Raw genomic sequence first — 60,948 nt, forward strand, 5'->3', positions numbered from 1 at the left:
TTAGAAAAATCCTACCAGGCCTATAAACAAGTTGCAAGTCTCCCTTCCTCTTAATTGGTCACCAGCTCCACTAAACTATTGGAGTACTTCTTTTGATGCAGCAGCCATAGACTAATTCTCCATATTCTCGGTAATTTGTCACAATTCCGAAGGTATGATCTCAACAATATGGACCTCAAAAATCATTTCCACAACTCTAGTCTTAGTTGAAGCAATAAAAAAATCTCTCATTTTGGTGGATGGTGCGCATTAGGTCATTACAACAATAAAAAAATGTGGATCCTCCATCCCTATGGCAAATCACTTCAATCATAGATGATATCTATCAAAATCTACACCTTTGTGGTGATTGGAGTATTTGAAAAATTCATCGATCACAAAATCACTCAGTGGTACAATGAGCAGCAATCAATCTATCATTTGGTTGTATACCCTTAGATATTCTACTCAGGTATATTTTGTATATTGATAGTGGAATTAAAGGATCCACCTTGAAACACTATGTATTTATTTTTTCTTTTTATTAATACTAAGGGCTTGTTTGGGATTGCGTTAGGAAGCTTGAAAAGCAATTTAATAATAAAATTATATTGTTTGGTTGGCACATATTAATGTAATTTTTAATATAAAAAAAGCCATAAAGTACGTTTCTGGATATTGCAGAACATAGTTACACTTTAAAAAAAATATTCAATTGGTGAAAATACCCATATAACTATTACAGAATTACAACTTTGCTCTTATTTTATGCATGTATTGCTATTTCACTTATACATTATTAAAATGATTTTTTTTTATTATACTAATTGAAAATTCTATTAGATTATTTCAATTTTTTTATTATTAAGTACGGTCATGGACTTTAAAATATAAAATAATCTTTTATATAATTTCTATCTAAAAAAATACTTTTTTAATTTGTTTTCAAATAAATATAACATGTTTGAAAATACTTTAAATTACATAGTTACCAAACAGTAAATAATTTCTTAATAGTATAACTTATTACTTAAACTATAAGTTATTTTTCTCACTGCAATCTCAAACATACTAAGTGCATGATCGTGCAGTAATTGGGCCTCTCGTATCATAAGCTTTTACATGATGAGTAGATGCATAATCAATTCTTTCATGCGTAACATTATATATATGGAAAAAATAGAAATAAAAATCTTCTAAAGAGTACCTGGAGTACATCTTTGCTCGTATAGAAATTAAAGGGTGGAAGAAACTTTGTTATCTAGGCTTGATTTTTGTTTTTTCTAGCTAATTAATTTGTGATCTTTGGGCTTTAGTTCTAACAAAAATTATAGAAAACATTGGGCTTGGGCTTCGGATAGTTAGAGGGCGTCCCTTAGCCCAATGTTTAACTCAGTCAAGTAGGCTAAGGAAAAATGGGCCCATGCAGGAATTCCCAGTAACTAGTACGAATGCCTAATGCCTCGGATTATTTAGAAACATCACAAATAAAGTTGATATACCATTGAAAGTAGCAGAGAGTTGAGTAGAGAACACGTTCGTTCTTATGTCTTCTTCTAATTGTGTAAGTCCTGATCTTTTTAAATTCCTTGCATTTTTATAGCTTATATTTCTCAGATCTGTTCGTACTCCCTAGCTAGTAGCTAAGCTTCCTGAAGCCACGGCCATGCGCAACACCCACCCATCGTTTGATGCAACCGTCCGGCCCCAGGCCAGTTTTGGCAGCAAAACCAACCCTACTGAGGTCAAGTACTGGCACCTCCTATATATATATATATATATATGTACTCATGTACTTGCATTGCAAGGATGTGGGTATGGACATGAAGAAAGAATAATTGATGAGTAGTCGTGGGCCTGTGGCAGATGGGTCGAACATGCACTTTGCTTCGATGATTTGCTCTCTATGTGTACTTTCTCATGGCTTAACCACATTGGATTGTGACAACGTAACCTTCCTTCCTCCGATCATCGACGATCCTCCCAATCAATAATGCCCAACAAAAGGGCCAAATTTTACTTTAAAAAACATTAAAAGGATAGCAACTTTCTACCATCGATGGCGTGTAATTTTGAGCAATCTGTTTCAATGCTTATCTTGTTCATCCTCTTTTTTCTTTTTTTATTTAATTTTTATTTAATTTTATTTTTTTGAGGGGTTTGAGGAAATCTATTAATTGTATCTCCAAACAGATGAAGAAATATTTCCGAGTCTGCAATTATGAAGACGAGAAAAAGAAAAGAAAAAAATGTAACACAAAAGATCAGTGGGTGACCAAGCAAGCTGTATATCTTTCACTGTCCCCACATTAAACGGCCCTTGTATTCCTATTAATCTATTATCGTGAGATAATTCTCCTTTATTTTAGTAAAAAAAAATTACATAAAAATAAATCTATAAATTAACGTGACTTGATGTAGTATATCAGAATATAAAATTATTTTTAATATAAAATAGATCTTACGCATCAAATAAAATCATGTCAATTTATAAATTTATTTTTATATAGTTCTTTTATATCTGTAATATTTCTCTTATTATATTCATAATTTTGTTTAAAAGTATAATTGAAAAAATTGATGTGTATTTTATTATTATTATTATTACATATTCACGAGACACGTGTCATTTTTTTAATGAATTACACGAGTACTTTTATGGAAGCAAATTGATTCGGTTCATTGAGGAATGAGTATGAATCGAATCATTTTTTTTTTTAATGACGAAGTAATTATAATAAATTGTTTAAATGATTTAATAATAATAATAATAATGAAATTGTGAAAAATTAGAATAGACTTGAACAGTTGAACGGATAAAACGGGCTGTCTATTGACAACAAATAAAATAATACACGGAGAAAGAAGTATTGTCAGATTCTTTATTTGGCGTGAAAGCTAAGTCAGCACGACGTACGTAAATTAATGTACCTCGAACTGGTCTCCCCCTCTTCTTCTTCTTCTTCTATTTCTGTTGTCAGTCCCTTGAAACTACCGAAAAAGGATTCTTCCTTCTCTGCAGCTCGTTCCCGTGCAGTTCCCTCAATTCCTTCAATTTTTGCTTCTGGGATATGATGGTCCAGAGGAGGGTGATAAGCTGGAGGATGGTGGCCGAGTCTCTTCAAGCTCTTGTGGCACATGGCTTGCTCTTCTCCTTCACTCTCTTGCTTGCGCTCAAGCTTCAACATGCCGTGCTTCGCTCGTGGTGGTTCGTTATTTCCTTTCCTTTTTAATTGTTTTTTTCCCTTTTTATGTATGTTCATTTTGGATGAATTGAGAAAGTGGAAGAAAAGGCAGGAAATCTGGTTTCTTGGGACAGCTATTACAAGTTTAGAACCCGTTTGAATTCTCAATATAATACATTTATCCCCTTTTTTTTTGTTCCATTTTTTTGTGGGAGACCAAAAGGTACCCACTTTGTGATTTGTGATTAATTCTTTGGTTTCATGGGTGGGCTCAATCTTTGTGTATGTTTCGAAGTTTGAATTGGCCGGAAATAGTCTAAGAATTTAGGTGAAGACTGTGTAAAAATGTAAGATTTTGTTGTAGTTTGCATGCTATGATTTAGGTGATTTCTTTAATTCCAATGTCTTCATTTTTTGAAGATTGAAGTTTTAAATGTCAGATTTTCTTATCCTTGTAATTTCAAGTTCTCTAGGCACTACTTCAGTTGAACTGAGTTTTGCTAAAATGTTATGGGAATCGGGAAATGTACTCGCAGGTAAGTCTATTATATGAAACCTAGAAAACGGGACAAGGGTGTAAAGAAAGACAATGAAAGAAAAGAAGAGTATAATGAGAATGTTTTCTTTCTATTGCTATAAACTTCTCCCTCCAATTCACAGGTCACATCCGAGGACTATGCTATTGACCCAGAAAGAGATCTGTTTCTTCAACTCCAAAGACCTTACCAGTTGTCATATGTGTCCGTTCAAATTTATCTCTAAACGCTGCCTTGACCAATTTTTTAGGGGTGGTGCAAAACTATAATAGCTGCATATACAATCAATATAAATGAATTTAAACCTGAAATCACGAGTCTGGGACATGGGCAAGTCCATCAAATTGAGCTTATTCGTATCCGTAGCGAGGGATTTTTCTGATGTTGATTTCCTGACTATTCTTTGACTAGAAAAGTCTACCAAATTATTCACTTGGGAGTTATAAACTACAAAATGTTCCATTAAATATATATTTATGTCGATGGCATGTAGTCCATTTCATACAATATTCAAATAAGTGCGCTATTTGACCATTCCTGCTTTGTATTCAAGCAATGAAGAAGGGGAGAAACTGTAATGTCATTCCATGCTAGAAAGACGCAAACTTCTAAATACATACTTACTTATGGACGTGCAGAGAATGTTCAAGCATGAACGGATTTTTTTTTTCTTTTTCTTTTTGGTTGGATGGAGGCTCTTCCAATATCATGTATGTGGGATGATGAAGCCATTATTAATTTTTCCTTTACATTTCATTAAGGGCAGTTTGCTTTTGTTCTTTTTCTGCAGGGTCATATTTGCCCCTTTGTGGCTCTTTCATGTAGTTGTTGCACGAGGCAGATTTTCCTTGCCTGCTCCTTCGCTGCCGCATGATCGCCATGTATGAGATACTGTCTCCAATGATTTCTCTGGATATCATTTTTATCGAGATGCAATTTACAGAAAAGTAAACACTTCTTTTTATGGACAGTGGGCACCTTGTCATTCCATCATGGCAACACCGTTGCTTGTTGCTTTTGAACTGCTTCTTTGTATACATCTCGAGAGTATTTATGGTATGGAAGTTCTATCATGAAATAGTATACAGATACTATGTGGACCAAAAACTTTATTTGTTCTGATATTAAGTAGCATAGGCAATTTTCCCACGATGAATAAAAAATACATGATCACAGATACTATGGGGGGCAACCAATTTTTTTGGTCCAATGTTTAATTAACACATGCAAATTTCCTGTTATGAATGAAAATCACCTGAATTGACCATGACATATCTGTTTGTCGGGCTCAATGTTGATTAAGAAACATGTTCATTTACTTTTTAAATGTCTAGATGAACAGAAATAGGTTATAATTCTTGTTTATAATCATTTTCAATAAATGACTTACCTGTCAACGTTCTTGCAAACTGAATTGCTGCAGTTGTAAACTTGAAGATTGTCTTTCTACCCTTGTTGACATTTGAAATATCAATTTTGATTGATAATATCAGGTAATTATCCTTCTCCTCTATTGTGCTCTATTCACTAATAAGTATTTATTTAAAGCATAATTAATATTCTTCAATAGTATGCTATCCACTCTACTAGAAATTCTGGAACAGAATCCTGGTTAACTCCACAGACACAGACACACCCACCAATTAGGGATTCATGCATTTTTTCAACTCTTGTCCTGGCCCATAGGCTAACTACTCATCAAAGTGCATTTTCCATATCTGCCCTTTCCATTTTCAATCCTCAACGTCTAGTCTCGAAATTTTATTGCTTATATTTGAATAAAAAGGTTATTTTAGTTTTACCTATTAAGAAAAAGATTATGTTAGTTTTTGGTCATTCAAATTTTGGTTCATTTTAACAAAAGTAACTAATGTTTGTATTTTATATAGGATGTGTAGAGCTTTAATGCCTGGAGATGAAGAAAGTATGACTGACGAAGCCATATGGGAGACCCTTCCTGTATGTTCTGTAACTATGTTTTGAATTAAAGAATTGCTTATATATTTTACAGTAATTTACTTAGTTGTTTCTTATCTAGGTATCAGTGCTTATTTCTATGTGAGTGGTGGCAATGAATTAGGTACCTGTTGTTTTCTGCTGGCACCCTACCTTGTCATTTATATAATTAAAGGATCACCAATTTTCATTACGATTTGTGAGAAACTGCTGCTTTTATGGGGATATCGGACGAAGCTTACAGAGAATCCATGATGGTTGTCTAAAATAATACACTACCCACCCGTGGGTAGCCCAAGTGGTAAGGGTGAATTTGTGTGCATGAGCCCCATGTCACAGTTTCGATTCTCCCTGGGATCAAATTGTGAATTAAGTGGGAGGCCATGGTGGTGGGTTGTTGTGCTTGTCTCCCTGGGGTTTAGGTTCCAAGAGTGAGTCCTAAGGGCTCTACTGTAGGGTGGTTCCTCCGTCATAAAAGTTAATAAATAAATAATAGGCTTGCAGTTTTTGGAATTGTGGTTGCAATGCATTAATGTAAATAGAAACAATAGGTTAAAAATATTCCATATATGTAAGCTGAAAATGATCTCACATACTTTATTTAATGATCCTTCCTTTTAGGCGTTATGAACTTGTGATTCACTTTTGCAAGTTGCAATAAAACTGCTAGGGATGGAATGATAAGATCATTTAGATCTACCTAGAGTTGTGGAAACCTTTTGATTTTATGTGCTGAGTTTTTATGATCTCCTTGAATCTTTTTCTATTTTTAATTAGGTGTTCCTCTTGTATTTTCCCTGTGTACTTGGACTATGCCTTTTAGGTTGTCCCACTATAAAGGGGGAGGGGGGGGGGGGGGGGGGGGGGGGGTTATACTCCACTCAGACTTGCTGTACTGCCCAATGCATTGTACCAGAAACCTGATTGGGATACTGTTTCCTGTCCACAGTTTTATCCTTTGTGCCTGGCCTTTGTAAAACACATGTATTTGCTCTTTGGACCTTCTATACTTTCTCATTTCATTAGATTTTAGTTTTTATAGTCTCGTTATTATAACCCCTGGGGGTCGGCTCAAGTGATAAAAGCCTTGGTTTTGGTGGTATGCTCCCTCTAGGTCTAAGGTTCGAATTCTCTTGGGTGCAAACAATTCCTAGGGGCCATCAGAAAGGGGGATTTTCCCCTTGAATTACCCGAGGTAAACTTGTGGAAAACTCCTTGCTGAGAGCCTGTGCACCCCCAGGATTAGTCGGGACGCTGTTCTTGGACACCCGGTGCTAAAAAAAAAAGGTTATTATGATAATAGCATTCATTACTGCATGATATTTGGACAAGACACTAATGTTCAGCAATTTCTTTATTGTTATTGAATTTTTCTTGCACTACTTTGATGTTTCTTATTTCTAATAGTTTTGATACGAAATTGAAAATATTTTGCTTCTAGCACTTCTGGGTTGCAATTTCTATGGTCTTCTTTATTGCTGCAACAACATTCACTCTTCTGAAGATATGTGGTAAGTTTTTCTGTTTCTTAACTGCAATGATTATGTTGTATTCGCTAAACTTGATATGCTAATGGCCTCTCTACTTGAATCTTTGTGCACTTTCTTTCCATAGTATAAATGGGTAGGCTTCAGTGTAGTGTTATGACAAATTGACTGTGTTTAGAAGTTCTAAAAGCAAACAATCTTCGCAAATCTTACTCGACTGTGTATTCCGATTTTATACGAGTTCTACTTATATAACTATCTATTTACTTTTTTTATTAAACCCAAATAGTTATTACCCAAAATTCATTTGTTTCTTGTTTGCCATGGTTAATTTTTATGTCCAACTGAGTTCAGTAAACATGTTAAAGAAAATTACTATTGAGAATTTTCCCAATTCTCATTTGATTATCCCAAAGACTCACTGCAATGGAACTCTTGTTCAGAATATCATTTCACTTTGTTATATGCCAAAACAAAAGTCTGGTATGAGCATACTTGCATAATCAAGACAGAGATTGTCTGAGGACTAGAACACTATAGCCATCATGAAAGCATTTAAGTAATTACACCATAGGTGCCAATCTGGGGCACCAGTATGGGGTGTTTGACCCTGCTAACCATTGAAAATTAGAAAATTATAGATTGTTTTTATTCAACATCTGCATACAACATGAACAACAGAAAAACAGGTTAAAATTCCCTTGCTATGTATATATTGAACCATTCTGAAAATGGTATTATCAGCCGTAAATGTAGCTACATAATATTTTTGGCTTCTATTATACATAACTGCAGCATTTTGATGCATCTCCATGAAAGCTTAGTATATCCTTGTGAATTCGCGAAAAGTTGAAAGTGGAAGGTGGTATAGGCCGCAAGTCTAAGTAACCCTTAGATGACTTTTTTTTTTTTTTTCAAAACGACTTTGTTAATGAGGATTAAAGTTATTTGCTGTTTCATACCTATTCTTATGCTGTTACTGTTCTGGTTCCAAACTATATCTGCATGAAGGTTGTGTCCCAGCCCTCATGGTCTATGTTTGTAGTTTCTATTGCGGAGATATAACCATTACCAAAACCATCATTGATGAGTCTCTGAAACACATGGCTCTAAACATGCAATTAGCATCTGGTATGCGCCGTTTCTGTATTACGCTTGTATGCAAAATTGTGGATGCATCAGCTGAAATCTTTGGAGAACTTCATAACAATATATTATTGCATAACAATTACTTGACATACATATTGTTAGGCTGAATGGACCAAATATTGTGCTAAGATTCGTGATGCATTCTTTTTCCTGGCTTCCTCTACAACCACATGCAGGTGACATTGCTGCTCTAGGCTGGTGGGACTTGTTTATAAACTATGGGTATGATTTATTTGTGTTTAAAGTTTGATGATGGTATATTTTGTCTCTGCCTCAAAATAATTATTGTTTGTCCATTTACAGCATTGCAGAGTGCTTTGCCTTTCTTGTTTGCACAAGGTGGTATAATCCAGCAATTCATAGGCAGTCTCTCGTTAGAGAATCCCATTCATCTTCAATGAGTATTACATATCTTGAATGGAATAGAGGCTTAGTGCTTTCTTCAGACGAAGACCGGCGCCAGACTGGAATGTGCAACCTGCAGGACGTTGGTGGACATATTATGAAAGTTCCATTTATTGGTTTCCAGATCCTTCTTTTTATGCGCTTAGAGGTATAATAGGTGTTGAGGAGTTCCTCTTTGCGGATATTTTTGAAGTTATTTAAGTTCTCATTTACAGTATCGTTTCATTTTCAGGGAACTCCACCTGGTGCTAGACATATCTCATTCCCAGTTCTGTTTGCTCCTCTGTTTTTGTTGCAAGGAGCTGGGGTCTTATTCGCTGCATATAGATTGGTGGAGAAAATTGTTCTTTTAGTGCACACTGGAGTGGTCTCTGGATCATACGCTGCTTTAGCATCAAAAGCTTGCAACTTTTTTGGGTTTTTGCAACATGGATCAAGGTAATTGTCTAACATTCTATAAACTGTCAATTTTGAATGGCCTGTATCAAACAGCAGCCACCCTCTAGGAATTTTTGTAACTTGTGGTTCATTTCTAATAACAGGTTGCTTGGTTGGTGGTCAATTGATGAAGTCAGTCAAGAGGAACAGGCTAGACTCTATAATGCTGGGATTTCTGGGTTAGTGAAGTGTATAGACTATATTTCACTACCTTTTATAGGACATTTTCATTTAGCCAATCTTTCTTCTGTACTAAGCTGCTTGCTAATCATGGCAACTTAGAGAGCTACACTTTCCATGTGAGGTTCTGATGACCTAAATTGGTTTGTGGATGCCTCATCTTTGTGCATGCATGCGTTTTGTATTGGAGCTTAAATTCATGCCATGTATAATAAAACTTTTAGACTAGGCATTTTCCAACATGGAATTTTTCATCATATAGTTTATATGATCCACCATGCTGGTATGGTATTCAAATTCTCACCTTTGCCTTTTGGGAAGAAAATCCTTATCTCTGTGTCAGTGGAAAAATTTATAACAAATGTTCTAAAATAGCAAAATATTGTGGCTCTGTATCAAAGAATTTGCAAATACATTCATTTCTAGTTGTTTTCATCACTTAAGGCACACAACAGCAATGTAACTCCCCCTTCCTCTAGGGTTAGGGATGCTACTCACATTATCATTCCATGAGCCAGTTATAAGAGAATTCTATAAACATAGGAAACATTCTGAAATTTCATTAATAAAACTACGTACAAAAAAAAATTCATTAATAAAACTCAACTGCAAATTTCCTAATCTGTCTAGGGGCTATTTAGGCAAGTCTAGTTATGAAGGTGAAAACTTTCCTTTTATAGCAGATCAAGTCAAAAGTCAGATCTGTCAGCCCGTAAAATTAACCTACTTAAATATCTAAAATTAATTCATTAGTTAAGACAAAAATAAATGAGCAGAAAAGTAATTGGCCCGTCGGCCTAAAATCCAAAGCCCACTCCAGATTTGGAAGCTTTAGGGCTTGCACGTGACACGCAAGGATAGGTGTCACTTTATTTCCATTGGAAAGTTGTGAAAGAAGATACATTTTATTAACATACGTTATTGAACTTTTTGGTTTGGTAGTTTCTCATCTCTGTTTGACCCACATCATTCAGGTACAATACTTTTGCTCCTGATATTGTGAAGAAAATGCCTAAATCAGATCTTGTTGAGGAGGTACTTGCAATATTTCTAGTTTACCCTTTATGCAGGCTAAAATTCCACGTCTTTTTTTTCCATCATCTATTCCACTTTGTAGCATCTGTTATTTGGTCTAATTACATCTGGCTAAGTGTTAAATCTATTTTACACCAATTGCTCTTTTTTAATATCATATTTTTAATTCTTTTAATTTCAGATATGGAGATTACAAGCTGCACTTAGTGAGCAAACGGAGATCACAAAGTTCAGCCAGCAGGAGTACGAAAGGCTTCAAAATGTAATATTGAGAACCTTGACTGATATTTTCAACAGTTTGAATGTGTTAAACTGAATTTGTTACGTATTTGTTTCAAAATACTTACATAAAAATGTGTTGGTTTCAAAATTATCAACTAAAACTGCAACAGTGACTTCCTAGACCTTTGCCAAGATATTGAATTGGCAACTGAAGTTACCGTTGAGAATTGGCAACTGCAACAGTAATTTCTTGGCAAATGCATTATAAGGTTCAGTTAAGACTTAAAGTGATTCCAAAATTATAACTATTTCCAGAACTGAGAGAGAGAGAGAGAGAGAGAGATTATAAGGAGAGTAGAAATCTTATAAGCCACTGAAAAATAACAATGACCATTGGATGAATAGGTAAGACCAAGCTCTAAAATGAGCATCTCCAGAATCTACATGCTTACAATGCCATTGTGTTAATGCCCCCTTGTTAGTGAATATCCTTTGAGATCCTAGAAATGAATTGACCACTCCCAAGAATTTAACCAGGCACTTGTGCTTGACAATCTAAGAGTTTTGAAAAAATGTTGATGATCCGTACCGCATTAAGATAAATAAACCATCGGATCTGAGTAAGTAATCAGAACAAGGTCTTTTTGACGTTCCTTTGTATGGAAATTATAAGTTTAGTTATCTTCTCTTTTAATTTTTCTCTATGTAACATTAATAGTGATATACTGCATTCTCTCAAATGTGGAAGTTGAAATGTGCCTTATAATGCAATGATTTGGATGAATTTACTATTACATGGAAACCTTTAGACCTGTAGTTCCTTGCAAATAGAGCTTGCAGATCTGGTTCCATTACCCTTTTCTGTTACGTTTTTAATAAATTTTTCTCTTTGTTTTGTGGATAATAATTATCAATTACGCTGATTACATGTACAGTGACCCCAGAATATAAATGAAAATGATTGGGTTACGCTAAAATAAGTTTACTCATGCTATGGATGTAACAGGTTAATATGTGTAATTAAATATTCTGTTGGAAGCTTTTGGTCTTTCATGTTCTTGTCAACTCTTGTGCTATTAATCTTCATTCCACCATGCTAGGATCTACTATGGCATCACAGACTAATTTTATGAATCTATCAGGAAAAGATCCTATGTAGAGTATGCTTTGAAGAACAGATTAATGTAGTTCTTCTTCCATGCAGGCATCACATCCTTTGCAGGTATTTCTGTCCACCCTTATGTACACTACTAACATCCATTTTTTTGTATTCATATTACTCCGTTAGCCGAGTATAGCAGCTTTCTTTATACCACAAATGTAAATATGAACATATCATTTCCCACCCTTCTGGGGCCACTCTTTCTTTCAATAGAAAGCAGGGAAAATTAACAAAAGTGAATAGGCAAACTCGAGTACAGGTACTTTGTCCTTGACTTGACAAATTATTTAGATGTGCAACTTTCAGATCTAATTATGAATCGATATAAAGAGAAATTTTGTTCTTCATCTTAGATTTTATCATTCTAGTAATGCTACAAACCACACTGCTATCCCACTTCAATCCCACTTTGTACATGTGGCACTTTCCATCACCTTTGGATCATCTCTTTTTTTTTTTCTAAAAAGAAATTGAAAGGTTGATGGGCATGGTACCTCATCATAGTGGGTTAAGAGTGATGATGTAGTATGTAGAATTTCCGTTGTCATTCTCAATCACACATGCTTATGTGGCACATTTCAAGTGACTGTCACATCAGCAGGTGCATTATTCCCATATAAAATGACAACAGATCTCTGCCCTCTGCTATCATATTGGTTAGGATCTATTATATCAATGTTTCTCTCCATTTTGCTATCTTTCCTGAGTTAGATAAGCAATGATTTTTTTCCCTGTTGCATTTTCAGCACTTGTTGTGAAAAGTGTAAAAAGTGTCCCATCTGCCGCGTTTCTATAGAAGACCGTTTGCCCGTCTATGATGTGTAGTTTCAGCTCAGACATGGAGGCCACCAGGGTAAGGCTTCCTCCAAAACCATACATTGTTGCTTGTGTTTTTGACTAAGCAAGCACTTAGAAGCTGGCAAATATGGTTATTTTGATAATTTTTGTCAGTGTAATACATCACGTCAGGAACTGTATATATACTAGTGTCTAGTGCGCAATTAATTGAAACAGTTGCTGTTTTGCATGTCTTGTTAACATCTTAGTGTTACAATGGTTGTTAGCTTTAATGGTCAATGATTATATTGAAATTCAAACTATTTTCTTCTTTGGACTAATGGATACCATAATTGTCCATCGTTTACTCTCTTTACAGTAAAAATGCATACCATAAATGGCCGATCAAAAACAAATAACTACCATAAATATATCCAAGTCTTGATAAATGGAAACCATAAAATGGATGAAAAGCAAGCTCATCTACTTAGGTTAATATGATATGGGCATGACGGGATATGTAGGTAAGTGGAGTAGGATAATTAATTAATTATAGTCTGTACTGTGAAGTAGGGCTATGCAAACCTCCGAAAATTCTGACTCCGTCTGACCTCCGCTCCAATTCTGAACTTGATGGAGTCGGAGTGTTCAGAAATCGGAGTCGGAATCGGAGGAGCTCCGAGTCGGAATTCGAAGGCGTGTGTTCTTATGAAATTATGGTCGTAAACTATTTCACTATATTAGTATTAAATAGCAATTACTTACCTTTTAGTTTTCCTAATTTGTGTTTTTTTTCCCCCCAACTTATATCCTTTGACCTCTTTCTTCACTAGAATAAAGTATACAAGGTTTTTCATCATCGATTAGAAAAGAGAGTAAGGGAATAGAGCATTAAGTTCTCTATTAAACTTTGGAATAACAAAATGCTCAACAGTCATATTCTTTAAGAGATTTTATTTTATTATATAATCTCTCAAGATATGCTAACTTAGTAACATAAAGTATCTTTATTTAATAAAATCAGTCATTCCTGTGCATTGCACAAGTTGAAGACTAATGAGTACATCTTATGGTTGAGACCCCATGCCTCTAAATTCAATCCACTGCCCTCCCCCATTCACATCAGTAGCAGTTTTCTCAGCCAAAACAAGTACAAGTAATGATGTTCCTTCAAATAATCACTCGGAATTCAGGTTAAATCATAGTAAGCAAATTGAATTCCATATTTATGTACTATTATTTTCCACACACAAAAAAAAATCAATCTTGTAATAGTAACACTCAAGCACATGTTGCAGTGATTTCCATAGATTCAGCCATGGGACTTGTGGTGGTAATTTCACTGGTACTGATAGACTTTCTGTCCACTTTGACAAGAAAATCATTGAAGCACTCGTCCAAGGTTAGGAAAGTTTCATCAGGGTAGAGAGTGCTCACTTCAACATCTTGAGGGCCATCGATTTGGAAATTGATTTGACAGCCCTTTATGAATATATCATGGGTGAATGATGCAACAATACTTTGAGGTATGCGATTCTCTGCAAATAATATACAAAGAAAGAAAATGTCAAAAAGTTATGATAAAATATAAAGCAAAAACCAGTATCTGCAGTATATTTTGAAAATATTCCAACATGTTATAACATAAAAAATAAATATAGAAAAGAAAAGAACCTGCAGCTGCAGCTAGTAGGTCATTTTCAGTGACGGTAACTCGAGGGAGTGTCTTTCCAATCTTTTTCTCCCACAAAGATGCAAGCTCATTGATGTTGTAGAGATTGCAGGTGGGTCGAAAATGCACACACTTGTCGAGGGTTCGAATGTCATCAACAGTTTTCATTGTAAATTTCCCAATATCAGTGCCAGCAACAAAGTAAGCTGCAATAGTAAACTCAAAACAAGTACAAGTTACAACAACTACAGATCAGCGATATTCATATAAGATATTCTATAAATCTTTCATTTTTCTAAGAGATAGGGGTTGGAAAATGAGAAAGACAAGGAGAAACTGAGTTAGCAGCCCTAGTTCTAGATCATCTTCTTCTTTTAGACCTTCTCAAACACCCCCAATATGATTATGCACAAAATACGCATGCAGTGTCTTTTAAGGAACGAAAAATTTTTCTCATCAATTACTATTTATTATTTCATACCTCACAATTTATGAAAAACACTTTCATATCTTATAATAAAAAAAAAAATTATAGACATAAGTGCGAGAATGAATAGTACTGACGCATACCAACATTGTTAGGTTTGTAAGTTCCGTAGAGATAGTTATGGAGTGGTCGTTTTGTGGGGGTATTCAGTTGTACCTAGCTAGGTACAGAGTCTTCCGATCACAAGTTGAACAGTAAACTCTCAAAGCCTCCTTTTTACTTTATTTACAGTGTGTTTGACAATTTAGAGAGTCATTGTACGGTCTGACAATATAATAGTTCTCACCACCTCGATTAAGTCGTTTTTCATTGAAAAATTATGATAACTGACAAAGAAAGAAGACCTGAACAGCACTTGAGGAAAGATACAGTTACAGAATTACTAGGTACATTTGTCTCCAAAATCCTTAAAAGAAAGATACACTTTCTTAAATTCCCAACTCTAGGAAATGATAAGGCTTCTATATATATATATATATATACACACACACAAAAGGGTTAGATGACAGAAAGTTGCAGATGTTCCCTGAAGATGTATTTGAACCAAAATTCGATGATCTTATTCCTACAAATAGTAAAGCGGATATATTCTTTGTAAGGCCAGGGGATATATTCTTTGAGAAATAGTTCGGAAAAGGGCTTGGATGACAGACAGTTGCAGATGATGCAATTGAACTATATATGAGCTGATTTAAATCCCATAAAAGAGTGGTACCAACTCTGTAGCTATAGACATATATATATTGATGAATCGTATCGTATTAGCATCATGTCATTCATCAAATAGCGTATAAAAAAACCTCTTACTCAACACGTTTGAAAAGTCAGTCGTGTTCACCAACTTATTCGATTCACATATTAATTCATAGATGGATACGTGAGACCGACTTACGTACAAGAAATTAATATATATTTTATCTAAATGCGAATATGACAGACTATATACATCATGATGGTGCCCCCAAGATCATTAAACACAACAGATCTAGAATAAACTAACCATGCATAATGTGCTACAATTTTCATAATAAATATTAATAAAATAGAGATTTCTACATATGATTAAGGTTAAGTTTAGATAATGAATTGAGATAAAAATTTAAAATTAAATAAAATATTATTTTTTAATATTATTATTATTTTAAAATTTAAAAAAATTAAATTATTTATTTTATTTTATATAAAAATTATAATAATGAGATAGATGGAGAATAACTCTGAATTCAAACCGAACCAAAGAATCAAAATACATGTTTGAAACTTGATAAAAGGACAATTAATTAGGCGTGCGTGATAGGTACTCATTGGACGGAACATCTCCATCCCATCTGATTACTAGCTATTTCTTTGAAAATTCAAACCAATGTTGCCGACTTTAATTGAGGCTTGCAAAAGAAATTATGGTACCCTCTCCTACTTACCAGCAAAGTACCCCCAAACCCCCCACCGTGATATTTTATAAATAATAATTTATATAAGTCTTAAATAAATCAGTCTTATATAATCTTTTAGTAAAATTTATTTTTTTAGTGAAATTATTTTTTATAAAAAAAAATCTGCAAAAATGTTGCATATTTTAAATTTGTTACTCGTAATTAATTATATATCATGACGTGTACACAAGTATTGGAGTCAAAATCACAGGACAGTGACTTTGAGCAACAACAAAGTCAATTAATTAATCGTTTCCTACCACATGTATACAAACAAATCTGTCCATCCCCTGTAATTGCTAGCAGCTAGCTACGTACTTTTTCTTTGAAAACAGAAACAAAGATGAAATTCACTGCTCCTGATTAGGTTTTTTACTCTTATCGGCACGTCTCGTGGCACACCTCAGTGGGGGTAGCACTGCTCAACAAAGATTGGTCCAAAATATTGCTCACTTTTACATGCTTTTGGCGCTTTGTATTAAAAAAAATTACTGTACTTTATCCTTCCAGCTATTTGCTAACTTTTTATTTTGTATCTCCAATTATTACTTTTTTACTGTACTTAACTTTATCATTATGTTAAATTAATAAGAAATGATATCTACAGTTTTAGAGTGCGTAAATCTTGCATTTTTTTTAAAAAAAAATAATATTATAAAACTTACATGAAAAAATTAATTTTTTAATAGTGAATCTCACTCTTTTTTAAAGAGAGTGGGCGGGAGTATTTACACAACTTAAAACTGTATCTAGTATTACTCTAAATTAATACATGAACATATATATTATCATCATCTACCTTGATCATGACCTCATTAATTTACTATATAAGAGTATATGATATGTTTCTTTCAAGTTTTTAATTTCCTTGTTTTTCAAGAGTATTGGGAATCAACCATCGAATTATATATATAATTCCATTATTTCTACGATAGAATATTTTGGTTAATATTATAATAATCTTCTTATAAAATATAAAGTAAGTTTCGAGTTGGAATGACAGGTGTCAAAATGAAGAGTTCTAAAACAAGGATTAGCTGTAACTTTCTTCCTAACTAGCTAATAACTATATAATTAATATTTTTCATTGTAGTATATAATTATATATTAACTAACATATATATATATATATATATATAGATCACTACTAAATTAATTAGCTTAATATAAATAATTAGTGAAAGGAAGCAAACATGCATATTGCAATGTATGCATAATATCGTCGGTCGGTCTCACCTTTGACAGTACCATCACCGTAGATTTGGAACTGATCCAAGGGAGGAACAACCTCGGAAGGGTGAGTGTTGTCGTAGTAAGGCCAAGAAGCAATGGAATTGCAACATATATACGTGTAGGGTATGCCGGACGCCTCGATCGAACGCCTGACCCTTCTCTTGTCTATGTACATGGTCAGCCCTGGCTCCACCGGATCAGCTCTGTCTACGTCGTGCCCGAACTCCGACGGCAGAAATCTCTGCAACACATTGATCACCATATATCTTTAATTTCCTAGGTTGTACATGTCTTTTATTTCTTGTCACGGGTTATTACATATATACAGCGGTTTTTACCTTAATAGTACCAGAAGTTTTCATGGCCTCGATTAAAGTCAGCTGGTCCAGTACTTTTTCACCTCCCACAGCTGATATTACTACATCAATCTCGTGCTCTCTCAGTATTTTCTCCATGACTTCCTTATCATTAATCAGTCCCTGCCAAACGTAACATATCAAACGAAAAAGAAGAAAAAGAAGGAGAATTAAGAAGAAGAAGAAGAAGAAATCAACATATACACGTAGGTATTTTGTGTTATTTATGTATGTTGGAGAAAAAAGGGAGAGATTCTAGTAGTAGTATTGACTACGTACATGCAAAATTATGGCGCCTTTGTCTTGGAGATTTTTTATGGATTTTGCCTTAGAAGGGGAAACGGAGCCCGGACGGACGAGAAGATAGGTGGGTCGGCCGGTGAGTAGGCTGGCTTCTGCGACGAACTGGCCCATGAAACCTGTTGCTCCGACAATCAGAACTCTGCAGGTACTCTTGGCTGCGGGAACAAAAGGTGTCGCAGTCATATTGCTGGTTGCAGTTCAAAGTATAGTATAATACACCTTTTTATCAAAGTATGTCTTTGTTTTCTATTAAAGGGACAGAGATCGAGCAAGCAAGAAAGGAAGGGGATAGGTGGTAACGGGTGACGAGGCAGCCGCTACTCTTATATATTGGTAGCTCAGTACGTACGTACATATGTGGTGATCACTAGCTAGCAATATATATGCGTGTTTGAACGTACAAAACTATATATACACAAAAATAGGAAGGTATGGAATATAAATAATATTAAATAAATAACTGAATATCAGAGTGATTGGGAATTATAATGATCCATCAAAATATCATATTTTCATCTACCTTTCTACAAAAGCTGCTAAATATTACATCGTAACCTACGTTGATTGACAAGGAAGACATCGTTTTGTTGACGTTTAGCTCAAATGGCCATCGCTTTCTTAGACTGGTAGCCAAGAAACACGTGCAGGCCAGTAATTCCCATTGAGGATGGCTACTCTACGCGCTCAAGTGTACCGCACGGCACTTTTGAGTTTTTTTTTTTCTTTATTTTTTTTCATATTTTTTTAATATATTTAAATATTTTTAAAAAATAAAAAAATTTAATATACTTAAAATCACTTCATTTATCATTAAATTAAAAAAAAAAAAATTCACCAAACAGTCAAACTGAATGGTACACATGAGGCGGCAGAGTATTTCATTCCCGTAAGATGTTGCTCTCAAGTTGTACAAGTCATGTCACATCTAAAATACATTAATTGTTGATGGCGATAATTTGTCGATTGCAAGCATGATCAAGTCTCTTAAGTATCTTTTTTTTTTTTTTTTTTTTTAAAGATAAAAAATTGGTAAGGTTTGTAATATGTATGTGAATACATTTATCTATTGTTGTATTCCTTACTAATGTCTTTTATTCTCTTGTAAATAAATGGATCTGATGTGGCACAATCTGGACCCTTGAAGCAATTAAGGCTGAGCTGCTTAAATCACATGGGAGATCCGTGACTACATTTGAAGAGTAAAATTGTTGAGCCACTGGATTGCTCCACGTGTCTGCATCTGTTGTACCATATATATTCTTTGCTATTCCTTGTAACCCTAATTAGATTCTCATTCTGTATTGACGGCAACTTAGAGAGAGAGCAGAGAAGGGGCGATTCTTAGGGTTTCTAGGGTATTGCTCTTAGAGAAGAAATCAGTGCGATTTCTGGTAGAGAGTGAGAGAGATTTGTAACTCTAAAGTACTGAGACTTCTCTGTGATATATTGTTCATCAATAAAGATCTCTGAGGCCATTTCTGCCGTGGATTTAGACCATTAGGGTCGAACCATGTATATCAGTGTGTTCTTTCCTTTTATTTCCGTTATTTCGTTTATTTCCTTTTACAGGTTATATTTCCTTTTATTTCTTTGATATTTGTTTATGTTCTTGATAAGATTTTGCACTTTATATTGTTCTATACTGTTCGATATCTGTAATCTGGTCATATCTTGTAATACTGTTATTTCTTGTTGTGGTTGGTATCAAACGGTGGTCCTTGTGATTATTTAGTTTCTATTTGGGTGAGAATCTGAAGGTTTTTATAAGAAAGAAACAGAAAGGTTTTATCACAAAATATTGTATGTTTTCTTAACAAGAAACAGAATCATTAATTTTATAACAATTGGTATCTAGAGCCCAGATTCATGGGGACCATGAGGTTTAATATAAAGAAGTTTACTGGGGATAATGACTTTGGCTTATGGAGAATCAAGAAGAGGACACTGCTACTCCAACATGAACTGCAGGATGCCCTCCTTGGTGAGAAACAGAAGGGCTCTTCCTCGAAAGAGGAAGAAAAAGGGGTTGTCCATAAGGACATCCTCCAGAAGGCTCATAGTGCTCTAATCCTCTCTTTTGGGGATAAAGTCCTGAGAGAGGTGACTAGTGAGGACACTGCTGCGAGTATATGGCTAAAATTAGAGAACTTGTACATGACTAAATCCCTAGCAAATAGACTAAACGAGAAAATCAAGCTGTATACTTTCAAGATGATCTCTGGAACTCCTATAGGGCAGCACCTTGATGAGTTCAACAAAATTATACTAGACCTAGCTAATATAGACATTAAGGTGGAGGATGAGGATCAGGCCATCCTCTTGATGAGTTCTTTGGACTCATCATACCTAAGCCTAAAAGAAACCATGATGTATGGTAGAGATTCCTTAACACTTGATGAAGTACAATCTCTACTTCATACTAGGGAACTACAAAACAGAGGAGATACCAAACAGAATCATGGGGAAGGCTTGACTGTTAGGGGTAGAACAGAAAAGAGAGAAAAGAGGGGCAAGAATGAAAACAAGAAATTCAGGTCTAAATCAAAAGTAAAATAGTTTAAATGTTTTTACTGTTACAAGGAATGACACTTTAAGAAAGATTGCCCCGATAGGAAAACAAACCTATGGAATAAGACTAAAGAAGCATGGATGCTTCTGTAGTTTTAGAGGGGTATGAGAGTGCTGAAGTACTTACAGTGAGTGAGGTTAATTAAAAAACAGAGTGGATAATGGACTTTGGTTGCTCTTTTCATATGTATCCAATTAGAAATTATTTTGAGACATTCTCTGAGTTAGATGGGGGACATGTAATTCTAGAAAACAATAAGTCCTACAAAGTCATGGGAATAGGGTCAGTTAAACTTAAAATGCATGATGAGATTGAAAAAGTTTTGAGGGAGGTCAGGTTCATACCTGAATTAAAGAGAAATTTAATTTCTCTTGGTATGCTTGATTTGGCAGGCTACACCTTCAAATCTGAGGCAGGGGTTCTTAGAGTTACTAAAGGCTCTTTAGTTATTATGAAAGAGGTAATTAAAAATAGATTGTATATACTACTTGGAAAAAAAGTAGTTGGGGAAACATCCCAACTCAGAACATAGTAGAGAATAAAGCTGTGTTATGGCATAGGAGGCTTGGGCATTAAGTAAAGGGGTATTTTAGAACTACAAAAACAAGGGCTGCTGAGTGACCAAAACCTAGGGAACTTACCTTTCTGTGAAGATTGTATCTATGGACAGGCAAAAAGGGTTAGTTTTAAGTTAGCAACTCATAACACTAAACAAACCCTAGATTATGTCCATTCTGACCTATGGGGACCTGCAAGAGTGAATTCACATAGTGAAGGGAGTTACTTCCTCTCCTTAGTAGATGATTACTCTAAGAAGGTTTGGATTTACGTCCTTAAAAACAAGAGTGACACCTTTGAAAAATTCAATGAGTGGAAGACTCTAGTGGAAAACCAAGAAGGTAGAAAACTCAAAACCCTAAGGACTGACAATGGTCTAGAGTTTCTGTCCAATGAGTTTAACATGTACTGTCAAAAAGAAGGAATTCTTAGGCATAAGACAGTGAGAGAAACCCCTCAACAAAATGGATTAGCTGAAAGGATGAACATGACCATTTTAGAAAGGGTAAGGTGTATGTTGTCAAACTCAGGGCTACCAAAAACCTTTTGGGCAGAAGCAGCTACTACTGTTGTTCACCTTATAAAGAAATGCCTTTCATCTGCTATAGGGTTTGAAACTCCTCATGAGTTATGGTCTGGGAAACCTCCCAGCTATGACTACCTAAGAGTTTTTGGGTGTGTTGCCTATGCACACTCAAAAATTGACAAGCTGGAACCTAGGGCACTCAAGTGTATTTTTATAGGATATCCTGAAGGAGTAAAGGGCTACAAACTTTGGGTAGATGGACCTGTAAGGTATAAGTGCATAGTCAGCAGGGATGTAACCTTTAATGAGTCACAAATGACTCGAGTACAGGAAGATAAGGTAGACCAAGAAATTAATAAGCCCCCAAGGGGATCTCAAATTGAGGTGGAGCAAGTTAATGCCCAATCTGAACTTGAAATTGGGGAAAGTAGTAACCCTAATGAAGAAGACTTAGGGGACACTGATCAAGGTGGAGCTTACTCTTATAAACTAGTTAGAGATAGGCAAAAGAGAGTTATCAAACCACCTATAAGGTATGGACAAGCGGATCTTACAATGTTTGTTCTAATAGTTCCTGATGAGGTGGTTAACCAGGAACCAAGGATTCCTCTAAATGGATCCTTGTCATGTATGAGGAAATGAAATCTCTTAATAAGAATAAGACCTGGGTTTTAGTGCCTAAACCTAAAGGGATTAAACTTGTTGGATCCAAGTGGATCTATAAGAAAAAGGAAAGCATACCAGGGGGAGAAAGGACCAGGTATAAGGCTAGACTTGTAGTAAAATGGTTTACACAGAGAGAATGAATTGATTTTAATGAGAGCTTCTCCCCTGTGGTTAAACATAACTCAATTAGGCTACTGCTAGCTTATACAGCCTTTGAGAACTTGCATCTAGAAAAATTAGATGTTAAAACTACTTTTCTGCATGGAGAACTTGAAGAAGAAATTTATATGCAGTCTCCTGAAAGTTTTACTAATAAAATTAATAATAATCAAGTGTGTCTTCTTAAAAAAAAATTGTATGGCCTTAAACAATCACCTAGGTAGTGGTATAAAAGATTTGACACATATGATTACTAACAATTTTAAAAGAAGCTGCTATGATAGTTGTATTTATTACAAGGAAGAAAAAGGAACATTTGTTTATCTTCTATTGTATGTTGATGACATGTTGGTAGCTTGTAAAGACATTGAATTAATTGAGCAAGTTAAATGCATGCTGAAATTAGAATTTGAAATGAAGGAACTGGGCCTGCTAAGAAAATTTTAGGAATGGAAATTGAAAGGAATAGAAGTGCTAGAATGCTATACTTGTCTCAAAGAAATTACATTTCTAAAATTCTCAATAGACTTGGTATGGAACATGTAAAACCTATAAATACACCCTTAGGACAGCATCACAAATTGTATATAGATCAGGCTCCTAATACAAACTCAGATATTAGTTTTATGCAGCAAATCCCTTATGCTAGCATGGTGGGAAGTATGATGTATGCAATGGTTTGTTCTAGACCTGATCTGACTTATGCAGTGAGTGCAGTTAGCAGATTCATGAGGAACCCAGGAAAACCCATTGGCAGGGTATTAAATGGGTATTAAGGTACCTTGCTGGTACTATCAACTTAAGTCTCAATTTTGGGAACAAGGTGGAAAAAGGTTGTGAAATAATTGGTTTTGTAGATTCCGACTTTTCAGGGAGTGTAGACACTAGGAAGTCATTAACTAGCTATGTGTTTACTGCTTTTGGGGAGCTATTAGCTAGAAATCACACTTACAATCGTGGTGGCTTTATCCACCACAGAAGCTGAATATATAGCATTGACAGAAGCCATTAAAGAGGCCATATGGTTAAAAGGTATTGCAAGTGAGTTAAATATTTTCAATGGTAACATCACAGTACACTGTGACAATCAAAGCACACTGCCTTTAGCTAAAAATCAAGTTTTTCATGAAAGGTCTAAACATATTAATGTGAGGCTTCACTTTGTTAGGGATGTTATAGAGTCTCAAGTAGTAGGTGTGGAAAATGTCTCAACTGAGGATAATGCCTCAGATATGATGACCAAGTCTGTTCCTTGGTCTAAGTTCAGACACTATCTGAACTTAATTGGGATGGAGTCTAGAGTCAGTTCTCATTAGGGGAACAATGCAGGAATGTGCCAATGGTGAGTATTAAATGAACTTTTGGCAAATAAATGTTTTGCCAAGGTGGAGATTTGTAATATGTATGTCAATACATTTATCTGATGTTGTTTTACTTACTAATGTGTTTTATTCTCTTGTAAATAAATGATCTGATGTGGTACAATCTGGACCCTTGAAGCAATTAAGGCTGAGTTGCTTAAATCATGTGGGAGATCCGTGACTGCATCTGAGGAGTAAAATTGCTGAGCCGCAGGATTGCTTCACGTGTCTATATCTGTTGTACCATATATATTCTTTGCTATTCCTTGTAACCCTAATTGGATTCTCATTTTGTATTGACGCCAGCTTAGAGAGAGAGCAGAGAAGGGGCGATTCTTAGGGTTTCTAGGGTATTGCTCTTAGAGAAGAAATCAGTGTGATTTCTGGTAGAGAGTGAGAGAGATTTGCAACTCTAAAGTACTGAGACTTCTCTGTGATATATTGTTCATCAATAAAGATCTCTGAGGCCATTCCTGCCGTGGATGTAGACCATTAGGGTCGAACCATATATATCGGTATGTTCTTTCCTTTTATTTCCGTTATTTCATTTATTTCCTTTTACAAGTTATATTTCCTTTTATTTCTTTGATATTTGTTTATGTTCTTGATAAGGTTTTGTGCTTCATGCTGTTCTATATTGTTCGATATCTGTAATTTGGTCATTTCTTGTAATACTATTATTTCTTGTTGTGGTTGGTATCAAACTGTGATCCTTGTGATTATTTAGTTTCTATTTGGGTGAAAATCTGAATGTTTTTATAAGAAAGAAACAAAAAGGTTTTATCACAAAATATTGTGTTTTCTTAACAAGAAACAGAACCATTAATTTTATAACAAGGTTCATATCATTATCTGCATGCATATATGCATGATCAATAATTCAATTCATATCCCCTCCCTTGACCCTTCAGCTCAAAGCATGCATTTGGTTTGAAATCTTAACTCCTTTTCGGGATTTCGTCAAAGACTTTGGAGCAACTAGCTAAATTACATTCCATTAATTGAGGAATATTACATCTTTTAGGCCACAAGAAGGGACTCATGCATGTACGTTCTGAAGAAATTAATTAAGGAGAAATTCGATGCTGGCCATTTTTTTTATAGGATATTCATGCATCAAAGATCTTAGGTACTGGTGTTATGTGGACTTAATTATTCCACTTTTTGATTTCTTAGGAAATTAAGTACTACTTTTAACCATATTCGAAAAGTCTAGTGATGATTTGGCACAAGTTTATTATCTCGTATATAGCAAAGGGTTTCATATTGAAGTTACAAGAGGAATACTGTCAAACACATACAAGACCACCAAATTGATGAGTCATGAAGAAATTATATTCATTTGATGAGCTGTAATTACACATTGTTTATTTAATATTTCATTTACCAATTCTATGTAACTATAAATAGCCATTGTATATGATAGATCAAGACACGGAATCATTCCTTCAATCACTCTATGCATCTCTATTGTGCGCCTATGCTTTCTGTTATTTACATTCCGTCTACATGTGTACGAGTCAGTTGCAACGTCTTCTTCCTTGCTTCTGCATCTTCCTCTTGCTTCTGCATCATTCTTAATATTTCATGATCTTGATCTTGTTTATGGCACAGCATCCATGAGCTCAAATGCGTGCATGCATCTGCGCTATTCTTCACGTGCACCATATGTTAGCTACCTCCTTATGAGGGGCATTGGGTTTGTCTTGCGCTCTGATCGAAGATGGATCAATGTTCATGTGTACGATGTTAAGATACTTAGGATCTTGAAGAATTTCTATCTTCATGTTTAATATGTATACTTTCTCCTATCGTAAAGAGAGTTCGATCAGATGCTAGCTCCTTGCAGCAACTTTCAATTTAATAACTATATTATTAATCATAAATGCAAGCAAACATATGTACGTAACTAACTATATATATATATATATAATTAACATGATAAGGTACTGTAGACTATTGACCAGTACTACGCGTTAGTAATATGGGAACAATATTGCTAGCTAGTTACTAATATTATATATCTATATGTATGCTAATAAATGCAAGCAATCATAAAATATGATATATCTTTTGACTGCATGTTAATTAATGTATATATGTATGCACACATACACATCATAAATTGATCATGTAGCATATGTATATATATATATATATATATATATAGAGAGAGAGAGAGAGAGAGAGAGAGAGAGAGAGAGAGGCACATTACTAATTACTAATACATTTCTACATGTATTTTAATAAATGCAAGCAATTGCCATAAAATATACCGCATGTTAAGTAATACACAAACACGTAGAGCATTATAAATTCAAGTAGCCTTATATAAATGCGTTGCTAATTACTATTATATAGTATTTCTATGTACTTTAATAAATGGAAACAATCATATAATAATAAAAGATAAATCTATTGATCATGACATGTTTGAAGGTGGTTTGAAAAATGGGTAATTAGCATTTCGTATACATTCCAACTTGTAGTTAAGTATATCATGTACTTAGAACACAACACGTACATTTCTTATCCATATTAAGTAGCAATTTTTGTTGCAATGATACACTTCCTATTTTAAATCTGTTAATATAGATTGTAGATAGGTATGAACAAAATACAAATGATTTATCCATTGAACTATATAATTTGGCATGCGACCTGTCAAGGCATGATCGTGTTTGATATTCCGCGTGCATTGTGCGAAGATATAGATATCCCACAATAGATTGAGAGTTTTATAGAAAATTGTATAATAGTGGTGTAGTTGTCAAGAATATATATAAGTCACGAGAAGGAAAATATTGACTAAGTTCAATGGGTTATTGCATGTTGATATATTTGGATTGAAGGATTTTGAAAGAAAATGCAATATATCCTTTTAAGCTCTATTGGTAGAATGTAAGCAATTTTAAATTAGGAGCATGCACATTAATGATGGATATTTTATCCTTATTAATATACAAAATCTCAAGTTTCTTCTTGATCAAAGAGTGGGGACTATAATGCGACAGAAGTAGATAACCAAATTGATGGGTTCTAACTTCCTAATAGCGTATAAAAAGGGTTGGAAAAACACTGTGGCCAATGCCTTGTCAAGGCAAAAAGGGGACACTATAGTGCCATTGTCTATGATTTCTATACCTAGCTAGGATTGGGTAACAGAAATCAAAGCTCTTTATGTCTCAGATGATAAGATGTAAGAATTATGGAGGAAATACCAAGATGGAGACCAGCCCCCTCACTACTCAATAAGAAATGACTTGTTATTCTACAATAACAAAATCTATATTCCTGCCAATCAAAATTTTATACACAATTTGTGGGATCTAGTGCACAGTAGTCCAATGGGGGGACATCTGGGTTTTAAAAACTATGTACAAGTTGAAGAGAGAATTTATTGGCCAAAACAGAAATCAGATGTTAAATAATTTTTGTAGGGGTGTGACATATGCCAGGTGGTTAAAGTGGACAACACACTTCCCAGTGGCCTATTACAGTCCTTACCAGTTTCTTCTAGGCCATGGCCAGATATTACTATGGATTTTATAGAGGGCTAGCCTCCATCAGGGGGATTTAACACTTTGTGGGTCATAGTGGATTGGCTTACTAAATATGTCCATTTTGTGCCTATTTCGCACCCTACACAGCTAAGGTTCTTGCCCAATTATTCTTGAAGCATGCGTTCAAGTTGCATGGGATACCAAGCTCTATTATCTCTGATTAGGATCTCATGTTTACTAGCAAATTTTGAAAAGAATTACTCACACTCCAGGGGATGCAGTTATCATTTAGCACTGCCTACTACCCTCAAACAGATAGTTAGACAGAGGTAGTCAATAAATGAGTCGAGAACTTCCTAAGGAGCTACATGGGGGATAGAAGTAAAGAATGGTCACACTAGCTTGCCCTAGCCGAATGGTGCTACAATTCTAACCAACAGTCATCCACTAAAGTCACTCCATTTGAGGTCCACTATGGCTACAAACCACCAAGCTTATTAAACTATGTAATTGGATCTGCTAAAGTGGAGGAGGTTGAAGTTACCTTGCAGAGCCACAACCAGATTTGGAACCTGTTGAAACACAACATCAGTAAGACTCAAGAATGGATGAAAAAATATGCAGATCAAAAGTCAAAAGAGCAGCACTTTGAGGTGGGTGATTGGGTCTACTTATGGCTCCAACCGACCAGCAATCCTCTCTCCATAAGAGAAAAAGTTTCAAGCTTTCACCTCACTTTTATGGCCCATACCAGGTGGAATAGAGAATCGGGGAGGTGGCGTACCGTTTGAAGCTACCGGAAGATGCTTAAATCCACAATGTCTTTCACGTTCCGCAGTTGAAACGCAAACTAGGCCCGCACATCATGGCCATTTCCACACTGCCACTAGTGGACCCCCACAGCGTCATGAAGCCTGAACCAAATGAGGTGCTGTCCTGACAACTGAGGAAGTTCAAGAACCAACTTTTGGTTGAACTATTGGTATGCTGGTAAGGGCAACAGGCTGAGGATGCCTCATGGGAGTCATACCATCAGTTGTGCTCACACTTACCGCACCTTGTGGGCAATGTGTTCTAATGGGGGAGGGGTTGTGGCATGCTGACATGGGAAGGTTGAAAAGAAGAAGTGAAGTGGAGATCTGTCAGCTAAGTAAAAGAAATCTAGTAGAATAAGATGAAAGATGGACTAACAAGCCATGTGATGTTAGGGTTGGGCGTAGAAGGCCTAGAGCCATGTAAAGGGCATGCTGCAGCAAAGGAGTTGTACGTGGGCCGTGGGCCTCTTTAGGCTAGAGGCCTTTATCCAGTTACCTTTATCATAATTAGTTTTACTTCTTATTTCTTGTGTGGCCTATGGGCCTATTTGTAAAGGGATCTTTTAATACATAGAAAATGACTATATACATACTAATGGGGGAAAAGAGAGAAATTATCAAGAATATTCCCAAATTTAATTCTAAATTCATGTGAAGGAGCTCCCCTCGAAGAGAGTAGTTATCTCTTTCACTTTTAATAAAGTTTACAATTTCCATTCATTTCCTTACTATTTTGTCATTTTTATTTCCATTTCCTTACAAGAAGTGAGAGGGGTTTTGACATCCTCGTTGTATGCAAAGCTGAGGAGCTTCTTGGTCTAAGGTTTTGAAGCGGTCCTATGGCGGTGGTGGGGCCATTAACTTTGTCGTTTTGGTTGTCATTGTCTTCTTGATCATTCAGTGGAAGTTCCTGGCTTTGCTGCTAGGTTTGTTACTAGTCTGGTTCAGTCCGGTTTTAGATATTTTTAAGAACTGAATCAGTATATACCAATTTTGAAAATTTAAGAACTGATATCGGACCGATTCACCATCAAAACCATAACTTTTGATTTTCGATCTTACCCGATTTTTCTAGTTTTACGGATAAACAAAACGTACCCCAACAAAACTTTAGCAAGTGATTGACGCATATCCCTCATTTTATGCTATATTAATTTTATATTATAAAATTGGATTTTACATGTTATATTAAAAATTTTAGGATTAATTTATGTTATATAATAATCAAATGTTTTATTAATTTTATGTTATAATATTAGAAAGGACAATGCTACAGCTCCCGCTAGAGCTCTAGCATGTATTTTCAAGTGTTTTTTTAAAGTTGTTTTTTATATGGATTTTTTTAATACTTTTAAATATTTTTAAAAAATAAAATAAATTTAGAACATCATTAAAAACACTTCCTTAATTAGAAAGTAAAAAAAAAAAAATCATTAAAAAATACTTCCTAATCACGAAGCAAAATAAAAAATCATAAAAAAAATATATTTTTTATTTTACTTCATGATTAAGAAAGTATTTTTTAATAATATTATATATTTTTTTATTTTTTAAAATATTTAAAATTATTAAAAAAATCTATATAAAAAAAGAACTAAAAGAAAACACATGCTAGAGCTCCGGCGGTAGTTCCTAGCGGGAGCCCGCAGCGGGAGTTCTAGCATTATTCTATTAGAAAACGTGAATAATAAGATTTTTAAAATTTTATGTTATATTAATTAGTAATTTAGCATATAATATATATATGATATAATATAAATTATTTTATATATAATAGAAAAAATTAAAAATAATATATATATACCAATCTGATTATGTTAATACTGGTGTTCTAAAAATCAAACTCATAATCACATTGATTTTCAATCAATTTTACTAAATAGGAGAATTAGATCAGTTCAAAATCAGACCTAATCTATCGGTTCGATCTTGTTCACTGATTTTTTGATATTTTTACAACCCTATCTACTGCTGCTCATGGTGGTGGTGGCGGCAGCGGCGGCAACTGTATTCCAAACTCCAAAGAAAAGGGTATTTTTACATTTGGTTGGAAGTTAGAATATTTTTTTAATATTATTATTGTTTTGAGATTTGAAAAAATTGAATTATTTATTATATTTTATGTAAAAATTTATAAAAATTATAATGATGAGATGAAATAGATTGAGATAATCAAACGTAACCTTACCATACCCAAATCAATTGGGAAATGATCCTCGAAAGATCACACTAACTACATCAACGGTTGATGGTTGATCAAAGAAGTCAATTCCCAAGTCTTCCCCATACGACAGACGTACAGAGTTATAACCCACCACCACTCCGACCGAGTCATACCCCACTACCACTCCGACCGGAAGTCGTAGTGGCGCCTCTCTCTCTCTCTCTCTCTCTCTCTCTATTTTTCGTTTATAATAACTATTATTTCCACCATTCTCCCCCTTCTTCACTGTTATTTTTTTTTATTTATTTAATAAAAATGGTTTAAATTCAAATTTCAAAATCCAGATTTTTTTGTAGAAAACTTGGGAAAATATATATACGTATGTAACGAAAATGGAAGGCGAGTCTCTCTATTTATATTTACAGAAGAAGTTGGAGTTTTCGTCGTCAGGAGGCGGAGAAGAGCGAAATCTATCGTCTTTGAATCTCTTTTACTTGCTCGATTCACCACCACCACTCCCCTCCCCCCTCCCATGGCTGGGTATCTCTCTCTCTCTCTCTCTCTCTCTCTCTCTCTAACTTACTCTCTCTCTCGCACTCTGAACTTCATAAATAAATATTAACAAGAGTGACATTGAGTCTCCAAAGGTTGAATCTCATACTTTTATTTCTTTCCTTGTCGGAGTTACCTAGTTTTACTTGTTATTCCTACAGGGATGTTATGTTTGGCACTATTCAGTAGTATTCAGGACATTTAAACTTTTTCTCTCGACGGTGGTTTTTGTTTCTAATATCAATTTGCTTGTAGTAGCTACAGATAGGAATGATGTTATCTTTGGCTCCAGGGACAAGTGCGATTTTTTAGATGTGGGTATTTGATTTCAATCTATGCTATTTTCTCCTTTTTTACCTTCTCATATGAATATATCTGGCTGACTATCAGATATCCTTTTTGGGGGTAAGTTTAGGGACTACCGACTAGAGAAAAAAGAAGAAAGAAAAAAACATCGGAGGTTGGGAAAAAAAAAAATTATAATCATTTGTGCCTAGATATTTCCATGTAACATACGTTATTGTTGTTGCCTATCTTTCTTCATGATCATTCTCATTACCTGAGCACTTTTGTTTATTTTCGTATTTTTATTTACTTCTTACTGTCATGTCGCCTGTGTTCTGAGTTCACATTTTGATCACAAAGTTTGTGCTTTCAGTATTTTGTGTTATGCCCCTTATTTTTAGAAGGATAGTTTGTTAGTTACAGTGATGATAACACGTGGACAGAAACCGGTAATGTTACAAAATGGCATTCTTTTTCATTGATGTTATTTCTTCTTGATCTTTCCCTTTTGCCATTGATTATTTCTCTACTATTATCTTCATTGTGCTTTCAAAGTAGACTTGAGGGATTGCTGATCTCACATTGATCTGGATTCAAAGACACATTGAGTATTTTTTAGATTTTCTAGTTTTATGATTAAAAATAAGTCATGATTTTATTTAACTAACTTGTGTTATGTATGAAGACCATCATGGTTGATAGACAGTAATAGAATCGCCACAAAAATCAAGAGTGCATCTGGAACTTGTCATCCTGAAAGAATTGCATGGAAGAGTAACCCTGCAAGAGCTTGTCCCAATTGCCAGTTTACAATTGACAACAGTGATGTATAATCTCTATTTTTTTCTTGTGATTTAATGTTATTATCGGTTCTAATCAATAATTCCTAGAAGATGTTAGTTTTAGGAGTTAGTTCTTGGTAATTGCAGTGCATGTGAATGGGTCATACGATATCGATGCAGGCTGAAAGCGATATCCTATTTATTTAATGTTATTTTACAGTTTTGTTGAGAGTATAACAATTTAGTTGAATGCTGTGCCTACTGCTGTTTACAGGGATTGTTAACATTGTTTCTTTTTCAACATTTTTTTTTCATGTGTCACAAGCTTTCTTTTGCTTAATTCACCTACTCATATGTTAGAAACTAATTCCAATCTAATTATGCAGGCTGATTAGGATGCAGCAATATAATTGATAATGAAATATTGCTTGATGATCCTGAAGTTCCATAAAAGTTTTGAGGTCTAGTTGGTGAAAGTTTACAAATCAATTGAAGTAATACTATGTGGTATTTGCCTGTTTTGTTAGCACTTCAGAAAATGACTAGAAAGAAAACTATAGGACTGATATGTAACATATGAATTTGAAGTGCGTTTGCAGATTTGTTTTTAACATTTACCTTTTGCACATTAAACTATAGAAATTGGGCAGATAACCACATACAGGGTAAGTGTGTACTGTTTATCAATCTACAAACTATGCACAAGGTATAGGTGTGGAGAACTAGTTTCACATTTGCTTTGCTTGTAATTTCTTGTAGATTTGAGGTTGGTGCTTCTCCTGACATTCTCTTAATATTTCTAATGTGTCCTAAATGTTTCCAGTTTGCTATTACATTATCTAACAAAACATGCATTTGAATTTAATGATTTTTCATCCATGTCAATCTGTCATTTCTCTCCCATCTTCTTTCTATAAATGTTGTAAGGGTCGGTTCCTGTATTGATCACTCATAATTTTGTCTTCATTAAGCTACTACATATATTAGTTTTCTTTTAGAGAAAAGATATTTGCAACCGTGAATTGTGTAACAGCCGTGTAATCGCTTTGAAAAAAGTGACTAAAACATGGACCTACATAAAAAAAAATAAAAAATAAATTTGTTAATAGTGGACCCCACTCTTTTTCAAAGCGATTACGCGGCATTTACGCATTTCATAGTTGTATGTAGAATTACTCTTTCTTTTAATAACTAAATGATCCCCAAACATTACGCAAGTCTACGACTAGTACAGTATGCCAGTGGACTATAAAGTGCATCCTTCTAGTGTTATGCTCATAGCTTAAGTAACTTGGACCAACATCGACCCGACAATTATAGCAAGTTGATAGAAGTTGCAAGATTTGTCCTGTGTATGTGCTGATATTATAGTCTTTCCATTTTCGCTTCCAAAAGTTTGGCTTAGTTGTTATGTGCCCATGGCATTCTCCTGCTGCTTTCATCTGAGAAATTTCTTGTTGTTGACTGGTCACTGTGGGTTATCGTGAATACAACTTGATTGTCCCAACCTGAATTTCATTTGGGTCCCATTATTTTCAACACTTTCCAATATAGGCAGGATTGTTGTTTAATTTGAATTCTGTTTGTTTTTAGGTTGTTCAAGAGTGGCCTGGATTACCTAGAGGTGTGAAGTTTGATCCATCTGATCAAGAGATCATCTGGCACTTACTTGCAAAAGGTGGAGTCAGGGATGTAAAGCCCCATCCTTTTATTGATGAGTTTATCCCAACTGTTGAAGAAGATGATGGAATCTGTTATACCCACCCTCAGAATTTACCAGGTCAGTGGGTTGATTTTTGCTTGGTTTTCTACTTAATTGTCTATAATTTTTTTAAATGTATTAGGTGTCAAGCAAGATGGAAGTGTATGTCATTTTTTTCATAGAGCGATCAAGGCCTACAATACAGGAACCCGAAAGCGTAGAAAGATTCATGGTGATGATTTTGGTGATGTCCGCTGGCACAAGACTGGTAAGACCAAACCAGTGATCTTGGATGGGGTTCAAAGAGGGTGTAAGAAAATTATGGTTCTGTACATGAGCATGGTCAGAGGAGGTAAACCTGATAAAACTAACTGGGTTATGCATCAATATCACTTGGGAACTGGCGAAGATGAAAAGGATGGGGAGTATGTTATCTCTAAAATATTTTATCAACAACAGCAGCAAGTCAAGCAGGGTGATAAAACTGACCAAGATTTCCCTGAAAGCACTGAGTCGATGATAGGAAAAGTGGATCCTGTCACACCCAAGTCCACGACTCCTGACCCTCCTCGTGCTGAAAGGCGTTGTTCAGATTATGACCTTGGGCTGAATATTCCTGTTACTTGTGCTGTTCCTGATGCCCAGGTAGAACACCCCCCGTTCACTCTCTCCCTCTCCTAGCAGCATGGAACTTACATTTGCTTTTTGTTATGATTCATGAAAATATGCTGCTTCTTGTTTTCTGCAATTTCTTCAGAGTTGTTTTAGTGTTCAATCAATGGATACCTATCTTAGTTATACTTTGGGCCCCTTACCTGCAATTAAAAAAAGATTCTTTCTGGAAGAATTGAGATAATGTACCGATTGATCACAACCAAACTTCTAGTATAAATTTGTTGTTGAAAATATTTACCTTTTTGCATTTTAACACAAATGCCTATGTAAAACAAGGTACTGATGTTTACTTGGTTTCCCATGTTTAATTTTTCATTGAAACATTTACTTATAAAAAAAATATTTCATTGAAGCATGCTGAGACTGTTTGCATTGAAAATGAGGTTCAACCTGAACATGAAAAGCCTGATTATGATGATCAAAACAAGATAGAAAATCATGCCGGTGAAGTGGTGGATAATAATGATGTTTATGCTGAGGAAGATCCAAAATGGTGGGACAGTGAGTCACAGAATCTTTTGAATTCTCAACAACTTGTGGAAGGGCTGTCTCTTTGTGATGATCTACTTCAGAGCCAGTCTCCAAATAGGGATGGAAATTTGAATGGAGCAGGGAAGAGCAAGCCCCGTCTAGCTGATTATGCTCAATTAGGACCGGAGGATTTAAAGAAGGATCTAGAGGAGTGCCAAAATCTTGCTCTCGATCCAGCTAACATAGAACTTGATACACCTCCAGAATTTCGACTGAGCCAGCTTGTATGTTGTCTCCACTGCCATCTCGTTTGCTTTCTGTTGAAATAGTCAAATTATGATGTTTGATTACTCATAATTTGATGTCAATGCTTTTTTGAAATGGTTTTGTAGGAATTTGGATCGCAAGAAAGTTTTCTAGCTTGGGGTGGGAGCAGGGTGATTGACTGAGTATGCTTTGGGCATTTTCGATCTTGCTGTAATTTTGTGGCCACTTTTTGTGAACACTTCACCTTAAACATATTTTTGATGGGAGTATAATTCTTTGCTTAGAAGTTGGAGTGTATATCTTTTTCATGGGCGAAGTATGGTTTTTGGTTGGAAAAATGGAGTTGTAATTCATGGGGCCGAAGTTACTGTCATATAACCCGCGTTGTAATTACACCTGTGTTTGAGATAGGATCAATGTATGGTATGCTTGTTCTGTTTAAACCGTATAAAAGTTGCAGTGGTTTTATCTGGATTCCTTTTATTCTCAAATTTAGCTCCAAGGCTTGATTATAGTAGTTTTCAAAATATAGTTTTTTCTAGGGTTTTGAATCTATGGTTGCGAGACTACCGTTTTGGATAGTGAGATGAGAATTTTTAGTTTTAAATAAAAGTTTAAAATATTCTTTTTTAATATTGTTATTGTTTTGAGATTTGAAAATATTAGAATTGATTATTATATTTTGTATGAAAATTTAAAAAAATTGTAATGATCAGATAAAATGAGATGAGAATTTTTTTATCTCTATCACACTTGCCAAACCTACAAATGTTTCAGTACAGATCAAAATTATGGTTTGATTACTCTTAAGGACCATTGTTAGTGTGAGTTTTACTTGCACGAGAATTGATGGTTGTGTCATGTTCTTTTGTTTTGGGAGGGATGAATTGGAAATTTGGAGTTAGGAAAGGATTTTAGGTCGTAGGGGCAGCCCACCTGAATGTTAGATGTCTATTATCGGGCCTAGACTCCTAAGCTTGCTCGACAGACATTTTTGTCCAAGTTCGGCTGACTATTTCCTCTTTCTTGGGCTCGATAAATTTCTCTAGTCTGTGTGGACCACCTTGAAGCGTGTTGACTCTGACAGTGAAGTAAACATTAGCATGCATGAGTCAATGAGCAGCACAGCTTGGATTTCGGATATTTGAAACAGTACTGTCTATGGACATACGAGGCAGTGCAGGCCAAACGAGTTGGTATTGACAATGACTTGAGAGGGCACCATAGCTCGCCAGATTATCAGTCTATCAGAGGTCGTGGGTGCTGTGCTTTGTGTATTGTTCATGGGCAGCATGATTGCCTGTGGGGAACCAAGATGAAGACCCGTCCTTGGTAACCAGCAAATCGGGGCCTTCTTGGCAGCCTGGCAGCATGTTGCATGAGAGTGCCCTTACTGCTTTGCTAGGAAATTGTAAGCACTGTAGGGTACCCTTTTAGTTGTATAAGCCATAAAAGTTCTGGTTCAAGTTCTTTGTTCCATGGCAACAGCACCATAGCCGGGGCCATGGTATTTCTAAAAGGGTCGAGTAGTAAGGCCATGGTCTTTCTAAGGATGCCATGATGCAACTAAAGAACAGACAAAAGAACCTCAACACCCTGGCCAGTTTGGCTCCAACTAAAATGCGATTGAATTCAGGCACAAACAATGAATCTAATCATAACTCACTGAACTCAGCAAATATCTTCTCCTCTCTTGTGGTGAATGACTCGCATTATTTACCAAACTACGCCGGTATTTCTTTGCACGATTTAGGGGAATCCTTGATTACAAAAAGAAGGGTGTTAATAGTTACTGCCAAGGTTGACAGGCTGTATGACATTATGATTCTTAGACTTCTTATTTTTCAAAGTTTATGCCGATACCATACTAATGTTTTGGTTTGAAGTTTTAGAACAAAATAACAATGATTGTAGTTATCTTATCTGAACTCTTCACTTTTCTCTATCAACATATGATAACACGTGTCCTGTTGTTGGGGGTTTGAAACACCACCAATCCTACAAGAACATTATCTATCTTATACTATCTATTAAAATTACATACTTAATGAAATCATCCTCCCATTCATTAGGAGATGTGTAAATCAATTCTGCAATTAAAAAAATAAACTTAGATAATATTAAGGTGTCATTTGGATAGTGAAAATATTTCATCTTATTTTATCGTTATAATTTTTCTAAATTTTTATATAAAATATAATAAATAATATAACTTTTTTAAATTATAAAATAATAATAATATTAAAAACTAATATTTTATTTAATTTTTAACTTTTATTTAAAATTATCCCATTTCAGCATAGCATGGTTTATGAGAATTATGTTAAAAGGGGAAATGAAATGATAAGCCTAAGTAAAGTAATATTTTAAGTGAAGAAAGAAGTTCTTATGGTCGCCCATGCATGTTGTTGTGTTTGAAAAAAGTAGCGACTTTATGTTGAGTTTTCCCAATCAATATTCAACAGTGAGGTGGATGGTGTTAGGAGAAGGAGAAGGAAGCATTCATGCTGTACATTATTGGAGGGCAGAGGGATGTGTCAGGTGGGGGGCCACATGTTTGGACTGATATTGAATCTGACCGATGTGGTGGGGTTGTGGATTAGGAAGCGCACGTGGGCATGATAAGGCTGCCTTTTTGACCATTCGCCTCCTTTTCTCTTTTCCACCTTCCCATCATTTCTATTTCTAATCTAAAAATAAGGAAACGCTAAAGATAAGATATTGACTAGTTATTAGACAGTTTTATCAATAAAATATAAAAATATCACTTGAACTGTGTAATAAATGACTGAACCGAAGGCAGATACAAACTATCTGAGATTTCTGTACACTACTCCTTTAGAAGAGAAAAATCCTTGATGAAACGTGTGATCACACGCTGAGAAAGGACCCCTCATTTAGAGATTGCCACCTACGGCACCTCTGTGTTTCAGTTTTGGACTCGCAGAGCTGCTGCTGCAACTTTTTCACCCACAATCAAAAGTACGTGCCGTTTCCATCACCCACTTCCCCATGGATGATTTATCATCTGTGCATGGCCGAAAGAGCAGGAACAAACAAAGGGGAATACTTTGCATGTAGGCCCATCTCGACCGTACACGTGGCGCACGGGAATGTGGGTCCAGGCAATAATTCAACCGCCCCACAAATTGAGTTTTGACCACTAAGGTTAACAAGCTGTCCCTCTCAACCAAAGGTGCGTGTTTAGATGCATACTCCTCTTTTCTTTTCTTTTCACTTTTTTTTAAATAATGATCGCCTTAAGACTGGACCACAGTGCCTAGCTGATATGAAAATGAGTTAATGTTGTCTGGTTGAAGACAAGAAGATCGAAGATAAGCTTATGATAGTGATTGGCCAACGGTCTGTCTCTAATTGGACCAGGTTTGTGTTTCTTGCAACTTCTTCTTGGTAGCTTGGAGAAATGAAAAAGAAGTTGAAAGAGCTATATATATATATATAGGATGGTCAGTGGTCACTTTTAGATGGAATTTTGTCATTAAGTATACTTAGAATACAACGTCAAAGTGCTCTAAGTAACTATAATACTTTTCCTTTGTCTAAGCGTTTTTTGGACTAGTCTTTCAAACAGTAGCAGAGAAAGGCAAACAAACAGTTTGATTTTACATTTGAGCAGTTTGAGTTGTACAATTATCACACCTAGACCTCACTTCAAATGATTAATGGACCTACATCACTTATCTAATCATAAATGGTTGTGACCCTTGAACAGAAATCTTTCCTTCTAGTTTGCTTTTTTCTTAGCTTTGAAGATAGAATTGAGATACTCATTGGCATTAGTAAAGGTTAATGCCCAGCATTTTTAGTGTTAAAACTTCTTAACAAGATACCAGTAGAAAATACCTTATCTCCACATGGAAGTAGTAGAGTTCTCAACCCCTATAAATAAAGAACAGGACATGGACAACTTTCAATTAGGTGAGTATTGTCCCCCCAACAAAACCTTCACTAACGCGGATCTGAACAATTTCTCTGTTTCTGTCAGTCCTGATGACTGGTAAAATCATTCTATGATTATGAGTTCAGTTGGTAATACTTTTAACTGAACTCCTTTTGCGAATCTGAACAATTCTTAGAAGATTCAAACAAATTATGAAGTGTGGGATAAAGAGAAAAAAGAGAACTCCAAGAATAAGTTGCTTTGAGCTTTTGGATTTAGGGATCCTATGACGGCTTAGTGGTCAAATCTTACATATGAGTGGCATGGTATAGGCCAGGCAAAGTCACAGTCTAAATGAAACAATAAAAAGAAGAAAAACATTTCAAGAGCAGAACTTTCAAGTTTAAGGCCATGGTCATTAAGAAAAATAAGTTTGCTTTGATCTTTGAGGGAAGCATTAAGGATCCTACGATGTCTTAGACTCTTAGTGGTCAAATCTTGCATAAAAGTGGCATGGTCTAGGCATAATCACAGTCGAAATGAAAAAAATAAAAACTCTTCAAGAGCAGATCTACCAAATTTGAGGCCATATTCCTATTGATCATGTGAGCGCATTGTTAATCTGCCATACTAAATATAGGGGAAAGCACAGAATAAGAAGGGTGAAAAGAATAAAGAACATCACAAACTATATTGCTTGAAATATAATATCTAAGCTTCTTTCATGTTATCTGATGTACATCTAGCACTTGAGGCCAAACTGATACAAAATTTGCTGAACTTCCCCATAATATCCGCCGCTGCTATTTACACTCCACCATAGAAGAAAAGAAGGAAAAAGAAGAAGAAGAAAGAAAATTCGTCAGCTTTGTGGCCCTTCCGACTGGGGACTTCAATCATGCCAACAAAGGAGCATAACTACACATCTCCTGATAATGTATAGCTTAGCCCTCTGCTCTCTGAGGACCCCTCCAAGTCCTCTAGTAGATAGCCTTCTCTTGGACCCTCCAATGGTCGCACTGCTCATCTTCATCTCTTAGATTTTTCTGTCTCTCTTTGAACGCAGAGGAGTTCTTTCTTCGTTTTTGTTTTGAGAGTGAGCAACAACTTTGCTGTGTGTTGGTCTGAAAGTGCAGGAAGGTGTTCTTATATAGTGTGGGAGAGGTGGTCTTGGCTCATGTTGGTCGAGTAAAGAGCCAACGATGGGGCATGAAAGGGCGTGCAGTGCCCCCAAACCCACTAGACAATGCCAAATGGGCCCCAACCCCACTTGAGAATCCATACCCCAACACCAAGGAAAATACAAAACAATCCCAACAAGACCCCCTTCTCTCTCTCTCTCTCTCTCTCTCTCTCTCTCTCCTTGCTATGTCACACTCCATATCCTAGTTAGTGTAGGAGGCATTACCCATCAGCAAAATGGGTCGGCCATTTTGGTTCAATAGGCCCCGAATTTCTTTAGTCTATTAGCCGCCTTCAATTTCTGCATTATGTTTTGTTGTTCTTGATAAAGAAAAAACCTTATCCTTTTTCAGTGCTTCTCTTTGTTGATTATCTTTACTTCTTTTTGTTGGATCCCCCTAAAATGGCAGTAGGGTAGGCGTGGCTCAGTTGAATCCAGCATAAGAATGATGTTAACCGTTTCCAGAAAATTTTAAAAACTAATATGAGGTCAAAGAAGTAGGCTTTTGACAAGGTTTCTACTACAAAATATCGTTTTAGTGGCTTTGGGATAATATTGTTTTGGAACCATATTCCGGATATGATAGCATATTGGAAGTGTTTACATAAGAATTATGGTTGTGGTGCGATTGACGTCTTCGTAACTAGTGTTAGATATTTTGGCTGCACACACATCATGCCAATGAAAAAGATTGAATTATTCATTAATAATTTTGAGCTTCATCCAATTATTTATTAGATATTTATGAGTAGAGCTTGTAGCTTTTTACCGAAGTTGCATTTTCATGTTTTCTTGTGAGATTGGGAAGCTCTCTTATAGTTATATCAAGCAGAATTAAGCGTGGTAAGTATACCTGTACGTGTGAATGCTTGCGTTTAAATCGGGCTGCACTGAAGTTTCAGGCAAGCAATGCTTAACTTTTGTGTCTTTCTCTCCGACTTGTTTTCCAGGGTCTAGGGTTTAACAATATGGTAAAATCTGACCAAACCAGTAATATTAATTTTCAACAAGCTCGCTTCGCAGATCTATTACTATATACTGTTAAATCCAACTTAACTAATATCCAAGCAAACACCCACTTGCTTTGTCTCGTGTTCCACCCGTTTCACTGATCAGGACACAAACTTCCATTAATCCTTGTTCTGATTGGGAAAAAAAAGAGTTATGTTTTCTATGCTCTCTTTGAACAGATTTAAGCTGTCAAATAGAATTAGGCGCTCCCCAGTGTTTGCTCTTCCATCCTTTTTTAAAGAGTAGACAAGATTTTAAGATGCTATATGTAGTGTTTGTTAACTTAATTATACATACACATGATCTTAGTTGTCTTGTAGATTCTGAGTTATAGGATATATTGCTTTCTAAGATTGATTTCATCTTTCAAGCCCCTGAGTTTATTAGATCATGATATGCTTAAGTCTGTCAGAATTTGAGTCCTTTATGATTAAGTTGACTAAATGATCGAACCACACACTCAAGTATACGAACACAAAATTTCCATAAACTGGTGTAATTTTCTTTGGTTAAGGGGCATAAGCATGCCTGGCTACTGCATATGTAGGAAACCCTTTTTGTTTATTGTTTTTACAGAATGCAGACAATGATATATGTGTAATAGAGTGCGAGACACCCAAAGCTTTGGGAACTCAACTAGATTAGAGACAAAGGGTGATAAAATTAATCTAAGAAATGCCCCTTTAATGAACGTGTCCCCAGGTTTAGTTTGGAGTGTCTAATGCTGGGTTATTGTACTGTTTATACTTTAAAAAAATGGTCTGGTTGTACTGGACAAGGAGGTCAGAGTTGCACGTGAAGGTCTTGTGGTTTACAATGCCATTGCCTGTGAGAGACTCAATGCAAACAAATTGTTATTTTTATGTTATCAGGAAGCTTTGAATCAATTAGTTTATTAACTTCTCCACCATGCTTGCTGTTGGCTTTTGTTTACATGGGAACTTCGTTTCCCACATGCTGTGCTTACTCATGCTGCTTCCACCACTTCCTCCTCTTCCTCCTCACGTATTAGCTTTGCCTCTTTGACAACCTTTACTGACCAGGAATCTTATATAATCCGCAACGCGTCGTTCATACATAGGATTATGAGCAGATTAATTACAGCTTCATCACTGTACGAGTGAACATATATTAGTAACAGCTAACCTTCCTTAACGGGAATCTTCTTGTATAAACCGCAACATGGGATGATGAGTTAATTACAGCTTCATAACTGCAAGAACAATTTGTTAATTAGCCCGACAAGCGCGCGCACACACACACACACATATATATATATATATATATATATATATATATATATATATATATATAGATGTCTCTGCTCGTTGACTATATAACTAGCACTTATCCAAAAAGAAAGAAAAAAAATGACTGTATAGCCAGCAATGGCATTGCTGGTTATGAGATTATAAAAGATTTTCGTATCTGAATCGAAATTCAATTGCCTTTCTGATATTTTTCCGTCCATGCAAGTTGCACCATCTTTTTTTTTTTTAAGAAATTTTTAATTGTTATCAACGTATGAACAATTTTTACATGCATTATGATCGATCCTCATGTGCTGGCAATGATGATTCCCTGATCTTTAGTTGCAGGTTGTATGGAGAAAAATGAAATGAAATTGACATGATCATTCCAAGGTTTGAAGTAGTCACAACTGAACGTGTTGGGAAATGTCGGAATTTGCTCATCAGAATGTTAAAAAAAGGACTAATGTCAATATTAAAATAATGCCACTTCTCAATGATGAAGACAGCCTCTATTCTCCTTCACATGTATAATCAAGGACACTTTCCTGTTTTTGAATGCAAAGAGTATGATTCAATTCTTGGGAGAAAAAATAAAGTTTCCAAATGTGAATTTGAAAAGTTAAGTTATTCTCCAAAGCTGGCCATTGGAAACTCAAGGCATCTGGCACAAGTTTCGTGTGAATTTTTTCTCGACTAATGTAAAAGACAAGCATGCTTGATGCTTCTTTTCAATTTCAGTAGTGCATTGAATGACGTTCAGCAGAATTATGATCCATGGAGCAGGTGAATAGACTTGAGTTCAAAAGATTCCAGACATGTTTTCATTAGATTCCATTTAATTTCTTTCATTGTAAAATATTGCTCTATTCCACAAGATATTCGGTACGGATGTACAAAAGAAGGAAAAAAATACTATATATATTTGCAGACTTCATTCCTCCCTGGGGATCCATCTGCTCCACCACAGGCTCTTCCTACGTTGGTTAAGCTCATCCATGCTCTCATTCAATGTTCTAATAATCTTCCTCTGGAGCCGAAGAGCTGATGCAAGAGCATTCCTTTGTGGACTTGCCTTCTTCCTGGGCTTAATTTCCTGCATAATAGAATAATGTTAGCCTTATACCGTATATCTTAATTATGTCTTGAATAGTGTCGACAGGTGTAATATTTTTTGAGTTTTCTGTAAAATGAGTGTACTGTGGATGATAATTTGTGTAAATTCTACTAGCAATATAATTTGAGTACAGACTCTGAGCTCTTGAAGCTGAGCTTCTGTGAAGCCACCATCCTGCTTCGTCCCTGATTTTGCCATGAGCCCGATTACCCACTTGGCAGCTTCACCATAGTCTTGTTGTGTTGTACGAAAGAATTGCAATCTCAGCTTCTGCATGAAGGACAAAGCCAATAGCCCTTCCCTATCAAAGTAGGGATGAGCTAAAGCAGCTTTTGCACTGGTTCTTTGTCGTGCTTTGTATCTGACCATTGAAGTCACAAGTTCCCATCCTATCCCACCATCTAAATCCAACAACTCGAATCCCCTTCGCAGTTCGGAGTTAGCACGAGGCCCTACACTTTTTCTCCATCCAACCAAATCATAGTCACATCTCTTTAACTGACGATTGAATTGTATGAGGCCACTGTCAGAGCGTAATGCTGGGAATGCCTACAAGATGAAAACTGTTAAAGAGCAGACATAGCTAAAAATCTCTGCATGATGATATTTGTAGATGAAATTAGTCACAATGTTATTGTTGATAGATGCCATATATGGATATCTAACTTTGAAAAATATTGAACAAGCATTCTGCTACCTTTAGATGTGTAAGGTGAAGGCAACCTTAAAACACTCTCTATGGCCTGTTATTCACTAGTGTCACAAGCCACAATTGGGCAAGGCCCTGCTACTCATTTTCACAAACCATTTATTATTCACCATGGGCCACTAAACTGGGCCAGCTGATGGTACAGCTCATGCAATCTATTATGTATCAAGTCAAATCCAGGGATACTCAGCAGTATTGTTTACTCACCATTTGGAGGAACATCAGACCAGCACTGTAGATATCAAATCTATCAGGCAAATTCATCTGTTCAAGGACATATAATCAGAACGATAAAAACAGTTCAGAAAGAAAGCTAGCAAAATGACACATAACTTTGGAGACGTTGAGAGTTAGTATGCACCTGCCATAGGACTGGGGAAAGTGCAGTTGCCACTGGAGCTGAAGGTGCAGATGGAGTTTGTGTGCTCATGATGTATTGCTCCGGCGCAGCATATCTGAAAATGAAAGAACCAAAAAACTTTTTCGCTAACTTTAAATAAGAAGTAAAATAAAAAGACACCAAAAAATAAAAAGAAACCAAAGCAAATATTTCTGGACTGAGTTTTTAAGTTTTTCAAGCATGCCACATATTTTTCACATACTTTTCAAGCTGCTCAACTCTACCAACATCTAATAATTTTCATACTAGTGGTCTGGCCCTCGCCGGCAAACAGAGTTGGAAATATTTTATCCCCATATTATCAGGGATTTGGACATCCATTCGTATAGAATAAGCCACTGTTACAATTTTGTGTTTCCCATAGGGCTTGAATAATTTGATCACGTTTTAAAAATAAATTAACTGAGTCAATCTGTTCATCTTCATGCCTCTATGATAATATAAGGGAATTTAATTTTAATATGTTACCTATTTCCTGTATGTCTTTGAATACTTGTTGAAAATGTTTCCAAAGTGCAATATACAACAAAAAATGACCCCCTTTTTATGGTACGCCCCCCCTCCCCCTCTCCCCACCCCAAATCTAAAAACTATAGGGAAAAAATATCAAATAAATAAAACTGCTTTTTGATTAATAGGCACCTTCATTTTAGTTGAACAAGATAACAAACTCAATTTTAGATAATTGAACACAATAAGTCGGTCCAATATTCCAGTAGTCAACGAATTTCGAGTCAATATAAGGTTGTGTTCACCTTGTGAAGTTCTTAGCTCCTATGAAAATGTCAATTAAATGTAAATTGCTACAAATCAATACCAGTTTCTTTGTGAAATGATGTGCATGTTTCTGTCCTTGAGCTTAACGCATTCCACTCACAGAATCAAACGCACTATCAACAACCAACTTCTAGTGTAAAGTTCATGGAAACTTCATGGTAGATAAAACAAGTAACATGTGTAGCTTATTGACAGAAACAAAGATACCTTGGATCTAGAAGAAACTCCTTTGGAATATAATTGATGCCCACTCGCAAATCAGCTGCAGCTCCTAGATCAATTATTTTGAATGTACGAGAACCTATTAAAGTTGCAATGTTAACATCCAAATTGAACATGTTATCTCTGAAATCTTTCCAACCTTTTGTTGACTGCAAAATAATGCACGCAACTATTACCTTCAGAAAAAATAACATTCTGTGGCTTAATATCCCTATGCACAATCCCAGTCGAGTGAAGTCCATCCAATGCAAATAAGAGCTGTCTCATGATTGTTTGTATGATTCTATTCTCCCTTTCTATACCCTTACGCATGTCCTGGACCTCTCCAAGAATCATAGTTTCTACCTGACATTTTTATGTAACCATCACAAACACGGGAATTGGAAATCTAAAATGGACAGAAACAATCTACAAGAATTTCTGAAGGCATTAAACTCAGAAACTACTTAATCTTGGTCACATGACGCATTAAGTAAAAGCTTTCAGGAATTGATATGTAAGAACATATATATATATATATATATATATATATGGACCATCAAACCATCAAGTTGTAATTCCATGGAAACGAAAGAAGAATTGTAAATGTTTGTTGCTCACTAATTGCAGACTTAAATTGATTTTCTAGTATATTACTGATGGGGGACAGTTAGTTCTAATCTTTTGCTAAGTTATGATATGTATATGTAAGTTCCAGATTTTTATATTTTATACATTACGTCTTTCATTGTTTTTAGGCTTTCCTAGTTGAATCAAAGCATATAAGTTAGGGTCTAATCAGGAATATTTTCACTTTGAAACCAAGTTTTGTGGAGCCTTTACACTGGTCTCCCACATACCGGTCTCTCACGTGCAAAATGGAACTTACTAAAGCCTTATCAATAAAAATTTCCTAATGGGTTCAAGGAGTCTCTTGAAGGGTTTACATCTAGCTAGAATAAGGTCTAGCTTTTTCACATTTTCTGTTCTGCATAAAAGCTTTTAACAGGTGACATAAATACCCCAGCATTTGGCTTTGTCTGATGAGAGAGTAAATTCTTGAACTTAGCACAGTGGGTGTAATATAAAGGCATCATATACAAATATGAAATGGCTGATGAGAGAAAGTACCAACATTATAAGGGAACTCTTTACTTTGCATCAAATCTGAAAGTGTGGCCTCCCCTTCAAACCGCCATATAAGCCAATACTCACCTCCTTTCTTTGAAGAAGTCTGGAACAATTTCAAGACAACAGGAATAACAAGATTAAACAAAAACAGCTTCTGCAGTATTGAGCTTCGAAGGTGTATCTTTTATTTTCTAAGATAATGGTACCCTTAATTCATATGGTGGTAGTAGTAGTCATAATAGAGCAACACCTCAAGAAATCCGTATACAAAATCAGCACAGCTATTTGCGCAAGCTCTTCGAACACGCTCATTCATCCAAATTTCCACTGCACCATATTCGGTAGCTTTTTTCAAGACCAAGTCACCTTCCTTCTGCTTAGGGGAAAAAAAGTCTTCCTTAAATTGACAAATAAAAGCCCTTAATATACATTCTGCATTCAGTTCCATGAAATTTCAAGTTCAAGTGTCCCCTCATAAGAGAATGTCAAACACATTAACGTCTTATTGTTGCTTAAGCAAAGAAGTTGAAACAAATTTCTGATGGGGTCATGATTACACACTCAATCATGATTCGCACTAAGTGATTAATAACAGCAGAATTCAATTACTTTTGGACTTGAATTTATCTGTGTAGTGAAAAAAAATAAGGGCTAAAGTAAAAAAAAGTTAAAACAAAAGTTTTGACAGAGGATTACATCAAACACAGAATACCTTGGATGAGGGCTTCTTAGCCAATGAAGCCCTATAAACCACTCCAAAGGCCCCTTCTCCCAACTTCTTCCCCAGAACAAAATCATCCTGTCACACAAATCCAAAACCAAGTAACTAAGCACATATCATACAATTAGCCGAATTCTGATCCAAGACGCAAAACCAGCTAAAGCTAAAATTGACAGATACCTTCCGGTAAGTGGGTCTGAGGAACCTCTCAACAAAAGCAAGAATAAACATGTCAAAGAACCCAGGGGCGACACCAGGAGTGGCCCAGAGGTAAGACAGAGCGCCCAGGGCCAGAATCGCACCAGGGATCGTAACCGTCAAGCCATTCGACTTAGGAAGAGTGCTTCTGTAAATCATATCGCCGCACTCCATGACAGTGCAGGGCAGACCCACTCCCACGGCCACAAAGAGGTCACGAACGGCATCGATGATCAGTTCTCCTTGTGACGCAGATACAAGGAACTGTTTGCGGTTTGAGACGTTGATTCTTGCACTCGGTTTGACTCCGAGTTTCTTACCGAGAAATAGGGATGTTGGTTTTGTACAACTATGAAGGTGGAGCTTACTCACTCCTATACCCACTCCTGCTGCAACAGTGGCCATGAACGTACGGACAGGGGCTTAGAGTATGTGGGAAAGAGGTAAGAAGTCGAAGAGGCTATTATCTCACATTGAGACTGCATCGAATGTAGACCACTAGTCTGACATACAGCGACAGTTATTTCAGGTATTTTCTTTTTTTTTTTTTATCTTTATTTTTTATTTTATTTTATTTTTTTTTGTGGAGGGAAAGGGTTCGATTGGATTGATGAGGCGTAGAGGCCACAAATGACACGTTGATATTAGGATGTTGGGCCGGGCTTTGGATTTTGCAATATCTAGTCAAGTTGGGTCGTGTGTGGTGTGTTCGAAATTCTCGTTTTTGTTTGTTCATTTGAGTTGATCCAAATGTATGTTTGAGGTTGTAAGGTAGAGTTCCAAAAGGTCCGGTTGGTTTTGGGCGTTTAGCAGCTTCCAATAAAAGGGTGCCACGTTAGAAAGTCAATACTAAAGAACATAAAACCAAAGCACCCAATAATTACATTGTCTTTCTTCATCATCTGTCACTCAACATTCACATTCACCGTCGTCCATAACAGCCAAGTTTCACCGTCGTCAAGGACAGTCAAGTTTCACCGTCGTCCATAACAGTGTGTTTACCTCAGCAGTGTCCATTGTCACCATACCCAAACATAATCACAGAACCATTTCAAACATCTCATTTCAGATAATCACAAATCCAATTACAAATCAACTCAGATAACAGACCCAAAGATGCATCAAATAATCACAAATCCAATTCATAAGAAATAACATCACCATTGACTTTCATGACTAGTGGTTGGTCGTTGATTAAGAGTGTGACGACTTCAATCGCGTCTCGACTAAGAGGTTGTAGGTTTCGTCGAGAGAGGTGAAGGGTCAATGTTGGTGTGAGGGTAGGAGTCGGACAACGCCAATGGCGAGGGGAGGGCTTGGTTGCAAGAGGTGGGTGGAGGAGGGCCGCAGGGGGTTCGCTTGTGAGGGAGGGTCCGCAGGTGAAGGGTGAGGGGAGGGCTCGACGCCGATGCAAGAGGGGGTGGGGGGAGGAGGGTGAGGGAGTGGGGGGTGTTGGCCAGGGGGCCGAGAGGGATATCGCCTGGAGAAAGGGGGGAGAAGGATTTCAGATTTCATTTTATTCCCGTAATATTAGTCTGTGGTACGGTTATGGTGTTTATAAAATGAAACCCTTACGTGATATTTTTTTATTAGAGGGCTATTATTTGGAGAAGAATAGATTGACCGGTTTAAAGTTTTTTTCTATATGATAATGTGGATCCATTCAGAATTTCTCCCTATCTAAGGCAATGATATCATCGATCATAAAATAACACATGGTGCAGCCCGAAATCATGGCATCAGATCGTGCCGCCATATCTCCCCTACATTGAATATCGAAGGCTTCCATCAAAAAAAGAAAAGAATATCGAAGGCTTGACTTTGCAGACCAGAGCATTCTATATATATATATATATATATATATATATATATATATATATATATATATATGACATGACATGGATATATAATTATAATCATGTTTAGGTGAACAGATAGAAAACAGTAGAGATTCAGTTCGTACTTACTTTTGTTCATACAAATTATAATTTCATGGCAAATTAAACAATAATATTAAAAGAGGGATAAAGTTTTTCGAGAAAAAAAAAATAGATGATGATGATGATCATTACCACAATTATATATAGGTCTCTAATTTCTAGCTATAAGTGTTTGCACAGTGATTCTTTAGCATGCAGAAATGTTGTTTTCCACGTGCATGAAGAAAGATGCATACATTCTATGTCAGTAAGGGAAAGCTTATTGTACAAATTAAAATAAAAAATAAGAAACTTATATATAGCACCCTCCTCAAAAAGTGAGTATTCTAGTTTTTATTTTAATAGTTTAATTTCTAATTTTATTTATATAAACCTTACCTTAAATATATGTATATTTAATTAGCTTAATTAGCTTTGTATATGATCACCCTACCTACATGATGATCGATCTGGTTTTGCTATATATTCAGCTTAATTGTTCGCTAAATTAGAAAAGCAACTCTAACAAATTCAAAAATCAAATTAAATGGTCTCGAAATCCTTTGGAAATTAAACTAATTATAACTAACGCGCGGTAGATTACCCATTAATTTTAAATCATATAAACCTTATATGAATCAATACACTATATGTTGAGAAAGATGACTGATCTATTATTGAAGACCAACTCTTACCAGACTCAAACCAACTCTTACCGGACTCAAAGGATGCTGACTCGTTTGCTAAAGTTGTTCCTATCACGTAGGAGTAGGACATGGGATCCTGCGATCAAGTGATTGATATTTAAATCTTATAGTTATCTCTTGTAAACAAATATTTGAATTTTAAATACTTGATGAAAGCCTGTCGATAGCAATAATTAAGGCTTTCTGTTACTAGTGATGTATATAAAACATGCAGATGTATACGTCCAGATATATGAGAAAAAACATTTTCACATACTATCTCTATTACTGTCTTCTACATGGTATCAGAATAGCCATTTGACCTACGTCCTTCTATGTCCTCTCCTTCATCAATTATGTCAAACCACTCTAACTATGCTCCTCCCTCTCTTATAACCCCTCCAACCATTAATGTCATCAAACTCTCATGTGATAATTACCATGTCTGGAAAGCTCAACTCATCCCTTTCTTCCGTGGCCAAGGTCTCTACGGTTATCTTGATGGCACCACTATAATCCCTTCTAAGGACATTGCTGTTACCAACCCTGACTCCAATGCCACTTTGTTTATCTCCAACCCTCTTTATGATCACTGGCTAAGGCAAGACGCCATTGTTCTTGTTGTTCTTTTCTCTACAATTACTGAAACCATCCTAGTTCAAATTGTTTCCCACACAACCTCTGCTACAGTCTGGAAAGCACTTGAAACCTCATTCTCTTCTCAGTCACGGGCCTGTATCATTTAGTTACACACTGATCTAGCTAATGCCAGTAAATGTGCTCTCTCTACTAGTGATTATTTATGCAAATTAAAAGATACACTGATGAACTGGCCATCACTGGGCACTCGCTTAGCTGTGATGAAATCGTCACCTACCTCCTTGCTGGTCTCGGTCATGATTATGATCCTTTTGTTACAACAATTTCTGCTCGCAAAGATCCTGTTACGCTGGAAGAAGTCTACTCTCTTCTTTTAACTACAGAGTCCCTATTATCTCACAACAATCAACCGCTGCCACCAGCATCGGTCAATGTTGCTACAAGATAGTCACCACCAAATTTCTCTCGTGGACGTGCTAGATATCGAGGCAGGGGGAGCGGTTTCCGTGGGGATTCTCAGCAATTTTCTCCTTCTACTCGCGGTCCATCCACTCGAGATACTGTTATTTGTCAAGTATGTGGTAAGCCGAGCCACATAGCGAAGAAATGTTTTCACAGGTTCGATATTTCTTACTCTGCTACTATGGACCAGCGTAATCCTTTGGCATTGGTTGCCTCTAACTCTCCTTAATCTGAACCTGATTGGCACCCTGACACTGGCGCCATCCATCACCTCACCAACGACATCGCCGACCTTAATCTCAGGCGTGAAGATTATGATGGTACTGATCAAATTCATGTAGGCAATGGTGCATGTTTGTTGCATTTTCCAAAATTGGTTCCTCTTCCATCTCTAATTCTGCCAAACCATTCATCTTAAATCAAGTTCTTCTTGTTCCTGAAATTCAAAAAAATCTCGTTTCAGTACAACAATTTTGTAAAGATAATAATATTTACTTTGAATTTCAAAAAGGCGCCCCCTGCCTCGATATCTAGCACGTCCACGAGAGAAATTTGGTGGTGACTATCTTGTAGCAACATTGACCGATGCTGGTGGCAGCGGTTGATTGTTGTGAGATAATTGAGACTCTGTAGTTAGAAGAAGAGAGTAGACTTCTTCCAGCGTAACAGGATCTTTGCGAGCAGAAATTTTAGTAACAAATTATTAGAAAGAGCCATAAAAATTTTGTGCAATCATCTAAAAAGGAAACATAATATCGACAACCAGAGTTGGATAGAACCGAGGCTGGCCCCTATACATCACTATAAATTAAGTCGAGAGGAAACTTGGAAGACTGATAGGCTGAGCGAAACGGCAGAGAACAGCTCTTAGCATATTGACAATCCGAGCACACTGGAGTGCTTTTATTGGACGGAGGAAGAGTGAGATGAGACATAGCTTGTTTGACGATAGGAGTAGATGCATGTCCGAGACGCTGATGCCATAGCTGGTATGGAACACGAACGGCAGAAAAACAGCTAGTATGTGAAAATGTTTTTTCTCATATATCTGGACGTATACATCTGCATGTTTTATATACATCACTAGTAATAGAAAGCCTTATTTATTGCTATCGACAGGCTTTTATCAAGTATTTAAAATTCAAATATTTGTTTACATGAGATAACTATAAGATTTAAATATCAATCACTTGATTGCAGGATCCCATGTCCTACTCCTACGTGATAGGAACAACTTCAGCAAACGAGTCAGCATCCTTTGAGTCCAGTAAGAGTTGGTTTGAGTCTGGTAAGAGTTTGTCTTCAATACGCCCCCCTCAATCGCAGGGGAAGATCCCGGATCCTGAGATTGAAACTTAGCACCTTAAACCGAGAACCTGCTAGTGGTTTGGTGAGGAGGTCAGCGAGTTGGTCTTTACTAGAAATGAACCGAACAAGCAGTTTGTTGTTTGCGACAAGATCACGCACGAAATGAAAATCTATTTCAATGTGCTTTGTCCGTGCATGAAACAAAGGATTGGTACTTAGATAAGTTGCACCAATGTTGTCACACCACAACACAGGTGGACTATCCATACGAAAACCAAGTTCTCGTGTGAGTGATTGCAGCCACTGGATTTCAGCAGCAGCATCGGCAAGTGCTTTGTACTCTGCCTCGGTACTGCTTCGGGCCATCGTATCCTGCTGCTTGCACTGCCAAGAAATTAGATTCTGTCCAAGAAATATGCAGTATGCTCCCACAGATCGTCAATCGTCTCGATCACCTGCCCAGTCGGCATCTGAGAATGCCTGAAACTGAGGTGAAGAAGAACGTGAAATAAAGAGTCCATGCGAAACAGTCTGTTTTAAAAATCTTAGAATTCTCTTCACTGCCTGCTAGTGGGTTATTTTTGGATGATGCATAAATTTGCTGACTCGATGAACTGAATAAGCAATATCTGGCCGTGTGAATGATAAATACTGTAATCCTCCAATGATGCTCCTATACATAACTGGATCTTCAAAGTCATTTTGATCATTAATTGAGAGATGAGAGCTAGTGGATATAGGTGTGAGACACGGTTTGCATTTATCCATTTTGGATCGTTGCAGTAGCTCTATAATATATTTTCGTTGGGTTAAGTACATACCTTCAGTGGAGTATAAGGCCTCAACGCCTAGGAAAAAGGATAGATTTCCTAGATCTTTAACGGCGAATTCCTTGTGTAACGTATTAATCACCTTATTGACTAGCTGTGTATCGGATCCCGTAATTATTATGTCATCTACGTAGATGAGAAAGAATATAATCTGAGAATAAGATTGATAGATGAATAACGAGGAATCTGCCTTACTAGCAATGAAACCAAGCTGAAGTAGAGCATCTGCTAGTCTAGAAAACCATTGCCTGGGAGCTTGACGTAGGCCATACAAGGACCGTTTTAGCCGACACATATAATGAGGATACTGGGGGTGTTGGAAGCCTGGGGTTGAACCATGAAGACCTCTTCTTGCAGTGAACCGTGTAAAAATGCATTTTGAATGTCGATTTGGCGTAAGCACCAACCTCTAGAAATCGCAATAGAGAGAACAAGCCGGATAGATGTAGGTTTAATTACAGGACTGTATGTTTCATGAAAATCAACACCGTGTAGTTGATTGTATCCTTTAGCCACCAGTCGCGCTTTATAGTGTTGAATAGCACCGTCGGCTCTCCGTTTGACTTTAAAGATCCATTTAATACCCACTACATTAGCATGAGGATTTGGAGGAACCAATTCCCACGTTTGATTCTTAAGTAAGGCATCAAACTCTAGATTCATAGCAGCACGCCAATGACTATGTTTTGCTGCTTCTGTGTAGCAGGAAGGTTCATTATTTTCATGTGTGACTGCAGCGAGTAGTTCTCTTGGAAGGGGGTGGACGATGCAGCCATCGGGTATCTGCTTAGGCTTCCGAATTTTATTTTTAGACCTTATCGTCATGGCATGCGTGTTGGCTGAGCTGACTTGGACTGCACTTGGAGCTGAGCGGTCTATCACCTGAGTCGGGTGGCATGGAATAAGAGGTGATGTGTCTGGTGGTGGCTCATCTTGGGAACGATTCGATGGTAATGGTATTGAACAAATCCTGAGATGCGTTGATGTATTTTGCAAGTTACCTGCAGGTTGCGAAACTGAAGATAAACCAGGGGGCAGTGTGAATGGATGTTGACAAAGTAACTGTGTTTGACGTGGAAGTGGACTCAACATTGGTTGGTAGTCCATATGGGAAGGAGTGTTCATAAAAAATAACATGACGGGAGACATAAATTTTTCCAGTTGCGAGATCTAGACACTTGTAACCATGATGATTGAGACTATACCCTATGAAGATACAAGTTTTTGAACGGAAGTCGATTTTGTGTTTATTGAAGGGACGTAAGTAAGGCCAACGCGCACATCCGAATACTTTAAGAAATTGATAGTCAGGTTTAATGCGATAAACAATTTGATGAGGGGATTTATTTTGTAAGATAGGCGTAGGGAGCCTATTTATCAAATAAACAGCTGTAAGAAAGGCATCTTCCCAGAATTGTTGGGGTAGATGTGAATGGGATAGAAGTGATAAACCAACCTCAACAATTTGTTTATGGCGTCGTTGAATTGCACCCATTTGTTGATAAGTATGTGGACAAGCGATACGATGTTGGACACCAGTGTTTTTGAAATGAGTGGTTAATTTGCGGAACTCAATGCCACAATTGGATTGAAACATTTTGAGGTTGGTTTATCACTTCTATCCCATTCACATCTACCCCAACAATTCTGGGAAGATGCCTTTCTTACAGCCGTTTATTTGATAAATAGGCTCCCTACACCTATCTTACAAAATAAATCCCCTCATCAAATTGTTTATCGCACTAAACTTGACTATCAATTTCTGAAAGTATTCGGATGTGCGCGTTGGCCTTACGTCCCTTCAATAAACACAAAATCGACTTCCGTTCAAAAACTTGTATCTTCATAGGGTATAGTCTCAATCATCATGGTTACAAGTGTCTAGATCTCGCAACTGGAAAAATTTATGTCTCCCGTCATGTTATTTTTTATGAACACTCCTTCCCATATGAACTACCAACCAAAGTTGAGTCCACTTCCACGTCAAACACAGTTACTTTGTCAACATCCATTCACACTGCCCCCTGGTTTTTCTTCAGTTTCGCAACCTGCAGGTAACTTGCAAAATACATCAACGCATCTCAGGATTTGTTCAATACCATTACCATCGGATCGTTCCCAAGATGAGCCACCACCAGACACATCACCTCTTATTCCATGCCACCCGACTCAGGTGATAGACCGCCCAGCTCCAAGTGCAGTCCAAGTCAGCTCAGCCAACACGCATGCCATGACGATAAGGTCTAAAAATAATATTCGGAAGCCTAAGTAGATACCCGATGGCTGCATCGTCCACCCCCTTCCAAGAGAACTACTCGCTGCAGTCACACATGAAAATAATGAACCTTCCTGCTACACAGAAGCAGCAAAACATAGTCATTGGCGTGCTGCTATGAATCTAGAGTTTGATGCCTTACTTAAGAATCAAACGTGGGAATTGGTTCCTCCAAATCCTCATGCTAACGTAGTGGGTTGTAAATGGATCTTTAAAGTCAAACGGCGAGCCGACGGTGCTGTTCAGCACTATAAAGCGTGACTGGTGGCTAAGGGATACAATCAACTACACGGTGTTGATTTTCATGAAACATATAGTCTTGTAATTAAACCTACATCTATCCGGCTTGTTCTCTCTATTGCGATTTCCAGAGGTTGGTGCTTACGCCAAATCGACATTCAAAATGCATTTTTACACGGTTCACTGCAAGAAGAGGTCTTCATGGTTCAACCCCCAGGCTTCCAACACCCCTAGTATCCTCATTATCTGTGTCGGCTAAAACGGTCCTTGTATGGCCTACGTCAAGCTCCCAGGCAATGGTTTTCTAGACTAGCAGATGCTCTACTTCAGCTTGGTTTCATTGCTAGTAAGGCAGATTCCTCGTTATTCATCTATCAATCTTATTCTCAGATTATATTCTTTCTCATCTACGTAGATGACATAATAATTACGGGATCCGATACACAGCTAGTCAATAAGGTGATTAATGCGTTACACAAGGAATTCGCCGTTAAAGATCTAGGAAATCTATCTTTTTTCCTAGGCGTTGAGGCCTTATACTCCACTGAAGGTATGTACTTAACCCAACGAAAATATATTATAGAGCTACTGCAACGATCCAAAATGGGTAAATGCAAACCGTGTCTCACACCTATATCCACTAGCTCTCATCTCTCAATTAATGATCAAAATGACTTTGAAGATCCAGTTATGTATAGGAGCATCGTTGGAAGATTACAGTATTTATCATTCACGCGGTCAGATATTGCTTATTCAGTTCATCGAGTCAGCAAATTTATGCATCATCCAAAAATAACCCACTAGCAGGCAGTGAAGAGAATTCTAAGATTTTTAAAACAGACTGTTTCGCATGGACTCTTTATTTCACGTTCTTCTTCACCTCAGTTTCAGGCATTCTCAGATGCCAACTGGGCAGGTGATCGAGACGATCGACTATCTGTGGGAGCATACTGCATATTTCTTGGACAGAATCTAATTTCTTGGCAGTGCAAGCAGCAGAATACGATGGCCTGAAGCAGTACCGAGGCAAAGTACAAAGCACTTGCCGATGCTGCTGCTGAAATCCAGTGGCTGCAATCACTCACACGAGAACTTGGTTTTCGTATGGATAGTCCACCTGTGTTGTGGTGTGACAACATTGGTGCAACTTATCTAAGTACCAATCCTATGTTTCATGCACGGACAAAGCACATTGAAATAGATTTTCATTTCGTGCGTGATCTTGTCGCAAACAACAAACTGCTTGTTTGGCTCATTTCTAGTAAAGACCAACTTGCTGACTTCCTCACCAAATCACTAGCAGGTTCTCGGTTTAAGGTGCTAAGTTTCAATCTCAGGGTCTGGGATCTTCCCCTGCTATTGAGGGGGTATTGAAGACCAACTCTTACCAGACTCAAACCAACTCTTACCGGACTCAAAGGATGCTGACTCGTTTGCTGAAGTTGATCCTATCACGTAGGAGTAGGACATGGGATCCTGCGATCAAGTGATTGATATTTAAATCTTATAGTTATCTCATGTAAACAAATATTTGAATTTTAAATACTTGATGAAAGCCTGTCGATAGCAATAAATAAGGCTTTCTGTTACTAGTGATGTATATAAAACATGCAGATGTATACGTCCAGATATATGAGAAAAAACATTTTCACATACTATCTCTATTACCATCTTCTACATCTATTTAATAATTAAGGTTTATAGTTGCAGAGGATTATGATCATACGATTATATGCAAAAAGTGTTTTTGTTTTCCACATTTTGGGTGAGCATATATAATGCATTAATAATTGTCAAATTAAAAAATAGAATTTTTAATTACTTGGCTTTTCATGAAAGAGCTGAATTAGGAGGACTCGATGTTTAGCACCGAGATCATCTTAAGGAGTTGAAAAAGAAAATGGAATTAACTAGGTGTTGGATAACTAGTTATTCACTGAGTACTGATCATTTGTCTGTTTATCAATATGTGTGTTAATGCGTAAATTTACACAACAGACCGGAAGTGAGGAAATAATCATTTCTGGCCCACGATTGTGATTCGGGCTTCGATACAGTGTGATTTGCGTTCTTCCATGAAATAAATAATAAATAAATGTATAACAATAAATAAAGAGAGATATAGACTTACGTGGTTCATCATAATATCTATGTCCACGGGTTGTTTGGGGTGAAATTCACTCTAATAGACAATTTTACAATCTCTCATGGTCTCACGTATCTCTTGTTTCAATAAAGAAATTTAAGGAAGATCTTTTGGAGTCGATATGTGTGGCGAAGTTTGCACGTAAGGAGCTTGTGTGGAGAGCCTATTGAGAGTCTACTCCTCATACAGAGGTCTATCTTCTTGGAGTGATTCAGTCCAACTTGCCTTGTGAAGCCTTTTCCTTTCAGAAATATGAATCTATTTCCTTTTAGGAGTCTGAGTATCTTTTCTTTTAAGAGTCTGAGTATTTTTTATTATTTCTTCTTAGTCTTATCTCTTACCTTATTTTTCAGTTTTATCTCAAGGCTAGATTTTAGCCTACTGATTTGACCCTTACAAATGTCCGCGATTCTTAAGGTCGATTTGCTCAACAAGAAAGCCTTGACAATCTTCAAATCAATAATTTGCAGAATAAATTTTGAAAATTGGTCCCTGATTTTTTGTTTGTTTGTGCTAAGTGGTGAAGAGCTCAACTTGGAGAGATAGGTGAGAGATGTACTTAACCGTATTAGGTGCTAGCACAGAGCTCTACTTGGCAAAAGATGTACTTGACCGCATTAGGTGTGAGCTTGAAGCTCTGCTTGAACAAGAGATGTACTCGACAGTGATGGTAGCAAGCGCAAAGCTTTACTTTGGACGGGAGATGTACTCGACCACGTCACGGGCGAGCGCAGAGCTCGGATTTGAGTTTAATTATTTGTGTGGATGTTTTCCTGAGATATTGTTTATTGTCTGCGAAGAGTGCATATTTCCATGATTGGTTTCTTGTGTGTATTTTCGTGATCGTTTTTTGCTATTGTTGGTAGTAGTGAATTTGCTACCCTTTGGTGTAAATCGTTGTTTGATGCTCCTATTTTAGGGTTGATGTTAGAGTTTGTTTATAATAACCCGCGCTTAAGTAGTCAAGAAGCCCGTTGACTCCCTAAGTCCACATTAGGTTGTTGATAAGCCTGTCGACTCGTTTCCAAAAAAAACTCGCGCCAAGCGGTTGTGGAGCTCAAAGGCTCATTCCCGAAGGTAACCCGCTAGCAAAGGTTGTGGCGCAAGCATCGTCACTCGGCATTTGCATGAGAAGGCGTTGTGCGAGGGTCGATGGGTCTTTTGACCTGCATGCCCCTTTTTTTGGGTCACAGGGTCTTTTGACTTACACGTCCCTTTTTTAGAGTTGCGGAGTCTTTTGATTTGCGTGCTCTCTTTGAGGGTCACAGGGTCTTTTGACCTATGCGCCCTTTTTGTCACCATGAGTCTTTAGACTCGACTTTGGTGTGTGGCGCCCCCAATCCCCCTTATATAAATACACAGGGATCGAGACGCCAGGATGGTGACAACACGGTCACACATCCCAACGAAGTGCCAGTGTGTGTACATGCAACAGTGTACAAATATAATAACGCAGCGGATAGTCAACTAAGTACCAGAATTTAAATACAAATATTTAAAACAATTTATCTTTAAAAAATTATACAGTCATCCCAAATATAATACAAAAGGTGAATACATAAACTGATAAAAACACATAACTCACTAAACAGGAGCAATCCCAGATCACTCCTCCAACGGAGCCAAGCTAAGGCTCTACATCATCATCTGCATCAAAATCTGCGATATCATAAAATGGTACCACAGGTAAGTATAAACCAAACAACTCTCGGGATAAAAATACATTAATGCAACCAACAAAATAACAAAATACCTTTAGCCACAAAATACCATTTTTTCCCAGAAAAATGATTATTTCCAACACACGCCAAAAATCCCATTTTGGCCCAAAATATCCGTAACACATTTTCCCATAAAATGATCCACACAAACAATCCATTTATCGGACACTGTAGGCGGGAATCGCAGGCGGGACTCTACCACCGTCCCTGCTTACCACCATCCCTACCGCGTGCACCGTAGGCGGGAATCACAGGCGGGACACAACCACCATCCCTGCTTACCACCATCCCTAACGCGTGCACCGTAGGCGGGAATCACAGGCGGGACTCTACCACCATCCCTGCTTACCACCATCCCTACAGTTCCTTTACACACAATAAATACTTAACAGAGCACTGTAGGCGGGAATCACAGGCGGGACACAACCACCATCCCTGCTTACCACCATCCCTACAGTCTCTTTCCTTTTACTCACATGAAAATCCAAATCCAATAAATACATAAACATGTATGCAATACACGAAAACCCAGTTTTCTTTACAAACATGATCATGCATGCAATATGCGATGTACGTGAACAAGTCATAACCAACAACCACAATTCACAATGCAAACAAACACAACTCCGTCCACAATCCATCCAACCCCCGAAACTCCTCGGACTCAGTCCGGCAAAACAACCCAATTCACAGATAATATGCGTTAGTGCAAAAATATATTTAAATCACGAAAGTTCTTTAAGGAAAATACTTACAGTGCAATATAATAATTTCCGGAGGATCTCGAAGTTGCAAGTGGTGATTTCTGAGCAACACCACAGTGTAAAATACACTGTGGCCGTGGGTCACAATTACCAACTTTTCAACGAGGACAAACGAAGACCCAAGATTGATAGGGTAGGGCCTAGGGAGGTCGGTGAAGCCAATGGTGGCGGTGGTTTGCCGTGGGTGGCGGCGGAATGGGCGGTAGAAGACCAAAATGCCCAAATCGGAAATGTAGTTGGTGGAGCTTCACCGGTGACGGATCGGAGGTGGGGTTGGGTCCAATGGGTTGCCAAGAGGTCGGGGATGAAGTGGTAGGAAGATGGTGGCCAATGGTGGTGCGACAGCGG

At 36.7% G+C, this 60,948-nt stretch overlaps 5 protein-coding genes and 1 non-coding gene across 8 annotated transcripts; 3 read left to right on the forward strand and 3 right to left on the reverse strand.

The window, feature by feature from the left end:
- The first annotated feature begins 2,850 nt into the window (after positions 1-2,850).
- LOC121242980 lies at positions 2,851-12,834 on the forward strand. Its single transcript, XM_041141027.1, has 14 exons — positions 2,851-3,187; positions 4,491-4,581; positions 4,672-4,756; positions 5,124-5,193; positions 5,590-5,659; positions 7,098-7,167; positions 8,469-8,514; positions 8,596-8,845; positions 8,930-9,135; positions 9,240-9,314; positions 10,290-10,350; positions 10,532-10,612; positions 11,715-11,794; positions 12,481-12,834. The coding sequence occupies exons 1-14, from the start codon at positions 3,051-3,053 to the stop codon at positions 12,557-12,559; spliced, it is 1,401 nt and encodes a 466-aa protein (XP_040996961.1). The 5' UTR covers positions 2,851-3,050; the 3' UTR covers positions 12,560-12,834.
- A 669-nt stretch (positions 12,835-13,503) lies between these two features.
- On the reverse strand, positions 13,504-18,382 carry LOC121241939 (leucoanthocyanidin reductase-like). Of its 2 annotated transcripts, none has more exons than XM_041139796.1 (5): positions 17,972-18,382; positions 17,675-17,815; positions 17,340-17,577; positions 14,197-14,389; positions 13,504-14,054 (listed from the first exon to the last, which is right to left on the reverse strand). In XM_041139796.1, the coding sequence occupies exons 1-5, from the start codon at positions 18,176-18,178 to the stop codon at positions 13,793-13,795; spliced, it is 1,041 nt and encodes a 346-aa protein (XP_040995730.1). In that variant the 5' UTR covers positions 18,179-18,382; the 3' UTR covers positions 13,504-13,792. The 2 variants fall into 2 exon arrangements, with proteins under 2 accessions (XP_040995730.1, XP_040995729.1); XM_041139795.1 differs by having other exon boundaries at positions 13,504-14,049; positions 14,186-14,389; positions 17,972-18,381.
- A 12,194-nt stretch (positions 18,383-30,576) lies between these two features.
- Positions 30,577-35,493, forward strand: LOC121242848 (SUPPRESSOR OF GAMMA RESPONSE 1). 2 transcript variants are annotated; one of them, XM_041140836.1, is made up of 6 exons: positions 30,577-30,856; positions 31,839-31,980; positions 33,529-33,715; positions 33,780-34,282; positions 34,696-35,067; positions 35,176-35,493. In XM_041140836.1, exons 1-6 carry the CDS (start codon positions 30,849-30,851, stop codon positions 35,230-35,232), a joined length of 1,269 nt encoding a protein of 422 aa, XP_040996770.1. In that variant the 5' UTR covers positions 30,577-30,848; the 3' UTR covers positions 35,233-35,493. The 2 variants fall into 2 exon arrangements, with proteins under 2 accessions (XP_040996770.1, XP_040996769.1); XM_041140835.1 differs by having other exon boundaries at positions 30,578-30,856; positions 34,666-35,067.
- A 4,121-nt stretch (positions 35,494-39,614) lies between these two features.
- LOC121242890 lies at positions 39,615-40,147 on the reverse strand. The gene has a single exon (XM_041140892.1). It carries the CDS (start codon positions 39,982-39,984, stop codon positions 39,844-39,846), a length of 141 nt encoding a protein of 46 aa, XP_040996826.1. The 5' UTR covers positions 39,985-40,147; the 3' UTR covers positions 39,615-39,843.
- A 3,044-nt stretch (positions 40,148-43,191) lies between these two features.
- LOC121242891 (serine/threonine-protein kinase STN7, chloroplastic) lies at positions 43,192-48,141 on the reverse strand. The gene is made up of 10 exons (XM_041140894.1): positions 47,632-48,141; positions 47,443-47,529; positions 46,981-47,103; positions 46,735-46,833; positions 45,797-45,965; positions 45,606-45,699; positions 44,583-44,676; positions 44,429-44,485; positions 43,648-44,061; positions 43,192-43,491 (listed from the first exon to the last, which is right to left on the reverse strand). The coding sequence occupies exons 1-10, from the start codon at positions 48,052-48,054 to the stop codon at positions 43,330-43,332; spliced, it is 1,722 nt and encodes a 573-aa protein (XP_040996828.1). The 5' UTR covers positions 48,055-48,141; the 3' UTR covers positions 43,192-43,329.
- Positions 48,142-51,101: 2,960 nt separating this feature from the next.
- On the forward strand, positions 51,102-51,240 carry LOC121243807. Its single transcript, XR_005936292.1, has one exon. It is a non-coding gene; the product is annotated as a small nucleolar RNA Z247 (small nucleolar RNA).
- The last annotated feature ends 9,708 nt before the right edge of the window (positions 51,241-60,948 follow it).

The sequence above is a fragment of the Juglans microcarpa x Juglans regia genome, chromosome 8D, assembly GCF_004785595.1.
Source record: "Juglans microcarpa x Juglans regia isolate MS1-56 chromosome 8D, Jm3101_v1.0, whole genome shotgun sequence".
NCBI classification, from domain to species: Eukaryota; Viridiplantae; Streptophyta; class Magnoliopsida; order Fagales; family Juglandaceae; genus Juglans; species Juglans microcarpa x Juglans regia.

Coding starts and splice junctions, on each gene's coding strand:
- LOC121242848 (XM_041140835.1), top strand. Junction 31,981..33,528: donor TTACAATTGACAACAGTGAT/GTATAATCTCTA, acceptor GTTTGTTTTTAG/GTTGTTCAAGAGTGGCCTGG. Junction 33,716..33,779: donor CCACCCTCAGAATTTACCAG/GTCAGTGGGTTG, acceptor TAAATGTATTAG/GTGTCAAGCAAGATGGAAGT.
- LOC121242980 (XM_041141027.1), top strand. CDS start 3,051: ATGATGGTCCAGAGGAGGGTGATAAGCTGGAGGATGGTGGCCGAGTCT. Junction 4,582..4,671: donor CGCTGCCGCATGATCGCCAT/GTATGAGATACT, acceptor TTTTATGGACAG/TGGGCACCTTGTCATTCCAT. Junction 10,351..10,531: donor AATCAGATCTTGTTGAGGAG/GTACTTGCAATA, acceptor TTTTAATTTCAG/ATATGGAGATTACAAGCTGC.
- LOC121241939 (XM_041139795.1), bottom strand. CDS start 18,178: ATGACTGCGACACCTTTTGTTCCCGCAGCCAAGAGTACCTGCAGAGTT. Junction 17,578..17,674: donor AAACTTCTGGTACTATTAAG/GTAAAAACCGCT, acceptor AATGTGTTGCAG/AGATTTCTGCCGTCGGAGTT. Junction 14,390..17,339: donor CGGTGATGGTACTGTCAAAG/GTGAGACCGACC, acceptor TTACTATTGCAG/CTTACTTTGTTGCTGGCACT.
- LOC121242891 (XM_041140894.1), bottom strand. CDS start 48,054: ATGGCCACTGTTGCAGCAGGAGTGGGTATAGGAGTGAGTAAGCTCCAC. Junction 45,700..45,796: donor GAATGTTATTTTTTCTGAAG/GTAATAGTTGCG, acceptor CAACTTTAATAG/GTTCTCGTACATTCAAAATA. Junction 44,062..44,428: donor GTCTGATGTTCCTCCAAATG/GTGAGTAAACAA, acceptor TTCATCTTGTAG/GCATTCCCAGCATTACGCTC.
- LOC121242890 (XM_041140892.1), bottom strand. CDS start 39,984: ATGAAGATGAGCAGTGCGACCATTGGAGGGTCCAAGAGAAGGCTATCT.